This window comes from Coregonus lavaretus (assembly GCF_964263955.1).
Source record: "Coregonus lavaretus genome assembly, chromosome: 6".
Taxonomy (NCBI): Eukaryota; Metazoa; Chordata; class Actinopteri; order Salmoniformes; family Salmonidae; genus Coregonus; species Coregonus lavaretus.
Window position 1 is genome coordinate 28,921,654 of NC_139993.1, and position 72,089 is coordinate 28,993,742.

Consider the following 72,089-nt stretch of genomic DNA (forward strand, 5'->3'; position numbering starts at 1 on the left):
GTACTGGTTGATTACTTTTTTCAAATCCAATGTATTTTCCACGTTGATATCACGTCACAATACGTTGACAAACTAGTTGAAACAACATTGATTCAGCCAGTGCGTGCCCAGTGGGTTGAGACATTATAATGAGACATATTGAGATACTGTATGATGCTGGCGATGTGCGTCACTGTTGTCCTGGGTCTTCTCTCAGTGGGCGGCTCCCAGATGGCCCCTTTAACCTGCGAGGGACTCCTGAGACCACTGGAGCAGCGCTGCCTTAATCAAATGCTGTGGAAGTGTCTATGGTTGTGGTATGTGGTTGTCTATTGTGGGCCATCTTTGTGGGTGTCTATTGCTGAGTTCAGACCATCTTTTCTGGCAGTTATTACACAGGTCCTGGATAGAGGTCTCTGTCCTTACCTGAACAACACTGTTGACGTCACCCAGTTCCATGACTTAGGAGGAAAATACTTCAGAATCATCTCTAACTTGACTAAGCATGACAATAACACATGGACCTCAGTGATCCCTGCCCCTGTTACTTACAGTTGAAGTCGGATGTTTACATACACACAACTCGTTTTTCAAACACTCCACAAATTTCTTGTTAACAAACTATAGTTTTGGCAAGTCAGTTAGGACATCTACTTTGTGCATGACACAAGTAATTTTTCCAACAATTGTTTACAGACAGATTATTTCACTTATAATTCACTGTATCACAATTCCAGTGGGTCAGAAGTTTACATACACTAAGTTGACTGTGCCTTTAAACAGCTTGGAAAATTCCAGAAAATGATCTCATGGCTTTAGAAACTTCTGATAGGCTAATTTACATAATTTGAGTCAATTGGAGGTGTACCTGGGAGCAATTTCCAAATGCCTGAAGTTACCACGTTCATCAGCACAAACAATAGTACGCAAGTATAAACACCATGGGACCACGCAGCCGTCATACCGCTCAGGAAGGAGACGTGTTCTGTCTCCTAGAGATGAATGTACTTTGATGCAAGTGCAAATCAATCCCAGAATAACAGCAAAGGACCTTGTGAAGATGCTGGAGGAAACAGGTACAAAAAAGTATCTATATCCACAGTAAAACGAGTCCTATATCGACATAACCTGAAAGGCCGCTCAGCAAGGAAGAAGCCACTGCTCCAAAACCGCCATCAAAAAGCCAGACTACGGTTTGCAACTGCACATGGGGACAAATAGTTACTTTTTGGAGAAATGTCCTCTGGTCTGATGAAACAAAAATAGAACTGTTTGGCCATAATGACCATCGCTATGTTTGGAGGAAAAAGGGGATTGCTTGCAAGCTGAAGAACACCATCCCAACCGTGAAGCACAGGGGTGGCAGCATCATGCTGTGGGGGTGCTTTGCTGCAGGAGGGACTGGTGCACTTCACAAAATAGATGGCATCATGAGGAAGGAAAATTATGTGGATATATTGAAGCAACATCTCAATACATCAGTCAGGAAGTTAAAGCTTGGTCGCAAATGGGTCTTCCAAATGGACAATGACCCCAAGCATACTTCCAAAGTTGTGGCAAAATGGCTTAAGGACAACAAAGTCAAGGTATTGGAGTGGCCATCACAAAGCCCTGACCTCAATCCAATAGAACATTTGTGGGCAGAACTGAAAAAGCGTGTGCGAGCAAGGATGCCTACAAACCTGACTCAGTTACACCAGCTCTGTCAGGAGGAATGGGCCAAAATTCACCCAACTTATTGTGGGAAGCTTGTGGATGGCTACCCGAATCGTTTGACCCAAGTTAAACAATTTAAAGGCAATACTACCAAATACTAATTGAGTGTATGTAAACTTCTGACCCAACTTGCTGAGGAATTGGAGACCCAGATGGTAATGTCCAGTGATAGGCCTACCAGATTATCACACAGTGTTGTGTCTACACTCATTCTGTTTACAACATTGAAATGTATTGTTCATCTACATCTCAGGGAGGAAAGAAAAAAGGAACCATCAAGGAGCTAAGACCCGTTGGAGGTAACGAGACCTAAATGGGAATTGAATTCCTGAATTTGTCAGAAGATCCCGTTTAGCCACCGGTTGGTCTTAACGCTTTCAAGGAATGCATGCATGATATGTCGAAGTATAAACAGCTTGACAACTTCTTATTTTTAGTTAACCGTTGTAAAGGTATTCTCTCTTATCTGCTCTTGTTATTTCAGTAGCTCCACATACCAGTTATTCACAAAGCAGTGACCTCACGCACCAGGTGGATCTGGAGTCCCGAGAAGCCTCAAGTCTTGGTAGCTGTATTTAATTTTGCAGACAATTTCCCTAATCACTATTCACATTTATTTTTCTAATCATTTTGTAAATCTAGTTATTCATTCATCATGGAACTGGACCTACATCTTGCCAATCACACCTCTTTCACTGTAGTGATATCAGAATCAGAATCACCTTTATTCACCAAGTACATTTGCACACTCAGAATTGTACTTGGTGATATGGTGCTGCTAGTGATAGACAACATTTAGAGACAGAATACAGACAGCAGAGTTTAAACAAAGTTTACATACATTATATACAAATAGGTAGAGTGAGCATAGAACCATAAGAGGATGTGGATATACAAAAGAGTTCTAACTGGAACCAAAAAGAGTTCTCCTATGGGGAAGAGTTATTTTTCTAAGAGTGTACAGTGCAATTTTACAGTATCAATATGAATATATCTAAAAGCAGAGAGATGAACAGAGTGCAAATGTAGTATAGTGCATATATTTTGTCAGCCCTTCAGAGATGGCTTGATGCGGTGTGCAGCATAGAGTGCATAGTCCTTTAGTCTCTATGGACCAGATGGCTGGTTGGTAAGGGCCACAGCACGGGGAAAGAAACTGTTCAGGTGGCTGGAGGTTTTGGTCATGATTGTGCTTGTGTATATTAGGTAGAACATTATAAAATATGTTTTAGGGACCGGTCGAAATTTACACCATTTTTACCCAGAGGAAAAGGGGGGAGGGTCATGCTTTTTTAATTTCAGTCAGGGGAGGGTTTAGTCTTTTTTTATTTAGTCCAGGGGAGGGTCATGTAATTTGTAATCGATTACATTTCAGTATTTGTCAGCATTTTGGAATTTACGTATTGAATTCGACTATGTGTAACTTCGGTGTACAACCCTGCTCTCTCTCTCTCGCATTCTCCTTGCTGAGCCCGGCAGAGTGGGCATTTAGCTTTTACCTTTCCATTGGCTGTTCGATCAGTCCCTCTTTGTGCTTGGCGTATCCAGAACGTGGTCGTGTAGAGTATCTGGCAAATCAAAGAACGCTTGTAGGGATGACGTAGGGAGCTAGTGCAACAAGAACAGCGGTAGAAATGCCGCAATTCAAAACAACTCGGAACTCGGAAATCTGACTTCAGTGCGTTCAAGACAATTGTGACACAAATTGTGACACTGTCTGTGATTTATTTAGAATTCAAGGCACACTTAACCAGCATGGCTACCACAGCATTCTGAAGCGATACGCCGTCCCATCTGGTTAGTGGGACTATCATTTGTTTTCAACTGGACAATGACCCAACACACCTCCAGGCTGTGTAAGGGCTATTTGACCAAGAAGGAGTGATGGAGTGCTGCATGAGATGACCTGGCCGCCACAATCACCCGACCTCAACCCAATTGAGATGGTTTGGGGTGAGTTGGACCGCAGAGTGGAGGAAAATCAGCCAACAAGTGCTCAGCATATGTGGGAACTCCTACAAGACTGTTGGAAAAGCATTCCAGGTGAAGCTGGTTGAGAGAATGCCAAGAGTGTGCAAAGCTGTCATCAAGGCAAAGGGTGGCTAATTTGAAGAATCTAAAATCTTACATATATTTTGATTTGTTTAACACTTTTTTGGTTACTACATGATTCCATATGTGTTGTTTGATAGTTTTGATGTCTTCACTATTATTCTACAATGTAGAAAATAGTAAAAATATAGAAAAACCATTGAATGAGTAGGTATGTGCAAACTTTGGACTGGTACTGTATATATATATATATATATATATATATATATATATATATATATATATATATATATATATAGATATATATATAGATATATATACAGTGCATTCAGAAAGTTTTCAGACCCCTTGACTTTTTCCACATTTCTTTACGTTACAGCCTTATTCTAAAATGGATTAAATACACAGTTTTCCTCATCAAACTACACACAATACCCCATCATGACAAATAAATGTTTGCAAATGTATTACAAATAAAAAACAGAAATACCTTATTTACATAAGTATTCAGACCCTTTGCTATGAGACTTGAAATTGAGCTCAGGTGCATCCTGTTTCCATTGATCATCCTTGAGATGTTTCTACAACTTGATTGGAGTCCACCTGTGGTAAATTCAATTGATTGGACATGATTTGGAAAGGCACACACCTGTCTATATAAAGGTCCCACAGTTGACAGTGCATGTCAGAGCAAAAACCAAGCCATGAGGCTGAAGGAATTGTCCGTAGAGTTCCGAGACAGGATTGTGTTGAGGCACAGATCTGGGGAAGGGTACCAAAAAAAATTCTGCAGCATTGAAGGTCCCCAAGAACATAATGGTCTCCATCATTCTTAAATGGAAGAAGTTTGGAACCACCAAGACTCTTCCTAGAGCTGGCCGCCCGGCCAAACTGAGCAATCGGGGGAGAAGGGCCTTCGTCAGGGAGGTAACCAAGAACCCGATGGTCCCTCTGACAGAGCTCCAGAGTTCCTCTGTGGAGATGGGAGAACCTTCCAGAAGGACAACCATCTTTGCAGCACTCCACCAATCAGGCCTTTATGGTAGAGTGGCCAGACGGAAGCCACTCCTCAGTAAAAGGCACATGACAGCCCACTTTCAGTTTTCCAAAACGCACCTAAAGTCTCTCAGACCATGAGAAACAAGATTCTCTGGTCTGATGAAACCAAGATTGAACTCTTTGGCCAGAATGCCAAGCATCACGTCTGGAGGAAACCTGGCACCATCCCTACGGTGAAGTATGGTGGTGGCAACATCATGCTGTGGGGATGTTTTTCAGCGGCAGGGACTGGGAGACCAGTGAGGATCGAGGGAAAGAGGAACGGAGCAAAGTACATTTACATCATTTAGCAGACGCTCTTATCCAGAGAGACTTACAAATTGGTGCATTCAACTTATGATAGCCAGTGGGACAACCAATTTTTTTATTTTCTTCTTTTATGGGGGGGGGGGGGGGGGGGGTTTATACTATTCCAGGTATTCCTTAAAGAGGTAGGGTTTCAAGTGTCTCCGGAAGGTGGTCAGTGACTCCGCTGTCCTGGCGTTGTGGGGGAGCTTGTTCCACCATTGGGGTGCCAGAGCAGCAAATAGCTTTGACTGGGCTGAGTGGGAACTGTGCTTCCGTAGAGGTAGGGGAGCTAGCAGGCCAGAGGTGGATGAACGTAGTGCCCTCGTTTGGGTGTAGGGTCTGATCAGAACGTGAAGGTAAGGAGGTGCCGTTCCCCTCACAGCTCCGTAGGCAAGCACCATGGTCTTGTAGTAGATGCAAGCCTCAACTAGAAGCCAGTGGAGTGTGCGGAGGAGCGGGGTGACATGAGAGAACTTGGGAGAGATCCTTGATGAAAACCTGCTCCAGAGCGCTTAGGACCTCAGACTGGGGCGAAGGTTCACCTTCCAACAGGACAACAACCCTAAGCACACAGCCAAGACAATGCAGGAGTGGCTTCGGGACAAGTCTCTGAATGTCCTTGAGTGGCCCAGCCAGAGCCCAGACTTGAACCCGATCTAACATCTCCGGAGAGACCTGAAAATAGCTGTGCAGCGACACTCCACATCCAACCTGACAGAGCTTGAGAGGATCTGTAGAGAAGAATGGGAGAGAGAAACTTCCAGCCTTGTAGCTTCATACCCAAGAAGACTCGAGGCTGTAATCGCTATCAAAGGTGCTTCAACAAAGTACTGAGTAAAGGGTCTAAATACTTATGTAAATGTGATATTTTAGTTTTTTTTTGGTATCTAAAAACCAGTTTTTGCTTTGTCATTATGGGGTATTGTGTGTGAGGGGAAAAAACAATTTAATCCATTTTAGAATAAGGTTGTAACGTAACAAAATGGGGAAAAAGTCAAGGGGTCTGAATACTTTCCAAATGTGTGTATTGGAGAAAAAAAATTTCACAAAAGTAAAGCCTTTACCAGTCCTGTATTAGCGGACCAATATAGCCATCTGTAGATGTGTTTTGTATCCTTTTTTTATAGACCCAGTCGGTATTAGATTGTTGGTGAAAATAACCTACAGTAGGGAGAACAAGTATTTGATACAATACCGATTTTGCAGGTTTTCCTACTTACAAAGCATGTAGAGGTCTGTAATTTTTATCATAGGTACACTTCAACTGTGAGAGACGGAATCTAAAACAAAAATCCAGAAAATCACATTGTATGATTTTTAAGTAATTAATTTGCATTTTATTGTGAAAACTGACTCATTCTACTGCTACTGTATTCTGTCACTTGACTTTAGGGATCCAGACATTGTCATAATACTGACATAGTAGCGATATAACGCTTGCCGTAACTATTAATGACGAGCATTGACATAAAAGATAAAATGATGCAACCATTCATATTTACTACTACTACTACTACTACCAAGTAGACTCCCCTCAGACATATAGTGGGAAGAACAAGTATTTGATACACTGCCGATTTTGCAGGTTTTCCTACTTACAAAGCATGTGGAGGTCTGTAATTTTTATCATAGGTACACTTCAACTGTGAGAGACGGAATCTAAAACAAAAATCCAGAAAATCACATTGTATGATTTTTAAGTAATTAATTTGCATTTTATTACATGACATAAGTATTTGATACATCAGAAAAGCAGAACTTAATATTTGGTACAGAAACCTTTGTTTGCAATTACAGAGATCATATGTTTCCTGTAGGTCTTGAACAGGTTTGCACACACTGCAGCAGGGATTTTGGCCCACTCCTCCATACAGACCTTCTCCAGATCCTTCAGGTTTCGGGGCTGTCGCTGGGCAATACGGACTTTCAGCTCCCTCCAAAGATGTTCTATTGGGTTCAGGTCTGGAGACTGGCTAGGCCACTCCAGGACCTTGAGATGCTTCTTACGGAGCCACTCCTTAGTTGCCCTGGCTGTTTGTTTCGGGTCGTTGTCATGCTGGAAGACCCAGCCACGACCCATCTTCAATGCTCTTACTGAGGGAAGGAGGTTGTTGGTCAAGATCTTGCTATACATGATCCCATCCATCCTCCCCTCAATACAGTGCAGTCGTCCTGTCCCCTTTGCAGAAAAGCATCCCCAAAGAATGATGTTTCCACCTCCATGCTTCACGGTTGGGATGGTGTTCTTGGGGTTGTACTCATCCTTCTTCTTCCTCCAAACACGGTGAGTGGAGTTTAGACCAAAAAGCTATATTTTTGTCTCATCAGACCACATTACCTTCTCCCATTCCTCCTCTGGATCATCCAGATGGTCATTGGCAAACTTCAGACGGGCCTAGACATGCGCTGGCTTGAGCAGGGGGACCTTGCGTGCACTGCAGGATTTTAATCCATGACGGCATAGTGTGTTACTAATGGTGTTTGATTGAGTGTGTGGACAGGTGTCTTTTATACAGGTAACGAGTTCAAACAGGTGCAGTTAATAAAGGTAATGAGTGGAGAACAGGAGGGCTTTTTAAAGAAAAACTAACAGGTCTGTGAGAGCCGGAATTCTTACTGGTTGGTAGGTGATCAAATACTTATGTCATGCAATGAAATGCAAATTAATTACTTAAAAATCATACAATGTGATTTTCTGGATTTTTGTTTTAGATTCCGTCTCTCACAGTTGAAGTGTACCTATGATAAAAATTACAGACCTCTACATGCTTTGTAAGTTGGAAAACCTGAAAAATCGTCAGTGTATCAAATACTTGTTCTCCCCACTGTATGTGTCACGCCCTGATCTGTTTCAACTGTCTTGTGTTTGTCTCCACTCCCCACCAGGTGTCTCCCATTTGTCCCCATTTATACCAGTGTTTTCTGTTTGTCTGTTGCCAGTTCGTCTTGTCCCGTCAAGTCTTACCAGCGTGTTTTCCCGTTTTCGAGTTTTTCTAGTTGCTGTTTTCTAGTCTGAGTCTGCCTGCCGTTCTGTACCTGTTTAAAGCTGCCTTGGATTTCTGACCATTCCGCCTGCCCTGACCCTGCCTGCCGTTCTGTACCTTTGTGACTCTGCCCTGGATTACTGACCTCTGCCTGCCCTTGACCTGTCCTTTGCCTGCCCCCTGTTTTGTATAAACATCTGTGATTCGAACTGTCTGCATCTGGGTCTTGTCCTGATACTATGGTTACCCCATTATTTTTGTCTGCTTGTTTTAGTCAATTACAAAACTACATTTAAGCCAAGTAAAACATGTCTAAAGATGAGTTTTTAACATTGCCTGTTCCCGAGTGTTCTCACTACTTAGAAAAACGTAATATTGTAGGGCTTCCCTCATGCTCCTTTTTGTGATGGTGTGAGTGAGTGAGTGCTCACTGCTAGCAAAGATTATGAATATCCTGAAAAGATAAGTCTCTCCGCCCTAACAATGGGAGTCGTTGTCCACAAAGCGGCATGGCGGGCTGTCTAGCTCCCGCCTATCCTTTATTTGGATTAGTGGATACATCTCATTATTGTAATTATTTTTTAAATATTCAATAAGGGTTGTTGACGTCAACCGCCTGTATTCAATTGAGAGAGATGCTATGCTACTAGCCTCATACCATGAATATGCATAGCCATCTCGAGACAACTCTGATTTAAAGTGTTTTTTCTCAAAATTGCCTGGATGTCACATGTTCTACTTATATCAGTAAACTCGTCACAACATAAGCATTACGAAACTTCTATTAGATCAAATAAACCTCACGCCGCAAATAAGACAGTTTTTTTTTTTTTTTTTTACAAATTCGATATGCTCTCATTGACATCCATACAAAAACTCCTTAATTGGTGGGTGAAACAACGAAAACGCCACCTGCTGGAGGGAGACAGATTTTCAGCCGAGTTGGGCTCTCTTCCTCTCTGGTGCTAGCTAGCTACCAACAGGAACATTAAGCTAGCGAAGACCAAAAACACAAACAAACAGCTACAAGTAGTGAGTGGCGTTACAAACAGACTAGACTAAACAAGTTAAATGTTTTACCTGTGATTAAATGTTTTCCACCCACATAGCTATGTGTAGCCTTCTTGGACACCAGGTCCCCACATTTCCCACACCGAATAGCCTGAAGCCGCACAGGGCTCTTCTCGCAGGCTCTATTTCTTTATGGGAGCAAAGATGGGGAGGCTAAACAGTGTTTGTTGTTGAATTTCTACATGTAATTTATTTATTTTTTAATTAAGCTACATGCAGCCTACATTGAAATATTATTTGCAGTTGTCACTATGCCAATGAACACACCCTGAAGCACTAAATGGTCTGTGTTATACCTTATTAATAGGGCTACAGCATGCAGTAGGATGCTTTGATCAGTTGATTGACAGGTGTAGGCTACTGTAGAACGATAAACTTTCCTCTAGTGTGGATGCTCGCCAACATTTTATAGTTATGTATAATTTATCGTTATAGTTATCGTCCTTGGTGTGGACGGTCCTTAACGCTTACATTGGTAAATGCCGCCCTCTAGCAGATAACATGAACATGGTATGAATACAGCAGTGGTTCTCTACAACGGGTAGATTTTTATAGAAATCATGACTGCAACATTGATAGCCTACTAAAAAGGGATTTAATATTCCCTGCTATTTTGTTTTAATGATCATTTTGGAGGGGAGGGTTTAATGTTTTTTTTCCAACGCTCGGGAAGGGCCAGGTAAAAAATATATTTTCCTCAAGGGAAGGCCTCCATTTTCATTTCAAAGAGGTCCGATTACCTCCAGGTATCCCTCAATATAAATAACGTTCACTCCCTTAGATACACATCTTCAACACCTGCAGGACATTCTGGATTCTTTAGATATTGCTGTGCCATGTGAGACACTCCCTGTGCTGTCTGACTGGGAACAGAGAAAAACATAGTCTTCTTCTTCTTCTTCTATGATATCATGGCGGTCCGCAAACAAACGTTTAAAGTGCATGGCGCCACCTACTGTGCTGGAATATACGATCAATCATGATCTGCCCAATTCTGCACTACCATGAAAATAAAATTCTAAACCAAATAAATCCCTAACTTTTACCACACCCTCCCCCCTCCCCAACCCCATTAAACTTGATCTATATCATGCACTCCACCCTTAGGATTGTTCAGCATGTCAACAACCAATTCAACAGTAACATCTGTTACCCCAATATCTCTTTTGCCTTCTCCACAATAACCTTCAACCTGGCATTTCTGCTTTCCACAATCTGAGTCGTACTGATAATCTTACCAATAAAAACTGAAATTAAATGTATTCATTATCAAAGTGTCCTTTGACACCGCACATTCATGAGCACAAGATTTCTGAACAGGCCTCGAAACCATGCCAGGACCATCAGAAGCACCAGCACCTACAGTAGGTCCACTTACTACAGGTACATCCATGTAAGCTCCATTAGTCTGCACTGTAGTTCTACCAATCTGTTTTACGGCCTCTGCATGTGATACATCATGACTGATCCTATATCTCAGAGCCTCTCTAGCCTCTCTCTGTACCTGGCATCCACCAAATGCTGCACTGTGTTCTCCCCCACAATTACAGCACTTAACCTTCACATTGCTTCCACATTCACCGTAATCATGTGCCATTCCACACTTGGCACATATTTTCTTTCCTACATGTCCCATTCTTTGGCATTTAAAACACTGCATTGCATATGGGACAAATTCTCAAACATTGAAACTAAGGAATCACTGACAAGCTTTCACTTCTTTGACCCTCTTTCCTACTGATCAACCTTTTGGCCTCAATCACTCTGCCTCCCTTCACATTTTCTTTAATATCATCTGTGGACATATATTTTGGGACCCCAGTGATGACTCCCCTCAATCTAGCATAAGCACCAGGGACATGGCTTTTAATCTTCTTCCCATTAAGCTTTTCCATTTTCAGAATCTTCTCTTGCTGAGCCTGGCTACCACACAATATTAACAATCTACCATTTCCAATGAACCAAGCTAATTTCACTTCACCTACCTCTTTCTCTACGGCATTAATTAGTTGAATAGGGTGTAAGTGAGGCACTGTGGTCTCGTCAAACACTATAACCACTCTCCACTCCAACACATCATTACTCTTGTTTCCTGCTTGGCCCTCTTTATGCTTTCTTTACTAGATGCTCCACTGCTTTCTGTGTCATCATCTCTCTTCTTCCTATGTCTTTCCACTACCAACCATTCCGGTCCTCGACCCTCATCCTCCCGCTCCATACCATCAGAACTGACACCCATATTGTTCGCATTCCATCACAGCTGTTGCTTCCCTAACTTTTTCTCCATTTCCTCCATTTCGTCCGCACTACTCGCCGTCATTTCCGACCTCCAACCCTCTCTCACACTGTGAAACCTTGTCTGAGGAGAGGTGGCGAGCTGCACTGAAGGCCACACCTAATGCCGCGATCAAAACAACTGGGAACTCGGAACTGGAAACTCGGAAATCTCCGACTTCCGAGCGTTCAAAACAACTGGTAACTCCAAAAAAAACTGTGTGTGCTGCAAATGGTCAACATCAACTTTTGTGAACAGGGTAGGCCTATGCACAAAGCACGTTCTCTCCAATTGGTTGTTGTATATTTTTTAAACAGTACAATGATTGTATTTGATACATTTTTATAACGTTGAGCACGTAACAGTGCGGTCTATCGCCAACATATGACTGCTTTGTGGAGGCTGGGATGGACTATACATGGCTATTTCAATAACCAATCAGTGCACCTTCCAGCAAAATATATTGTACAACAAAAGTGATATGCATGTGCTAATTTTAAAATGATGTAAAGGAAATTAGCAACCCTTTCGTTTGAGAAATTGTATTATAGTAACCTGCCTATGTGTTACTATTTTTTTCTCTCACGTCTTTCCTTAGTGTTCTGTATGCTGTCTGACACACACACAGCCTACCTAAAAGCTAGTAACTAGCTAGCTCATTACTGCCAGGCTCCAGCTACACCGAGGAAATACAACACAATTATCATAGAAACAGCTGAAGGTTGATGGCATTTTATTGGAAAGTGTAAGTATATTCTGCCGGTGGGGCTACATTAGCTATAAACAGCTAACGTTGGCTAGCTAAGGATTATGTTCGACATGTTTTTATTTTTGCGGCAAATTTACATCTAGCTATGCTAGTAGCTAAGCTATCGTTAGCGAACTAACCGGGCTAGCCGTCCAATCTAGCTAGATATTTTTCATGGTTTATTGATGACCTTAGGTGCATGCAGTAGATAAAAAGATAAAAGAAAAATACATTTTTTTTCTTATTACTAGCTAGCTACCTAACAGGGCCAGTTGGCGGTGTCAATACGTCGTTAACGCTAGCTTGCTCGGAACTTAGCTACGTTAGCTAGCTAGCTATTCTAGCTAACGTTTACATGTGTCCACTTAATTTGCATTACTACCTACCCGTAACAAGCTATCTTTCTACCCTTAGCAAGCTATCTCTGTAGCTAATATTTCTGCTAAAGCTAACTAAATCACCAGTAGCTAGCTAGACACGCCGTTATAACTAGTCAACTAGCTAGGTTATATCAGGGATTTTGCCAAATGTTGCGGTGGGTACCGTTTAGCTAGCTAGTTAACGTTAACTAGCCTACTTTGAAGTAACTTAGTAGCTAGCTAACTACTCTTGCATTGTTTCCATTGCACCGTAGTGATATTTGCTTGCTATGTTTAAATGCTTTTAACTAATACCTTTCCAGAGGCTTAACAACATTTGGTCATACTGCTGTTAAAGTGGAAAACAAAGGAAGTGCCCATGCTATTCAAACTGGGTTTCCAGGTTGATGTTGGCTTCATGTATCCAACAGCGTAACCAGAGTGAACAGGGAAACAAAACAAACATGATCAACTACTTGTTACTTAGTGCTTTTTACATATTCTGTAAACGTGGTGGTTTTGATGATCAAATGGTAAAGTACATCAAAGATACTGGTCTGGATTGAATTGATTGGTTAGTGTAGGGTAATTAATAGGCCTGTGACTAGTGGTTGTGTAAGACTGTATATGCAGTTCCTTAGAGTGTTAGCTATTATGAATCATGGCAAAAAAAATGGTTTGCTCTCTGTGAGTGTTTGCATCTGCATCCTCATCATGACTGTATGTATGCTGTGGCCACAGTTCAAACTATGATTTAGGCCTTTCTTGACTTTATTGGGGACCGATAGAATACAGTCAGTCGGATAACATCTCACAAAGTTCTACACCGGTAGCCTGTCTAAGTGAAATTAGCTATAAAGGGAACGCTATAAAGAGATCTGCAATTAGGATAGCTAGTCAACATTAATCTGTCAGTGTCACATCATGATTTACATGGCATTTTGAATATGTCCTCTGTAGCTCAGCTGGTAGTGCACGGCGCTTGTAACGCCAAGGTAGTGGGTTCGATCCCCGGGACCACCCATACACAAAAATGTATGCACGCATGACTGTAAGTCGCTTTGGATAAAAGCGTCTGCTAAATAGCATATTATTATTATTATTATTATTATTATTATGCACGATTGCGTAAGTTAGATGTGAGTACAAGGGCCTGGCCTACACAGCCAGACTGTCAGGGGGGAGTTGGGTGTAAATGTAGTCATGTAATTGTAACCTCACTTTGGTGAAGGAGTCAGATAAGACATAGGCTGTATTTTGTCTAGGCTAGAAATCACTGCTGGATGTTTTGCATCAGTCTGTGATGAGGGTGAAAGACGAAAACATAGACCTCAAATCTCTGATTTGAGGTCCACGTAATTCAAACTATTTTGCCTGATCTTACATTAACGACGTTTCCAATGTCCAGTTTTTATGTGAGTAAAGTCATACCAAAAAAATTAAAAATGCACCCGCTGTGATAGAAACAGGAAGTGTCAGTACAATTTTATAAATGTCGACAGACAATTTGTTCGTTCGACATGGTGGGATCTTTTTGTGTCGGTAAACTGAATTATGCGACAAATTGCGGTGGAAGCGATTTCCTGCGCAGTTATTGAAAGAATAACCATGTTGAGGTAAATTTGCAGTCACGCAGTGCTATGTTGTGTGGTCCTCCCACTACGACTTGAAAAAGCATGCCCAGTTTATTAGGCTACAGATGCAATAAGTTATAATGAACTTCACAGGGTGGTGAAAGTGCACGGTGATGAGTTTGATGCTCTTTTCCAATAAATATCAAGGGTCTTAATTTGTATGCTAGTGACATGATGATCAGTGATTAGCTGCCAATTAACAAATAAAAATGATCTTGCTCTTATCCATCTCATCATATAACCTAACCTGTCCAGTGTCCACTTTATCAGCGAACTGTTGTCTAGAGAGCATGCACGAAAACTAGATTGGACAAGTTTGCCATTTATTGCAACAGTTTTTGTGACAAAACTATCGATATAGTGAAAAATGCAATGGAAACACTCATGTTCGTACATGAGAACTTCAACGCAAATGTGTTTTTTATGTGAACTAACTTTACGTCATCACACACAGCCTTGTATCCGCAACAAATCCGTTTGGTGGAAACAAACCTCTAGTGGGAAAATGCGCAAATACAAAAAAATAAGAATAAAGGTGGACAAAACTGCCGCTCTGCACTTGAGCAAGGCAGTTAACCCCCAACAACAACTGCTCCCTGGGCGCCGATGACGGCAGCCCCCCGCACCTCTCTGATTCATTTACATTACAGTTTAGTCATTTAGCAGACGCTCTTATCCAGAGCGACTTACAGTTAGTGAATACATATATTTTTTTTTGTAATTTTTTTTTTTTCATACTGGTCCCCCGTGGGAATCGAACCCACAACCCTGGCATTGCAAACGCCATGCTCTATCAACTGAGCTACATCCCTGCCGGCCATTCCCTCCCCTACCCTGGACAACGCTAGGCCAATTGTGCACCGCCCATGAGTCTCCCGGTCGCGGCCGGCTGCGACAGAGCCTGGATTCGAACCAGGATCTCTAGTGGCACAGCTAGCACTGCGATGCAGTGTCTTAGACCACTGCGCCACTCAGGAGATGTAGGGGTTGGGTTCAGAGGGGTTGGGTTAAATGCAGAAGACACATTTCGGTTGAATGCATTCAGTTGTACAACTGACTTGGTATCCCCGTTCCCTCAATTGCCCTATTTCAAGTAGTTGTATTTTATGGACAAGTCTGCACTACATTCACTATCTATTAGGTCTTGTGTTGTTAGATCACGTGCAGACAGCCTACCTATTACACCATTTTGTTTTGTCCAGAAGCATTAAAGGAAATGACAGATGGCCTTCTGCTACTGCATTTCTAGTGGAACCAGAGCCGTCCCAGGCAGTGACCTCAATGTCTATCAGCCTTCTCAGAAACACATAGGGATATGTATCTCTTCTCTGTGTTGATTAGTATATAGTTGAATTTATAAGAGGGTATTTTCCCACCTTCTGTCAGACACTGACTGAGGAAATGCCCCTGTTGTTCCATCACATGTCACCTGTTACAGCCAATTCCCAGCACTTAGGCTAAACACTCTCAAATCCTGGGCCACTCACCAAAGCACCACTGTGAGGGTGTTTCCTGCTCCTATTTCATACGAAACACTTGTGTTGCTACCTACGCCACAGCCCTACTCTGATTGGTAACTCACCCACTGAGTCCACCCCTCTGGCTATTTTCATCCTGTGAAATCCTCGTTCAGGTCGAAGACACCTGCCTGTGACATCGGTTGTGACTTTTTTGACACTGGCCACAAGACCAAATTATGCCATAGTGACGGGGCCAGCGGTGGCACGGGCACGTACGCAAACAAAATAGATAATTTGAATGTTACACATGTCCATCTTGAACCAGATACAAGGATAAGTGCGGGCTTTAGGCAAATTCTTATTAAAATTTTGTTGAGTTTGTTTTTGCTTGCGGGAGCATAAATCAACTGAGAACCTCTTCCTCATTGTAGTGACATGTCAGGTGAGAAAGTGGCAGCACTGGGCGCATAGAGTTTCTATCTGCAGACTAGCTAACCAGTACCAGCATCATGGAGTAGACTACCTCGTACATTGGAAAGAATCAACAAACTAACGAGTGATTAGCCTCTGTCTCTCCACTCATGTTGCACCAGATGCATTTTCTTCATATTATCCATAACTTCTTGCGGTGAGTCTTTTTTTGGGGGGGGTTGGGCTGTGTCTTGTTTCGGTGCATTTGAGAGCACTACTTGTATAAGAGAGGTTTACACAGCAGACTTTTGTATTGGCATCCTAGATATTGTTCTTGATGTTCAAATAAATTCTAGGAGAAAAGGGAGTTGATACGGGCTAATGGGTCACAGCAACATAGCAGCAGAAGTGTGTTTTGTCTACAGGCTCAGACATGCTTATGAAGTGAATCATAGTTCGGGATGTGATTACATAAAGAGCTGTGACAAATAATGTGAAACTCCATGCTTTGTTATGTGGTGAGACAGTCGAAATTATGTTTCTTTCCACTCCTCACTCATCAATTGCAGTATTACATCTAGGCTAGGGTTTCACTTCTGCAGCTGAAATTTGGATATTCAGTTACGGTAACCTGTTCGTATACAGCAACAAGAAGCTGTCTCCCAATTGAAGCCCCAAACTTCCTGTTTTCAGATGAGCGCTTTTTATTGGACACAGGAAGGGTCTTAAAATAGCCACTGTAAGTAACTCATCAGCCTGCTGGCATTTAGTGAACACGACTGCTGCTGGGGGATACCCCAACACTCCCAGACCACAGAGTGAAGACAACAGGGGAGTCTCATTGACGTCCTGCTGGTTTTGTCCTTTACTGAAAGGGCAGACAAGTGAATCAAATTCAGAACATCTGCTGCACCATTGCTGCTTTTAGCTGGTCATAGCATAGTTAGGTAGTTAAGCAAATGTGGATGTTCTTTTCTTCCCACAGGATGAATCTGTTTGCCATTTGGGTTTGGTGTATGTAGTTGACTGTTCTCTCTCTCTTTTGTCTTTCAGGTCATACCACATACTGAATGTTAATGATGTCTGAACGTTTAGAAGAAAATTGATGTTCAGAAGAGTTTTTGATTCCAGTGGAATTTGTCAGATCTTTTGCATCACTTTGTTTTGAAAATAAAACACCCTACGTGGCAACGCACCAACACACTGAAGGATCAACCTTTATTTGAAAGGGAAGGCATTTGTCGAAGCCACAGTGCTTCCCCTAGAGACCTCTGTGGGTTACAATGCCTGTGCAAGCGCCGCAATGGACGGAATTCCTGCTGTGTCCCATCTGCACCCAGTTGTTTGAGGAGAGTGTCCGCAAGCCCATCAGCCTGGGCTGTGGACACACCGTCTGCAAAATGTGCCTGAACAAGCTGCACCGCAAGGCCTGCCCCTTTGACCAGACAGCCATCGCCACCGACATCGAGCTGCTGCCTCTCAACACTGCCCTACTGCAGCTGGTGGGAGGACAGGTGAGACATGGGCTAGGCTTGGTAGGTGCTACTCAGGTACTAATCAGGTGAGAGGTAGGTACTACTGGGATGAGATGCTAGGCTAGGTACTCACTCAATTTCACATTCATAAGATTATGGATATTGTTACTGTTGGGACAGTACCCCACATTCGCATTGGACAATTACTCCCCTTATTCTCTCCACTATTCTCCTAATGACAGTTTGTGTATCACTTGGTGAGGTGACTACAGGTTATGTTTATGTAGCGTGGGAACAGCACTCTATTTGTATTGCTCATACATGGACTGGTGATGACTGACAAACCAAACATCTGTTTTGGGAATTTGGTGTCTGTCATTTGTCTTGTGTAGTAGTAGTTTACCCGATTCTGGATTGGGCCAGATTTTATTCTGCCAGTCAATGGGATTTTCCAATTACAGTTACAGACTAAATAACTTTCACTTGTCTTATTCTGGCTGTTGTACCTAAGTCTTAAAGGGTTCATATTTTGAGTCTTCTTGTGGGAGAGCTACAGTGCATTCGGAAAGTATTCAGATCCCTTGACCTTTTCCACATTTTGTTACATTACAGCCTTATTCTAAAATTGATAAAATGTTTTTTCCCCTCACCAATCTACACACAATACCCCATAATGACAAAGCAAAAACAGGAGCGTCGCTCCACAGCTATTTTCAGGTCTCTCCAGAGATGTTCAATCGGGTTCAAGTCCGGGGTCTGGCTGGATCACTCAAGGACATTCAGAGACTTGTCCCGAAGCCACTCCTGCGTTGTCTTGGCTGTGTGCTTAGGGTTGTTGTCCTGCTGGAAGGTGAACCTTCGCCCCAGTCTGAGGTCCTGAGCGCTCTGGAGCAGGTTTTCATCAAGGATCTCTCTGTACTTTGCTCCGTTCCTCTTTCCCTCGATCCTGACTGGTCTCCCAGTCCCTGCCGCTGCCACCACCATGCTTCACCGTAGGGATGGTGTCAGGTTTCCTCCAGATGTGACGCTTGGCATTCAGGCCAAAGAGTTCAATCTTGGTTTGATCAGACCAGAGAATCTTGTTTCTCATGGTCTGAGAGTCCTTTAGGTGCCTTTTGGCAAACTCCTAGCGGGCTGTCATGGGCCTTTTACTGAGGAGTGGCTACCGTCTGGCCACTCTACCATAAAGGCCTGATTGGTGGAGTGCTGCAGAGATGGTTGTCCTTCTGGAAGGTTCTCCTATCTCCAGAGAGGAACTCTGGAGCTCTGTCAGAGTGACCATCGGGTTCTTGGTCACGAAATTGTGTCAGCTGGTAATTGTCATGCAAAAAGCTGCCGGTCTCATGGTAATTGACTGTTAATTAACATAAACACGTTTAGCATTTCAGTGCTTCCAATCATAGCCTACAAGCCACTGATGCAGACCTTTGGAACATCTACATTCTAAAAAGTCGAATTAATCCATTTAATATAGACTTCACCATCACAATAAATCCATTATTTATTTTAGGCAGGTCTAAAGAAACATTATGATATAAAGAAAATGTAGCCTATTTCAGAAGAACAGAATAGCATATTCTGAGTCATCCTTATGTTAGGCCCTGATCTGGCTATGCCATAAAATGGCCATGGGCTACACTAGTTCATTTAACAGACTTTGCTTATAATTCATGTGGCATTATTTTATCTTATTTTATAGTAAGAAGAATACAATTGAACATAGCTGAATAAAATAGAAAGTATATTTTCCCCTAACGATTTCCGAGGGAGTGCGCACATGCGGCTATTCTGTGTTGAGCGGTTAACAAAGTGGTAATTTGAAACAGGTCCTCCCATATGCTTAATTTAGAGTTATTCATACAACTTTAGTTGTGATACAAACCTTAGGCTCTATGTTTTGATTTCTAATACATTCTAAGGCTGCATGATGCGACTAATGATGATTTGAAAAAAGTTGCATGAAAGGCATGTGCTCTGCTCTGTTTCTTGTGCATGCTGCACACACTTCATCGGTCTCTCATTCACAATTTGACAAGCACTTGAAAATATATTCTTAATATTATATGTGCTTAATTTAATCATATAGCCTACTAATATACAGTGGGGAAAAAAAGTATTTAGTCAGCCACCAATTGTGCAAGTTCTCCCACTTAAAAAGATGAGAGGCCTGTAATTTTCATCATAGGTACACGTCAACTATGACAGACAAATTGAGAATTTTTTTCCCAGAAACTCACATTGTAGGATTTTTAATGAATTTATTTGCAAATGATGGTGGAAAATAAGTATTTGGTCACCTACAAACAAGCAAGATTTCTGGCTCTCACAGACCTGTAACTTCTTCTTTAAGAGGCTCCTCTGTCCTCCACCCGTTACCTGTATTAATGGCACCTGTTTGAACTTGTTATCAGTATAAAAGACACCTGTCCACAACCTCAAACAGTCACACTCCAAACTCCACTATGGCCAAGACCAAAGAGCTGTCAAAGGACACCAGAAACAAAATTGTAGGCCTGCACCAGGCTGGGAAGACTGAATCTGCAATAGGTAAGCAGCTTGGTTTGAAGAAATCGACTGTGGGAGCAATTATTAGGAAATGGAAGACATACAAGACCACTGATAATCTCCCTCGATCTGGGGCTCCACGCAAGATCTCACCCCGTGGGGTCAAAATGATCTCAAGAACGGTGAGCAAAAATCCCAGAACCACACGGGGGGACCTAGTGAATGACCTGCAGAGTGCTGGGACCAAAGTAAAAAAGCCTACCATCAGTAACACACTACGCCGCCAGGGACTCAAATCCTGCAGTGCCAGACGTGTCCCCCTGCTTAAGCCAGTACATGTCCAGGCCCGTCTGAAGTTTGCTAGAGTGCATTTGGATGATCCAGAAGAGGATTGGGAGAATGTCATATGGTCAGATGAAACCAAAATAGAACTTTTTGGTAAAAACTCAACTCGTCGTGTTTGGAGGACAAAGAATGCTGAGTTGCATCCAAAGAACACCATACCTACTGTGAAGCATGGGGGTGGAAACATCATGCTTTGGGGCTGTTTTTCTGCAAAGGGACCAGGACGACTGATCCGTGTAAAGGAAAGAATGAATGGGGCCATGTATCGTGATATTTTGAGTGAAAACCTCCTTCCATCAGCAAGGGCATTGAAGATGAAACGTGGCTGGGTCTTTCAGCATGACAATGATCCCAAACACACCGCCCGGGCAACGAAGGAGTGGCTTCGTAAGAAGCATTTCAAGGTCCTGGAGTGGCCTAGCCAGTCTCCAGATCTCAACCCCATAGAAAATCTTTGGAGGGAGTTGAAAGTCCGTGTTGCCCAGCGACAGCCCCAAAACATCACTGCTCTAGAGGAGGTATGCATGGAGGAATGGGCCAAAAATACCAGCAACAGTGTGTGAAAACCTTGTGAAGACTTACAGAAAACGTTTGACCTGTGTCATTGCCAACAAAGGGTATATAACAAAGTATTGAGAAACTTTTGTTATTGACCAAATACTTATTTTCCACCATAATTTGCAAATAATTTCATTAAAAATCCTACAATGTGATTTTCTGGATTTTTTCTTCTCATGTTGTCTGTCATAGTTGACGTGTACCTATGATGAAAATTACAGGCCTCTCATCTTTTTAAGTGGGAGAACTTGCACAATTGGTGGCTGACTAAATACTTTTTCCCCCCACTGTATGTGTGGAATAGTTTTTTATTTAGAATGGCCCATAAAAAAAACATCATCCGTAGCCTGCTCTCGAATAGCAAATAGAGGTTACGTGCGGTTATGTTTTTAATATGCCAGGTAGACTACACCAGTTTGTGCTTAAATTTAAGAATTGAGCAATAAATAGCTGCACGAGAAAGCTGGGATACTCTTTTAAAATGTGGCTAGTCAAAACTGTTTTCACATGCGATTGCATAATGACTGGGCGTTATAAGAACACGTTTCACTAGGCTATGGGCTCTCCAACCCTGTTCCAGAGTTTCTAGGCCTATAGGCTATGCTTAGAGTTATTTGGCCACTTTAGTTTTACCTTATAAAAACATCTAGGCGTATGGGCTAGGCTACGTGATGAATTCAACTATGATTTGAACAGCATGCGCTGTTTCTTACCTTAGACTGTACACATCATTGATAATATTCTCACCAATCAGACTATTCTCAATTTAATCTTGTCAATAAAATATACTAAATATTATGTGTGAAATTAGTTTTGATTTAGAATGGGCCATTATCGTGCACCTGTCAGAACAGGGGCAGGGGGAAAAAAGACGTCATCCGTATGCACTTGAATAGTGAATGGAGAACGCTTTTCACGCGGTTCATTTTCATTCCAGCCAGATGGGCTACTCCAGTTGTAAAGTGAAGCATTGTGCTTAGTATTAGGCAAGTTTGAAAATAAATATAGTAGGCATAGCCTATAGAAAGCTGCTGGGATCCTCTTTTTAATATAGTCCATCAAAACGCTCTTTTATCACACAATTGCATAGCCATTAGAAATGTTGTGCATTTGCATTGATGTCAGAGTGATAAGAGAGACAATAGAGCGCTGAGTATCAGCCCGTTAGCAACTGTCCGTTAGAAAATTTGGTAGGCTACTTATGATGGTCATTTCTCGGGACTTGCCAATGTGGCAAACACCCACCCTTTCCCTCTCTCCCTCCTTCCCGTCAATACATCAGACCTCTGATGTTTGGCAGCTGTAAGAGGAGCCATGCCGAGGGAGCAAATGAGTGTCAGTGTTTGCTGAGTCATTGGGTTTGCCTAGGAGGAGGAACTCTGACACACACACACACACACGTACGTCATCCCGCCCTCCACGACCAAGCGCTCCCAGCTACAGGAAAGTTCTAGATCATAATTCCAGAAAACCCTTAACCAGCCGCAGTTTCTGGCTGCACCTGTAGCTGCTTCCATTTCAAATCCAAAAGCCCCACTTCTATTTATAGATATCTGTTAAAGTGTACACAAATAGTGTAGGCCTACTTTTAGTAGGCCATGAGTTCAAAGAGCAGGATCTGGACTGCTGTGGTTCTAAAGCACTGTGGAGAGTAGCAAAGGCAAGGAGTTGGCAGTAAGGCAGTGTTTTCTGTGTTACAACACATCTGTCACGTAGTACCTCTGCCAAAGCTATTTGGGCCATAATAACACGGTATAATACCTTGTCACATGGAGATGGTATGCCTTCAACACCGGGCAAACCAGCACTTCCCTTAAACCCCCCATGGGAACTATTATAAACCGATGAGGAAGTGAGGCCAGCTGGCATGGTGGTTGATTTATAAACCACGGTGGCACACCCTTTTACCAGAGGTTAAGTTTTTTTAGCTACATCTGTTTTTGAAAAGTAATTGTACCCCAAACAAACAGCCTTCGAACCGGAGCTCAGAGGTTTGCTTTCAGTTTCTCTGCAAACTAGTGCAGTTTCATTCATACACACATTCCCATTCTAAAGGAAAAACTTGCGTTGAAAAGGGAAGGCGGTACAACTTTTTCCAGTTTACCACTGAGGGTGTAAGACTGCCTGTGTATTTGTTTTAGTTAAAGGGCTAATACTTTTTAGCGTGTGTGTCTGGGTGAGTGTGTGTGTGTGCATGCGCGTAGCTTTCACGTTTGTGTGTTCTCATGACACGTACAAAATAATCATTTAGTTCTCTTTCAGTCGACTTGGTCCGACATCTCACTATGGGATACGCCCCTCGTGTCATATTCGCTGAAACCTAATTCAATCAGACCTAACAGGCCAATCAGAACTTTGTAGGCGTGAGCCCCGCATATCTATATAGCATCCGCAAATGCTCACACAACCCTATCCCCTCTTTTTAATTCAAGTCAAGCCGAGGACGACAGGAAACAGTGAACTACAATGCACCCCGCCTTTGTCCCTTGCCCAACCCGAAACCTAGAAGAGGGCACGAATCCCTGAGCTGTCCTTTAGAGTCTCAAAGTTTGTTAGTTCTCTCTTGTTCTCCTCATTCAACTCCTCTTCACGAGTTTAGAATTTGCTTATGAACTTTCTTCAGAAAACTTAGCTCTCAACTTGTTGGAGTGGTTTACCACTCCACCACGGGGCATTGAGTGGCATCTTTTCTATTTACAGGAATTCTGCTAACTTCTGCTTCACTTAACCGAGTGACGTTACCTCAGTTAGCAGCGATGTTTGTCATCAGTAAGCTGCAGTTAGCTCACTAGCTCCACTGCTTTAGCATCCCGCTAATAGCAGGTTTCCACTACTTTAGTAATTTCCACTACTTTAGTAACTAACTAACTAAGAGACGGTTCTTTCGATCATGTGTCAGATGTTTGTGGAGGCAGTGTGCAGGATACTGCTTCTCTTCCGGATTGTTTAATGGTCTGAAGGAGCATTTGGCCCCATCACACCATCTATCCTCCATTTTGATTTTTTTTCCATCACATCTCACCCCTGCCCCACCATTACTGGTGTGGTTTGCCCTGTGACAAGACATGCTCCACCTTGCATCTACCAAGTGGTTGATCAGATGCCTACTAGGATACACACATTTAAATGGTTGTACACTTTAACCTTTTATTAATCAAAATATTAATACAACATATACATTTTTTGGTTCCTGATTTAAATTCAGGCTGTTTATATGCAGTGTCTCGCTCACACACACACACACACACACACACACACACACACACACACACACACACACATACACACACAATGGAAATGGAAACTGCATTTAAACGTGTGTGTTGTGACCATGGTGTGTCTGTTTTCTCTCCCCAGGTGCCCAAACGGCAGCCTACCACCTTGCTGACGGGGCCAGAGGACATAGCCCACTATGAGGAAGCCAGTGATTGTGTGGAGGAGCTGGCTCTGTACCTGAAACCCCTGAGCAACAGCAGAGGTCAGTCAGACACCACCTTATCCTGCTCACAGTCACAACCATGGCTCATTAATTATGGGAAAAGCCTCTATTCACCCCGCATTAATTTCTCAACATATCATATTAAATAGCATCAGTTTCACCCACTCTCCCTTTGTATCCACTCATGACAATCCACATTCTATTCTAGTGCACAGCGCCGTGAAGAAGTATTTGCCTCCTTTCAGATCTTCAACCAAAACCTAACATTAGATAAAGGGAACCTGAGTTTACAAATAAAAAAAAATGATACTTATTTAATTAAATTAATGAAGTTATGCAACACCCAATTCCCCAGTGTGGAAAAAGTAATTGCCCCCTTACACTCAATAACTGGTTGTGCCACCTTTAGCTACAATGACTGCAACCAAATGCTTCCTGTAGTTGTTGATCAGTCTCTCACATCGCTGTGGAGAAATGATGGCCCACTCTTGCATGCAGAACTGCCTAGTCAAAGTCCAGACCTAATCCCAATTGAGATGTTGTGGCAGGACTTGAAACGAGCAGTTCATGCTTGAAAACCTACAAATGTCGCTGAGTTAAAGCAGTTCTGCATGGAAGAGACGTTAGAGCCTGATCAACAATTACAGGAAGCATTTGGTTGGAGTCATTGCAGCTAAAGGTGGCACAACCAGTTATTGAGTGTAAGGGGGCAATTACTTTTTCACACAGGGGAATTGGGTGTTGCATAACTTTTGTTTTGAAATAAATAAAATAAGTATGTCATTGTTGTTATTTGTTCCCTTTATCTAATATTAGGTTTTGGTTGAAGATCTGATAGCATTCGGTATCAAAGATATGCAAAACTAGAGCAAATTAGAGTTTATTGAATGGTGCATCTTCTCTCTCCCCCTTCTCACAGCCTCACATTTTCCTGTCATCCTTATCCATTTACTTTGATGCTCATGTATTTTACTGTTCCACAATTCCTCCCTTACTGTTGGCACTGGTGGTAAGTTGCTATGGATACAACCCCATCCTTTCTCTAACACTCCACCCCTCTTCTTCTCTCTCCAGGTGTAGGGTTGAGCACCAGCAGTGCACAAAGCTCTCTGAGTCGGCCCATGCAGAGGAAGCTGGTGACCCTGGTGCACTGTCAGCTGGTGGAGGAGGAGGGCCGGGTCAGGGCCACACGGGCGGCCAGGTCCCTGGGAGAGCGCACTGTCACTGAGCTCATTCTGCAGCACCAGAACCCCCAGCAGCTCTCCTCCAACCTGTGGGCTGCAGTCAGGGCAAGGGGCTGCCAGTTTCTCGGCCCAGGTAACACGCATACAAACAGACGCAAGCACAGGCGGGCGAAATGGCGAGCAAGCCACCCACTCATACATATACACAATATATACACACACACACACACATAACACTGGGCCTAAATGACAATGCACCAATGTTTCAATTGCATCCGGCCTGAACGACTGAGAAAATGAATGCTATAGTAAGCATGTGAAAATAGTAAGCATGTGTTGTGTTGTTGTAGCGATGCAGGAGGAGGCTCTGAAGCTAGTGCTGCTGGCTCTAGAGGATGGCTCCGCTCTGTCCAGGAAGGTCTTGGTGCTGTTTGTGGTTCAAAGGTTAGAGCCACGCTTCCCCCAGGCCTCCAAGACCAGCATAGGCCACGTGGTGCAGCTCCTCTACAGGGCCTCCTGCTTTAAGGTAGGTCTGACTCGACCTACAAACATACACCCATACACGGTTCTAAGACTAGCATAGGCCACTTGGTGCAGCTCCTCTACAGGGCCTAATGCTTTAGGGCATGCAACTGAAAGCGTTTTAATAAATGTTGCAGCAGAAAATGAAAATCGTCCCCTTTCAGTGCATTTTCTTCATATTGGTGCCTAATGAACACAACCCTGATGTTATGTCCTGTCTGTTACCCTGTGTCTTCAGGTGACCAAGCGTGATGAGGACTCGTCCCTGATGCAGCTGAAGGAGGAGTTCCGGACATACGAGGCGCTGCGGCGCGAACATGACTCCCAGATTGTCCAGATCGCCATGGAGGGTGGCCTCCGCATCGCCCCTGACCAGTGGTCCTCTCTGCTCTATGGAGACCAGTCGCACAAGTCCCACATGCAGTCCATCATCGACAAGGTATGTAGGAGGTGTGTGTGTGTGTGTGTGTGTGTGTGTGTGTGTGTTTTTTTATTTTTATTTAAAATAAATATTGGCTTAGCCGTAGTGTTATTACTGTGTATTTGAACAGGGACTTTGTGTGTGTATCAGTTGCAGACGCCAGCGTCGTTTGCTCAGAGCGTTCAGGAGCTGACCATTGCCCTGCAGAGGACAGGCGACCCGGCCAACCTGAACCGTCTGCGACCACACCTGGAGCTGCTTGCCAATATCGACCCCAGCCCAGGTTGGTCCATTCACAGTACACCAATACCCTTTTCAAACTATCGTGCCAACCTGAACCAAACTGTGCCGGCCCGAATATTTGATTTTGACATTGTCCGCTCAGTACAGCTTTGTTTTGGCTTGGCTCGGCAGTGCGAAAAGCCCTCGACACGCTCACTTTAAAAGTATGTGCTAAGTTATGTAACAGGAATCCAAATTGTATGCGTTTTAAAATGTAAGCGACACTGTGCCGTGCAAGCAAGTCGTCATTACTTTCACAGGGCCTATTAGACCGTGTTCCCAGTGCTCTTCCAGGTATAATGCATTTGACCCAAAAAATACCCCGTCTTGTCCTCCATCTTAGACTCCCCTCCCCCCACGTGGGAGCTGCTGGACACGGGCTTGGTGGCGGTGAAAACGGTGGTGCATGGCCTGGTGGACTTCATCCAGAACCACAGCAAGAAGGGGAGCGACCCGCAACAGGTCTGAATCTAGATACTCAATCCCCCAAAGCATATCAGTAGAATAGGGCTGAAATAATAGATAATACCAGGGTCGTGTTCATTAGGGCACGCAACAGAATATGTTTTGTAACATAAAACGAACAAAGGTAGTCCCTTCCTGTTTCAGTCAGTTTTCTTCTGTTTGGTGCCTAATGCTCACAACCAATGTTTGAATCTTGAATGATACTTGTTAAAGCTAACAATAGCAGTCTATGATTGTCTGCGGGTTAGTGATCTTAACAGTAATAACATATTTTGTCTTTTCCATTATTACCATGCCCTTGTGGTGTCCCCTTCCCAGCCTCCCCAGCACAGTAAATACAAGACGTACATGTGTCGGGACATGAAGCAGAAGGGGGGCTGTCCTCGAGGAGCCAGCTGCACCTTCGCCCACTCTCAGGACGAGCTAGAGAAGTGAGTATTCCACCGTGAGCCACTCCCAATGGGGGATCATTGGGCAGAATCCCAACTTTACTTAATAGTAAATTATGTGTTGATGTCAATAGCACGTTTGGCGGAAAGTTACTGTTCATTGCACAGCTCAGCACTGACAGTGTGGCAACTATCATTAGGCCAGACACAGGTCCACCTCTTTCACTAACCACGTCTTTCTGAAGGTATCGTAAGATGAACAAGCGTCTGGCTGCCCGCCGGCCCCTCAGCCTATCCCTGACGCAGCTCAACGAGGTGGGCCTATTGCCCGAGGAGGTGGGGATGCTGGAGGGGCTGGCCCACAAGGGCCTGACCAATGGCATGGTGGCGTCAGTCACAGGCTCCGCCATGCCCCAGCTCATCTCCCGCGGTGCCGACCCCTCCTACGAGGCCGTTATGCGGAAGCCCCAGTCCCAGGGAAGCCACAGTGCACCCGGCTCGCCCCCTGACTTGTGAGTAGATGGACACACACACAGTGTCTGTTACACACACACACACACTCACACACACACACTGATATCCTCTTGTCTTTCCCAGACTGGACCCTGTGCCCAATCGGTCCATGGCCCACCCCAGGATGGCAGTGGACCACCTGGCCATGCACAAGCAGGTGCCCAGGGGGCCCCCCATGTACCCCTCACAGCAGGGTGAACATTTCTGCCCCCCCGAGCCCAGGGCACCGCCATCAGCCCTGCAGTACGAGTCCTCCCAGTACCCCCCAGGTAAGGCAGAACAGACCACTCTTTTTCCTATGATTTCCTTTTTTTTGTATACATCTATGCATCTCAAGCTTATGACGCATCAACTGATGAAAGGAACTGTTTCTCTCTGGGAGCAATTAGACTTGTCAATCTCCCAATGTAGTTCTATTGTGCTTATCTAATACCAATCATGTTGCCATGTTCTTCTGTGTCCTCTCAGGTAACCCCCCCTACCCTTACCAGTCCTCCCAGTACCTTCCCCAGCCCCGCTACGTCCCAAACCTCCCTCCCCCTAACGACCCGGCCATGCCCACCTACCCGGAGTCCTCCTACCCCGGAACCTACCCACAGGAGCGTGACTGTCCCCCTCCCCCCCAGCCCTCGGGTCCCCACTTCTCCAACGCCAACCCCCATGGGTACCCACCTCCCCCTCATTACGACGGCCGTCGACACCCCTCCTACCCCCCGCCACAAACCTATCCCCACCGCGAGGAACCCTCCTCCATGCCTGCGGACGAGGCCTCCAGAGAAAGATACCCTCCCGAGGGTTACCACCCCCCTGGCCCCCACCCCGGCCACATGAGGCCCTACGCCACAAGGGTAAGCACGTCTGCAGTACTAGGCTCTTATAAATCACAATATCCATAACTCTAAACACCTATGCAATTACTTCTTAGTAGTTTAGTCATCAGCATTATCCAGATTGAGTAATGACATTACTCAGCCAATTATCATAAGATATGCCATTTAGCATACAGTCTTGCATGCAAAACAAAAATATTTATATATTTTACACATCGGAGTTTCAAGAATGTATCATAATAGTGTCCAGGATAAATCCACTGCAAAAAATGTATTTCCATCGCTGCAAAAGTGTACTACAGTATAGGTGTTCGCATGTACTTTCGTACAGGAGGATTACAGTCGGCCCCAGCCCACTCCCACTTTGGACTACCTGCACCGCCGACGCCAGGAGATCATGGCCCAGCTGGAGGACAGGAAGCAGGTCACTCCCCCACCCTTCGCCCCCTCGCCCACGCTGCCACACACCTACGAGTCCAACTACACACAGGAGGTAAGAGGCTACACTCGTCTGGTGTGTCTATGGTGATATGCAGTGGCACCTCGCCCCACGTGCTGCCACAGCAGTTAGTTACTTAAAGGAATAGTTTGCTAATACTAATGTGTGTCTTTATGTGTGTCAGCAACAGCAGTACATGGAGAACTCCCAAACGTTTGCAAAGTATCGTGAGCCAGACTACGCTAGCCAGTACTCTCCTTGGTCATGTGACACCATTGGCTCCTACATTGGCAGCAAGGAGGGGAAGTCTAAAGACAGCATGGAGAGGATGGTGAGTCTCATCAATCAATATCTAATCTCATTCCATGTTCTGTTTGTTTGGTGTAAAGCTTGACCACTTTTTTTAAAGTTCCAAATCTGAATATCTAAAGCTCAACGAGGCTCAAAACATTTTCCAAAGCTCATCTCTTATAATAGGGCCATGTCTGTTTACATTTTTCTTGTTTGACAAATAGTTGTCTTGCGTTTAGTATTCTATTGGTTGTCCTTGTTGACTGATTAAAGGTCACTTATAGAAGAAGTGCTGTGATTTATTCAGAACACTGTTAAGCTCACAAAAGTCTTTCAACGACAGTTTTTCCATTTTCATTGGTGTGGGTCTGTACTTTCTCTATGCAACATCTTATAATGTTACCATAATAACTCATTCCACTGTTTGTGGTCTCTCTGGGTGTTGTAGAATGCTGAGGGGAAAGGTGTGGAGGGCCAGCGCAGGTCGGCCGAGGCAAGAGACGACGACCCTATCATACCTTTCGGCTCCCTGCCCACTGTTTCGCGATTCGGGGTGATCTCCCGCACCCCCAAGACGGGCTACCAGATGGCCGGGCCAGGGCAGGCCATGACCCCCCCACAGGGGACCAACAGACACAAACACACCGCTGCAACAGGTACAGGGAGAACACATACACACCTTTTGGGATTTTGCTCTGTTTACTGCATTTCGGCAAAGTCTGACCTGCTCTTGTTGTCCACCACAGCGGACTACCCCTATGGGAACGGTGCAGGATGGGGTGGTGCCCCGTACACCCAGCCCCCTCAGGCCCACCTCAGTGAAAGGCCATTCCAGGAGAGGGAGCAGCTGACGATGGAGCTCCAGCAGGTCAATCAGCAGATCAACAAGCAGACTGCCCAGGCGGCCCAGCCCAGCCCGGGGGAGTGGTCGTCGGGGAGCGTCTCCAGCCAACAGCTGAGCCTGGAGCTCCATCATGTGGAGAGGGAGATCGGCAAGAGGACCCGCCAGATAGCCCTGGTGAGAGAGGGGGGGGGGGGGGCATAGAGATAAAAAGAGTGACAGACAGAAGCAGGAGAGGGAGAGACACACAACCTGCTTTCATCTCTAAAAAGGCTTTGCGAACAGGAGCGGGGCCGAAGTAGCCCTGGGATAATGTCACCTACTGCTATCCCACTTATAAGACATGAAAGCGTGAAATACAAGCGAGCCCCAACGGGTGCAGCCTGAAAGCATTTCTACCAAGACAATATTGATATAGACTCCAAAACGTACAAGCTTTCAGTCTCCCAGTCACTATTGTGGTGAACTGACAGTGGTGCCATTGTCCCCTTGCAGGAGAACCATGTATCTCATGATGGGAGCGGGGCGTACAAGCTGAAGCCCACTGAGAATGGGCAGGCTGAGAACAAAATGCAGAGAGAGGAGCACTCGTTGGTTCTCAGGTAAACAGCACATTGCGAGACTAGTAGTAGTTTATTTCAACTGCTGTGCCATAAGAAACCGTTAAGTTTGCCCCATAATTCTCCCTTCACCCCGTAGAGTCGATTTCCGCGGCCCCACGGAAATCGAATGAGCATAATAAAAAAAATTCCCCCATCCAAATCCGTCAGTTTAAGCTTTAACTTTTTTGCATTGGCTGCGTCTCAATCCATCGCATCCGCCGATGTCTCACTTTCGCAACTGCAGTGAAAGGTGGCAGAGGTAGAGCTGTGTCTGTCAGACCATGAGACATCCCAAAAATCGGTCTTCTCACAAAAACGTCTGTAGCATCCGAACTGTTTGGCCTACAAACTATTATGACCAATCTGTGGAAAAGTGAGTCTCTCACGAACACGTACAGGACATGTCGGTTGTTTTGCTCTAGGACTCCCACAAGCTTCACAAAACTCGTCTGAAGGTCCCTGGTACCAAAAATGAATGGAAGTATATATGGAGATAGTTTAGTGCCAAAAGTAAGGGGTTAAATACATACAGTTGAAGTCGGAAGTTTACATACACTTAGGTTGGAGTCATTAAAACTTGTTTTTCAACCAGTCCACACATTTCTTGTTAACAAACTATAGTTTTGGCAAGTCGGTTAGGACATCTACTTTGTGCATGACACAAGTAATTTTTCCAACAATTGTTTACAGACAGATTATTTCACTTATAATTCACTGTACCACAATTCCAGTGGGTCAGAAGTTTACATACACTAAGTTGACTGTGCCTTTAAACAACTTGGAAAATTATAGTAAATGATGTCATGGCTTTAGAAGCTTCTGATAGGCTAATTGACATCATTTGAGTAAATTGGAGGTGTACCTGTGGATGTATTTCAAGGCCTATCTTCAAACTCAGTGCCTCTTTGCTTGACATCATGGGAAAATCTAAAGAAATCAGCCAAGTCTGGTTCATCCTTGGGAGCAATTTCCAAACGCCTGAAGGTATCACGTTCATCTGTACAAACAATAGTACGCAAGTATAAACACCATGGGACCACGCAGCCGTCATACCGCTCAGGAAGGAGACGTGTTCTGTCTCCTAGAGATGAACGTACTTTGGTGCGAAAAGTGCAAATCAATCCCAGAACAGCAAAGGACCTTGTGAAGATGCTGGAGGAAACAGGTACAAAAGTATCTATATCCACAGTAAAACGAGTCCTATATCGACATAACCTGAAAGGCCGCTCAGCAAGGAAGAAGCCACTGCTCCAAAACCGCCATCAAAAAGCCAGACTACGGTTTGCAACTGCACATGGGGACAAAGATCGTACTTTTTGGAGAAATGTCCTCTGGTCTGATGAAACAAAAATAGAACTGTTTGGCCATAATGACCATCGTTATGTTGGGAGGAAAAAGGGGGTTGCTAGCAAGCCGAAGAACACCATCCCAACCGTGAAGCACGGGGGTAGCAGCATCATGCTGTGGGGGTGCTTCGCTGCAGGAGGGACTGGTGCACTTCACAAAATAGATGGCATCATGAGGAAGGAAAATTATGTGGATATATTGAAGCAACATCTCAAGACATCAGTCAGGAAGTTAAAGCTTGGTCGCAAATGGGTCTTCCAAATGGACAATGACCCCAAGCATACTTCCAAAGTTGTGGCAAAATGGCTTAAGGACAACAAAGTCAAGGTATTGGAGTGGCCATCACAAAGCCCTGACCTCAATCCTATAGAAAATGTGTGGGCAGAACTAAAAAACCATGTGCGAGCAAGGAGGCCTACAAACCTGACTCAGTTACACCAGCTCTGTCAGGAGGAATGGGCCAAAATTCACCCAACTTATTGTGGGAAGCTTGTGGAAGGCTACCCGAAACATTTGACCCAAGTTAAACAATTTAAAGGCAATGCTACCAAATAGTAATTGAGTGTATGTAAACTTCTGACCCACTGGGAATGTGATGAAAGAAATAAAAGTTGAAATAAATCATTCTCTCTACTATTATTCTGACGTTTCACATTCTTAAAATAAAGTGGTGATCCTAACTGACCTAAGACAGGGAATTTTTACTAGGATTAAATGTCAGTAATTGTGAAAAATTGAGTTTAAATGTATTTGGCTAAGGTGTATGTAAACTTCCGACTTCAACTGTAGTTTCCTGATCTTTCTTATATCACTCAGATATAGGACAGACACTTCAGAACACACTTCCTTTTGATTTTTTGGGGGGGACTATCAGTTCCATGTAGTGAAGCTGTTATTTAATGCGCTATGGGCTAATAGCAGTAAGACCAAATTCAATGTTGCAATGTTAATACTTCAATTGATCTTTAAATTCAAAATCAAATAGCTAAATGATCCTTTGTGTGACCTTCTTAAAACAATTCCATATGTTAGGTTAGGAGGTTAAAAACACCTAGAAAATATCTAAGATAAGATATCAAATTGGTTTGAAATGGGTTTTTGAAAATTACAAACGACTGCCATTTGATGCTATAACGTATACTGAATAAAAATATAAACGCAACATGTAAAGTGTTGGTCCCATGTTTCATGAGCTGAAATAAAAGATCCCAGAAATGTTCCATACGCACAAAAAGCTTATTTACCTCTCTTTCTGTTAGTGAGTATTTCTCCTTTGCCAAGATAATGCATCCACCTGACAGGTGTGGCACATCAAGAGGTTGATTAAACAGCATGATCATTGTCCCCTTGTGCTGGGGACAGTAAAAGTCCACTCTAAAATGTGCAGTTTTGTCACACAACACAATGCCACAGATGTCTCAAGTTTTGAGGGAACGCGCAATTGGCATGCTGACTGCAGGAATGTCCACCAGAGCTGTTGCCAGGGAATTGAATGATCATTTCTCTACCATAAGCCACCTCCAACATTGTTTTAGAGAATTTGGCAGTATGTCCAACCGGCCTCCGAACCGCAGACCACGTGTAACCACGCCAGCCAAGGACCTCCACATCCGGCTTCTTTACCTGCGGGATCGTCTGAGACCAGCCACCCGGACAGCTGATGAGACGGAGGAGTATTTCTGTCTGTAATAAAGCCCTTTTGTGAGGAAAATCGAATTCTGATTGGCTGGGCCTGGCTCCCCAGTGGGTGATTGGTGATTTCCTTATATGAACTGTAACTCAGTAAAATCGTTGAAATTGTTGCATGTTGCGTTGATATTTTTGTTCAGTATAGATGGTTGCACAAAGGACCTGTAAAAACAATAGAAAGAACGCTTGCAAATAAGTGCGACCTGCGTTTCACCAAAGCCCTCTTTGGGCTAGATAACTGCAATGATGGTCTCTTGTGATCAACAAAACACGGCCAAGATTTGGTGCTGGGTGCCGAGATTACCGAAGTGATGGGTTCACTATCGGTACCACCAGTGAGATGCTACTTGCACTGTTCTCAATGTCAATGGCTTAAATAACAAGTCATTATGTAATTCAGGGAGAATGAAGAATTGTCACTTGTACAATAATACAAAATGTTTGGCTCATAATGTTTTCTGTTTCTTTCTCTCTCGCTCTCTGCCCGTTCATTCCCTGCAGTGAGGGCTGTAACGGTTCCAGTGGTGTCCTGCTGGACGGCAGTGCGGCCAGCAGCAGTTTGTCCTGCCTGACCATCAAGACCTCATCCCTCAGCCTGTCCGCAGACCTCCCCACCACCTGGGGAACCGACCGACAGGAGAACAGCGTGGTCCACCCGTGCTCCTAGCCACACAACTGGAGTCTGGTACAACAACCACTACTACAACCAACCAATCAGTTAACCACACAGAGCCTTGGGGAACCCCTCATCCTCTGAATGCTAAAACCTTTCTACCATTTTGAGTGGAACACACAACCAGGTCCTCCAAACTGTCTTTTATGCCCTACCTAAATCCACATTTGCAAAATCCGATTGTAGCCACTAAGAGCATTTTAACACCATTACAAAACGTGTGGAGAGAGGCACAGTCTCTCTCCTCGCTTACAATGGTGAGAGACCGTTCTAGGTTTCTTACAGGGATTTGGGATATAAGGGCTATGAATATCTAAGTAACTGAAAAAGCCACTGATATGCAAATGTGGATGTAGTGCCTGCATAGACAACGGAGCTTCATTTGATACAACACAAATTGCACACTTGCAACTTTAGTTTGTCTACAATTAGCAGTATCTGCCGTGAATTTGATATTTTTTCTGTTCTGTGGATGAACGTTGTTTTTTCATATACAATCTCTCTCTGCCTTGGAAACCAAGGGTTTTGAGATTTATGCTCCATGAACTCGAAGTGAACCCAATAATGATTAGAAGAAGAATATAACGACGAGGCCAGTTCCTTGGTTTCAAATAGACAAGGCCACCATAATCGCATTGACATGAATAACATCTCAGTCGTTAGCTTCACAATGTGCTACATTTTTAGTAGCATCCCTACAACAATCCTCGTGCTTAGCATACATACACGTTTTAAAATGCAGACTTTGTATTTGGAATTCATTGTAAGTTCTTGTAGCTGAGCTGCAATGAAATTCGCAGACCCTGTTTTGTAGAGCGTTTTGTTAAGTTTCACTCTTGCCACTTCAGGATTTCATACTTGGTGCTCTGTTGAAGGAGCACTTTTACATCTGGTCAAAAGCTCTCCATTTCATAGAAACAATACTTGTTGGCAACTGGCTGTGAATACGTTTTACAAAGCCAAGACAATACAAATTGAAGATGACATTGGCCTCTTACATTTACATTTTAGTCATTTAGCAGACGCTCTTATCCAGAGCAGTGCATACATTTTCATACTGGTCCCCCGTGTGAAACGAACCCACAACCCTGGCGTTGCAAACGCCATGTTCTACCAACTGAGTTAACACTTTTCAACTGGGAAGTATTGAGATTTTGTTGAAACTGTAACAAACTAGACAAGAGGCAAAGGCGTCCCTGCATCCAGTTGTTAGTTCAGTGGCCTGGACCTCTTGGTATTCCCCCTCACCACCACCACCACCTTCAGACTCTGGAAAATGAGATTTACTTCAGCCTCTGCCATCCATGCTTTGGGATGGGGCTGATGTGAAAAGGGAAAAGGATATGCACTGAGTATACAAAACATTAAGAACACCTGCTCTTTCCATGACAGACTGACCAGGTGAATCCAGGTGAAAGCTATGATCCCTTATTGATGTCACTTCTTAAATACACTTCAACCAGTGTAGATGAAGGGGAGGAGGGAGGTTAAAGAAGGATTTTTAAGCCTTGAGACATGGATTGTGTATGTGTGCCATTCAGAGGATGAATGGGCAAGACAAAAAATGAAGTGCCTTTGAACGGGGTATGATAGTAGGTGCCAGGCGCACCGGGTTTGTGTCAAGAACTGCAATGCTGCTGGGTTTTTCACGCTCAACATTTTCCTGTGTGTATCAAGAATGGTCCAACACCCAAAGGACATCCAACCAACTTGATATAACTGTGGGAAGCATTGGAGTCAACATGGGCCTGCATCCCTGTGGAATGCTTTCGACACCTTGTAGAGTCCATCCCCCGACGAATTGAGGCTGTTCTGAAGGCGTGGGGGGGGACTCAATATTAGGAAGGTGTTCCTAATGTTTGGTATACTCAGTGTACATTTAGGCTTGGCATTCAAGCGGTCTGTCTTTAATTTTTTGGGGTAATTTAAATGCAGTGAGGGATTGGGTGGGAGGGAGTCACAGCGTGTCAAGCATTCGTCTGCTGTTGATTGGGTGGCCAGAGATGGGAAGATGGAGTAAAAGAAACAGAGGAACGAAGCCAGACATTAACCATGGCTGGAATTTGAGACATTGATCTACAAAACATATGTTTGCACTTTCATAGCTTTAAGGATCGTTTGTACTGAGGATATGTATTTATTCATATGTATTTTCATCCTGAGGATGGATATGACATTGAAAGGTAAAACTTACAACCACATTCTGTTTTAAGAATGTGTAGTCGATGATGGCCATGGCTGCTCCCTAAGGCCATAATAGAGTTGACCATGTACAGAGCAGGATTAAAACAGCCACTCTGTTTTTATACATCAATCTACTGTATACTTCCTAGGTTTTTTGTTTTTGTGGAGGTTCACTTCCACCATTGTGACACGGTATGCTATCTCACATACCCATAACACGGTGAATGACAGGAAAAGTGAAATTCCTATTTCAGTTCCTCCTCATCTCCACTCCTCTGATCACCTTTTTCACCAACCGCAGCGGACATTTATTGTGTCGTTTTTATTTTAACTTCCAAGAAGTTGCTCTAGTAAAAAGGTTTATGTTGTTTTCCTGGAGGGGTTAATCATTTCTGGATGGGGGTCAGTGCGTAGGTGGGGACAGGCCACTGAACTGGGCTACGACAGAGCTAGAGTTAGCAAAGCAGTTCGTATCACTGGATACACAACCGCAGAACCACCACAGCAGGGTGGGAGGAGACTAGAAGTGACATTTTGACACCGCCAAATAAGTGCTTTTTCCAAAATATGAACAAATTCAAAGTGCAGCAGTTTTGCAGTTGCATTATGTTGCATTTTAAATTATTGCCACCCCTTGCATTGATGTTGCAATTTGGATTGATATTTCCAAATATGTAATTATTTGGAATAGTGCAGTCACGTTTGACACTAGCGTCACCTTTTTGTGTTGTCGGTTACACTTATCTTACAATCCTATTTCTGCAGTAAAAATATATTAAATAGTACTAACCAGTTATGGCATTTATTTCAAGTAATACAACATCTTTAGTTAACTACCTGGTACTGAATGGTATTCACCGCTTATGTATCCCTAAAAAAACAACACTTAACTAACAATAAATAAAAGTAATGTGGATAATTTTGCTATCAGATACAGTGCCTTGCAAAAGTATTCATCCCTCTTGGCGTTTTTCCTATTTTGTTGCATTACAACCTGTAATTTAAATTGATTTTTATTTGGATTTCATGTAATGGACATACACAATATAGTCCAAATTGGTGAAGTGAAATGAAAAAAATTACTAGTTTAAATAAAAAATAAATAATGGAAAAGTGGTGCGTGAATACAGTGAGGGGAAAAAAAGTATTTGATCCCCTGCTGATTTTGTACGTTTGCCCACTGACAAAGAAATGATCAGTCTATAATTTTAATGGTAGGTTTATTTGAACAGTGAGAGACACAATAACAACAACAAAATCCAGAAAAACTCATGTCAAAAATGTTATAAATTGATTAGCATTTTAATGAGGGGAATAAGTATTTGACCCCTCTGCAAAACATGACTTAGTACTTGGTGGCAAAACCCTTGTTGGCAATCACAGAGGTCAGACGTTTCTTGTAGTTGTCCACCAGGTTTGCACACATCTCAGGAGGGATTTTGTCCCACTCCTCTTTGCAGATCTTCTCCAAGTCATTAAGGTTTCGAGCCTGACGTTTGGCAACTCGAACCTTCAGCTCCCTCCACAGATTTTCTATGTGATTAAGGTCTGGAGACTGGCTAGGCCACTCCAGGACCTTAATGTGCTTCTTCTTGAGCCACTCCGTTGTTGCCTTGGCTGTGTGTGTTAAAGCATAATGTTTCCACCTCCATGTTTGACGGTGGGGATGGTGTTCTTGGGGTCATAGGCAGCATTCCTCCTCCTCCAAACACGGCGAGTTGAGTTGATGCAAAAGAGCTCCATTTTGGTCTCATCTGACCACAACGCTTTCACCCAGTTCTCCTCTGAATCATTCAGATGTTCATTGGCAAACTTCAGACGGGCATGTATATGTGCTTTCTTGAGCAGGGGGACCTTGCGGGCGCTGCAGGATTTCAGTCCTTCGCGGCGTAGTGTGTTACCAATTGTTTTCTTGGTGACTATGGTCCCAGCTGCCTTGAGATCATTGACAAGATCCTCCCATGTAGTTCTGGGCTGATTCCTCACCGTTCTCATGATCATTGCAACTCCACAAGGTGAAATATTGCATGGAGCACCAGGCCGAGGGAGATTGACAGTTCAGTTATTTTGTGTTTCTTCCATTTGCGAATAATCGCACCAACTGTTGTCACCTTCTCACCAAGCTGCTTGGCAATGGTCTTGTAGCCCATTCCAGCCTTGTGTAGGTCTACAAACTTATCCCTGACATCATTGGAGAGCTCTTTGGTCTTGGCCATGGTGGAGAGTTTGGAATCTGATTGATTGATTGCTTCTGTGGACAGGTATCTTTTATATAGGTAACAAGCTGAGATTAGGAGCACTCCCTTTAAGAGTGTGCTCCTAATCTCAGCTCGTTACCTGTATAAAAGACACCTGGGAGCCAGAAATATTTCTGATTGAATGGGGGTGAAATACTTATTTCCCTCATTAAAATGCAACTCAATTTATAAAATTTTGACATTAGTTTTTCTGGATTTTTTTGTTGTTATTCTGTCTCTCACTGTTCAAATAAACCTACCATTAAAATTATAGACTGATCATTTCTTTGTCAGTGGGCAAACGTACAAAATCAGCAGGGGATCAAATACTTTTTTCCCCTCACTGTATGTATTCACCCCCTTTTCTATAAAGCCCCTAAATAAGATCTGGTGCAACCAATTACCTTCAGAAGTCACATAATTAGTTAAATAAAGTCCACCTGTGTGCAATCTTAGTGTCACATGATCTCAGTGTATATATACACCTGTTCTGAAAGGCCCCAGAGTCTGCAACACCACTAAGCAAGCGGCACCATGAAGACCTAGGAGCTCTCCAAACAGGTCAGGGACAAAGTTGTGGAGAAGTACAGATCAGGGTTGGGTTATAAAAAAAAAATTTGAACATCCCACGGAGCACCATTAAATCCATTATTAAAAAATGGAAAGAATATGGCACCACAACAAACCTACCAAGAGAGGGCCGCCCACCAAAACTCACAAACCAGGCAAGGAGGGCATTAATCAGAGGCAACAAAGAGACCAAAGATAACCCTGAAGGAGCTGCAAAGCTCCACAGCGGAGATTGGAGTATCTGTCCATAGGACCACTTTAAGCCGTACTCCACAGAGCTGGGCTTTGCCGGAAGAGTTGCCAGAAAAAAAGGCATTGCTTAAAGAAAAAAATAAGCAAACACGTTTGGTGTTCGCCAAAAGGCATGTGGGAGACTCCCCAAACATATGGAAGAAGGTACTCTGGTCAGATGAGACAAAAATTGAGCTTTTTGGCCATCAAGGACAACTCTATGTCTGGCGCAAACCCAACACCTCTCATCACCCCAAGAACACCATCCCCACAGTGAAGCATGGTGGTGGCAGCATCATGCTGTGGGGATGTTTTTCATCGGCAGGGACTGGGAAACTGGTCAGAATTGAAGGAATGATGGATGGCGCTAAATACAGGGAAATTCTTGAGGGAAACCTGTTTCAGTCTTCCAGAGATTTGAGACTGGGACGGAGGTTCACCTTCCAGCAGGACAATGACCCTAAGCATACTGCTAAAGCAACACTCGAGTGGTTTAAAGGGAAACATTTAAATGTCTTGGAATGGCCTAGTCAAAGCCCAGACCTCAATCTAATTGAGAATCTGTGGTATGACTTAAAGTTTGCTGTACACCAGCGGAACCCATCAAACTTGAAGGAGCTGGAGCAGTTTTGCCTTGAATAATGGGCAAAAATCCCAGTGGCTAGATGTGCCAAGCTTATAGAGACATACCCCAAGAGACTTACAGCTGTAATTGCTGCAAAAGGTGGCTCTACAAAGTATTGACTTTGGGGGGGTGAATAGTTATGCACGCTCAAGTTCTTTTTTTGTCTTATTTTTTTATTGTTTTACAAGAAAAAATATTTTGCATCTTCAAAGTGGTAGGCATGTTGTGTAAATCAAATGATACAACCCCCAAAAAATCAATTTTAATTCCAGGTTGTAAGGCAACAAAATAGGAAAAATGCCAAGGGGGGTGAATACTTTCGCAAGCCACTGTACATGCAGACTATGAAATTATGAACTACAAGTTTGCTTGCCTTCTAGGTAAGATGAATTCACGGAATGTATTTAAAAGTTTCATTGTGAAATGATGGCTGGGATATTCCATTTGAATTCACAAGATATCCAACGACTGAAATAGTCACACTTCTTTTAATCAAGTCTTTGTCTTCATGGAAATATTTAAGTATGTTATACATGTTTTTAGTTACATCTCACTTTTGAGATTTTATTTGAGATGTGAAACGGCTTACACTGAATGTGTATAGAGTATATACACACTATACTGCATTTGCTCTTTGCAAAGCCAGACAATGACACTGACTTAAGTCCATTCGTCTCCTATAGAAGTTCTGTGCACATATTGAAATTTTAATTAGTCCTGAAAAGTTGCTGTCTTTTGAGCTTTCACTAGTTTAACCTTTAGCCTTTTCTGTACTTATTTCAGAGCATTAGATTTGTTTGTTAGCATTCTAGCAAGCAATATTATGGAAAATGACTGTTAACCAGAGCATAATGTAGACTACTCAATGCAGTTTGCGTTACTCTTCATGCTAACCATAACCAATGGTCCCTTCATCCCTCAACTTATTAATTGAGACAGATTTTCAAGGACATGATGACACAATCCCTTCATGAATAATTATGATGAATTGGCATGGCATCATGCATGTTTGTTATTAATAACTATGTTATCTCGCTTTAGTCACCTCTGTATCATTGGGTTTTTTGGCACGAATGTGACTTAAAACTATTGTCATAGTGGGAAATGAATTGCGTTGTAGTGTAGAGACATTGTGGTGGCTAAATTATGGTGGTTGTTGTAGTAGTTATAGCCGTTCATAGAAAAAGAGAATGTATGCATCATTGTGCAAAATGTGCATCTGTAGTTTTGGGGCTGAACAGAACTGCAGTCAACTATGCTGTGTACATACACAGCCAAAAATATTTAAATGTCTGGAGAAATGGTGGTCAGTGACAACTATTGGCGTAATCACAAGATCACATGACTTGCTTGTCATATGTATCATGCAGTGTTTCCCCTATATTCATTTAACACGGCATAAGCCATGGCAAAATGTGTAGAATTGTAGGAAACTAGCTTTAAAACAGTACGATTTTCTCTACGCCCATGGCAAAATGTGTACAATTGCAGGAAATTAGTGTTAAAACATAAAAATGTTGTCTCTGTTGCCAAGAGGACGGCCTCAACATTTTTGGGTCTGCCCCCCACCCCCCAATTCATAGGGGAAACACTGATCATGTATGTGCTTAATGAGGTCTAAATCATACTGACCTGTTTGACCTCTGTGGCTTTGACAGCCCTGAGATGTACCAAGAATACACTGGTACTACTCAGCCTGACTTTAATGCCAGGAGCGTCACTTCTGTTCTAAGCAGTGCTTACAAACCCTGTTCCAGAGGGGAAATGACTCTGTTGGTCAATCTATCTGTCAAACCATTCAGTAGAATCAACTCCAACAATCCTTCCAATTGCATTTGGATTTACGGTTGTTTGACAGCTTGATGTATTTGGACATACTGTATGTTCCTCCATCAGCGTCATCATCAATACAACATGTCTCCTCATAAAAGGCTGAGTCATTGCTCTCTGAATGTGGATTAATAATGCCTACTTTTGTCTTGAAGGTGTGCAGACACCTTTACAGAGAACATCAAAGTCCTCTGAGGACCTGGTTGAGAGTTGTCGGTGTGTTAGCCGCTAGGGGATGCTAATTTACCAACTTGTGAGATCACTCTGAACGTGGGTCAACGTACAGCTTTACCGTGACTTGACTCAGTATTTAGGAATTGGGCTGTCTAAGATTAGACTAATAATGTACGTTCTTTGTACATTTATTCAGTTATTTGCCTATTTTTTGATGTGTTTGTTACTATTTTATAGACCAATATAAACTGGTCTCTCGAGACATCCTTTAATCTTAAAAGCACCAATTGTGGTGGGACCTCTTAAATGTATAATCGCTATTGTTGTTTTTGGTGTTACTATTGCTTGGGAAAGAGCTATTGACATTTGAACAATCGTAAAGATTGGATACAAAAGCCTTGATGTAATGCATTGTAGAGACAGAATTTGGCGAAGGTTCACCTCTTTCAAAAAGAATTGAACACCTTGAAATTGTTTGTTATATTGCCATGTTTCATGGGTTAGGCTACTTCTTAAAGGGCAATTCTGCCACTTTTCAACCTCATTGATCATCTCCATCACCAAACCAGTGTCTACATATGTGAAAACAGCGAGTTTCTATGATATGTGGTTAAAATGATAAGAAAGATCCTAAAAAATGCTTCTCTGGGACATCACAGGGTAGGATTAAAAGAAAATAAAAAAACAGTGATTTTCAAAACCTGTAACGAGTTTCTAGGCCAAGGGAGGGTATTTTTTTGGTCACCATGTCACTGCGAATCTCAGTGTTTGAAAATCACTGTTTTTAAAATGTAACTTTTGATGTCATCGGGTAGAATTTAACTTTTTTTCCCCTTTTTCTACAAAACGTAGAACGTTTTTTTACAAATGTTGACAATGGTATTGTGCTGGAGATAATGAAAATGAGGTTGAAAAGTGGTGGAGTTGTCCATTTAACATGTTGTGGTTTCTACAAACTGCTTTAGATCAGAGGTATTAACCAGAAGGAACTGCCATTACCCGCACTGGGAAAGCTAATTAACTCTTTTAAGTTAACTACTGTGGTTCAAAGCCCTGTCTGTTGCTCAATGATTTTTTTTCATATATTTAAGTGTTTGAAAAAAGGTGAACATTTTGCACCAGTGCAAATTAATATAATATTAAAACTTAAACATGTTTAAGTATGTCCTTTTAAACATACATTTTCATTTTGAAGTATTCACTTCTTTAGAAAAAAACGGGGGCAAAATTTATCCTTTATAGTGTCTGCATGGGAATTCTCTTCACTCCATATCTGCACTGCTATCTTTTGAATACTGTCTGTTCTCAGTCGTTCTATTGTTGAGCACACTGATTGAGGCTTAAGAAATGTGACGTGCCTTCCAGCAGGTTGACTATTTCAAAGTTTAAGATGCATACCTACAGGCTTGTCTATACAGTACATAAACATGCAGCTGTTAATTAAACTCCTTCAAGAGTCAGCATTTATATTAAATGGTCTCTATGAATCAGCCATGCAAAGATGGGTCAATCAGCTGATTGCCAATGCAGAGCCGAGGAACCGCTTATCCTTTCTGAGACAAAGGAGTTCTGTGCCAGAATCTCTGCTGGGGTAAGTTTCCCGGAAGCTTTGCAGCCCTATCATCATCTTTACGAGTTTTACACTTGTAAAACTGCAACGCAAGTTAATATTAAAGATCCATTGATACCGGGAAACTCACCTGTTTGTTTACATAGCCATTTTGTGTCTGTTTCATACATCCCAAGAAAATTATGTTTTGGCTGTCATGTAGCATCGTTTGGTCTGTGTTTTAGATGGTGTTAGGCTCGCCAGAATTGATTAGAGGAAAGACATCTGCCTTTTCCGAGGGGCTTTTATTTTTCCGACCCTTCTAGAAGGTTGTCCGTTTTTGGATGTTGTGGAGAGAAGATCCCGGTAGTCTTATTTTATATTTCCTAATTTAAATGAAGTGTGTGTGATGATTGACTCGTATTGGGTAAACGCAGTAACATTTGATAGTAGGATAGCCATACCCCAAGACAACACGAGTAACTGAATTATTTTCCAAAGAATGTTACTTCCTTGTCCAGGAAATGTCTTCAGTGATTCATTGAGTTTTTACTAAATACTGCATAATTAATTACTTATTTGGACTTAGTTGTCCTTTATTAGCAATCATATCAGTGTTTCCCCTATATTCATTTAGCAGTGGTGGCCCACCGCTGCTTAATTGTTGCCACCGCTGCAAAAACGATTATGTAAAAGACGCTGCATATGATGAGTATAAAAACAAGTAACACAGGATCACTTAAAAGTTAAGTGAATATGAAATGTAACATTAAACCACATTGTAACACCTCACACACTGACAGGCAATGGGTATTATTGGGAGTTGATTTCCATGTGAGCGGCCATGTCCCAATGGGAGAGACCGCTTCATTTCTTCATTTTCTTTTTCTCTTGTTCACGCTGAACACACTCATTTGGTTTGGGAACTGTAATTGGGACATGTAATTGCTTTGGGAAATGTAATTGCTTTTGATTACTACTATCCAAGTTTTCTTGTAAGAGTTTGCTTAATTAAATTAAGGTACATGTTTAACTTCAACATGATGATGAAGAAGAAAATGTTTGTTTTTATATTATACTCCCTTAAGGAATGTTTAGAAGTGTATTTCTCCAATGTGGATGTAGCTGTTATACCATTTTTCTTTTAAAGAATTCACTGTGTGAAAATTGGATTGCATTTTTGTATAATACAATTGCTTTGGGGGGAAGTACTAGGGGAAAACTAACTGGAAGTAAATGTAAGAAAAATGTAACTTTTATGTGCAACAGTGATTCTTTACTGGCAGGGACTGTAATTAAATAATATTGCGAAACTGATGCTTTTTTAACTGTCATTTGTATTTCTACAAACACACAGCTAATTGCAGCATTACCGCAAAAATGGAAGAGGCAAGTGGAAGGGGGAAAAAGTAAGGAAGAGATTTTTGATGTACCGATTCCGTGGCACATGGTTTATGAACTGATACACAAAACGACGCCGGATTCAAAATGTATAATTTTCCTATTTAAATTATTATACAAAGTTCTTGCAACCAATAGAATGTTATATATATGGGGGATACAGCCATCCCAGCTCTGCAGATTTTGCTGCGAAGAGACAGAATCATTAGATCATTTGTTTTGGTACTGTCCATATGTAGCTTGTTTTTGGTCGCAGGTTCAGGAATGGCTGAAGAATTGCAACATTCACCTGGAGCTAACTTTGCAAATAGCACTGCTGGGTGATTTGAAAAGTAATAGTCAATCGATCAATAATCTAATACTTTTAGCAAAAATGTTTCTTTAATTGACAATCTGTAGAAACTGAGAATAGAAAGGTTCAGAACGTTTGTGAAACATCACAGCACAGTTGAAAAATATATGGCAAATAGAAATCAAAACTGGATGGTCTTCAGAGATAGATGGGAGGGGTTGAGGGTAGTTAAAGGATGAAAAAAATAATAATGAAAAAGGATAACTATTGTAAAATATATTGTGTATACAGTGCATTCGGAAAGTATTCAGACCGCTTAATAATGACAAAGCAAAAACAGGTTTTTAGAAATTTCTGCGAATGTATTAAAAATAAAAAAATATCTTATTTACATTAGTATTCAGACCCTTTGCTATGAGACTCGAAATTGAGCTCAGGTGCATCCTGTTTCCATTGATCATCCTTGAGATGTTTCTACAACTTGATTGGAGTCCACCTGTGGTAAATGCAATTGATTGGACATGATTTGAAAAGGCACACCTGTCGATATAAGGTCCCACAGTTGACAGTGTGTGTCAGAGCAAAAACTAAGCCATGAGGTCAAAGGAATTGTCCGTAGAGCTCCGTGACAGGATTGTGTTGTGGCACAGATCTGGGGAAGGGTACCGAAACATTTCTGCAGCATTGAAGGTCCCTAAGAATACTGTGGCCTCCATCATTCTTAAATGGAAGAAGTTTGGAACCACCAAGACCCTTCCTAGAACTGGCCGCCCTGCCAAACTGAGCAATCTGGGGAGAAGGGCATTGGTCAGGGAGGTGACCAAGAACCCGATGGTCACTCTGACAGAGCTCCAGAGTTCCTCTGTGGAGATGGGAGAACCTTCCAGAAGGACAACCATCTTTGCAGTACTCCATCTATCAGGCCTTTATTGAAGAGTGGCCAGACGGAAGCCACTCCTCAGTAAAAGGCACATGACAGCCCACTTGGAGTTTGCCAAAAAGCACTTAAAGGACTCTGACCATGAGAAACAAGATTCTCTGGTCTGATGAAACCAAGATTGAACTCTTTGGCCTCTATGCCAAGCGTCATGTCTGGAGGAAACCTGGCACCATCCCTACGGTGAAGCATGGTGGTGGCAGCATCTTGCTGTGGGGATGTTTTTCAGCGGCAGGGACTGGGAGACCAGTCAGGATTGAGGGAAAGATGAAGGGAGCAAAGTACAGAGATCCTTGATGAAAACCTGCTCCAGAGTGCTCAGTACCTCAGACTGGGGTGAAGGTTCACCTTCCTGTTTCTGAATGTCCAGAGCCCGGACTTGAACCCGATCTAACATCTCTGGAGAGACCTGAAAATAGCTGTGCAGCGACGCTCCCCATCCAACCTGACAGAGCTTGAGAGGATCTGTAGAGAAGAATGGGAGAAACTCCCCAAATACAGGTGTGCCAAGCTTGTAGCGTCATACCCAAGAATACTCGAGGTTGTAATCGCTGCCAAAGGTGCTTCAACAAAGTACTGAGTAAAGGGTCTGAACACTTGTGTAAATGTTATATTTCAGTTTTTAATACATTTGCAAACATTTCCAAAAACCTGTTTTTGCTTTGTCATAATGGGGTATTGTGTGTGGAAAAAAGCAATTTAATCAATTTTAGAATAAGGCTGTAACGTAACAAAATGTGGAAAAAGTCAAGGGGTCTGAATACTTTCCAAATGCGCTGTAGTATGTATAAGCTGGAAGTAGAAGCCTAAGTGTTGTCCATTAGTTTACTCCAATTAGGGGAGGGGTGGAAAATAATAAATTAAGGAAAATATGTTAAATATATTTTTGTTTTATATATTTTTTTTTATGTATGGGGGATTGAAAATGATGCAGACAATTACATTGATGGAAGCTACAATCTATCTGCAATATTAAAGCTGACCCCCCCCCCCCCCCCCCAAAAAAAAAAACAACAACTGCTGTTAATGTGATGTAGAGCAAAATCTCTCTCAAAGATGTACATTCCATCTCAATATTGCACCTTGTATGAGGTATTTAAGCAGGTTGGAGATCAGGTTTGCTGTTGCTATGTCAATATTATTCTGTACAATTGTACAAATGAGGCTGTACTTATTTATTCTTCACTATGACCATTCTCTATGTATTGGCATGTTGCACTATTGTATTATTTCATATAATAATATAATATGCCATTTAGCAGACGCTTTTATCCAAAGCGACTTACAATCATGCGTGCATACATTTTTTGTGTATGGGTGGTCCCGGGGATCGAACCCACTACCTTGGCGTTACAAGCGCCGTGCTCTACCAGCTGAGCTACAGAGGACCACGAGTAAACATACTATTAAAGATGTGTTTAGAACATTGGATCAATCCACATGTGGGACCAACTCAACTGAAGCGATCAATACTTCAAAGGTTGAGCTGAGTAAATCTTTCCTTCTCCAGCCCCCCACTTGCACTGCAGGACACTGACCCTGTCCCCTATGAGGGACTCGCAAGCTCAACTCGTAGCCGATACTTAGGTTCCACACAGTCATTTACAAGGAAAATATACCTCAGGTAAGGCATTGTCAATTCATAATATTGTTAAGTAGGGTTTAGTTTGGTTGAAAGAGGTGATGCTATGTTCAAAGATTGCACGTATTTAGCAACAGGTATTTGTCAATGGCAAGCTGAATAAACAGATGGTAAATTCCAAGCTTCTCAACAGAAATGGTGTCTTCAAATTTACAACTTTATTTTTTTTACATTGTCGTGTGGTTCCTAGTTGCTATTTTAATCCCTTTCATATACAGTGGGGTCCAAAGTTATTGACACCCTTGATAAAGATTAGCAATAATGACTGTATAAAATAAATAATTCAAATACTGAGCTATATTGTGTCCTAAAATAATTGGCAAATTATTTTATACTAATACAATTGCTCAGAGAAAGATTTTGTTTAACAAGTAATAGTTTTCTTTCTCTAAAAGCTAGGGGTCAAAATTATTAACACTCCTAAAGATTCATATAAATTAAGTAGTCAAAGGTTTTGTATTTGGTTCCATTTTCCTAGCACGCAATGACTACATCAAGTTTGTGACTCTCCAAACTTGTTGGATGCATTTGCAGTTCGTTTTGGTTGTGTTTCTGATTATTTTGTGCCTAAAAGAAATGAATGGTAAATAATGTATTTTCATTTTACAGTCACTTTAATTGTAAATAAGAATAGAATATGTTTAAAAATGTGGATGCTACCATGACCACTGTACATACTTACATGGTACTCTTGAGTTATGAATTTCATTAAAAGGAGAGGTTTTACTGACATCCAATTTTTTTACAGGTGCTGGACAAAAAGATTATCCACTTTAAAGAAAAAAGTGCTTCTAATAAGGTGATAACATAACATAACCTAAACTTTATTAAAATATATCGTACTGGGAGAGCAAACTGAGTGGAAACTCTTTAAAATGATGAATTTCCCCAAATCTTAAGTTGAGATAGCCCCAGTGTGTGCTTTGTTATTTTTTGTAAGTTGTGTTTCCCTACGTTACAACGGCCTCCCACTAGGCAAAGAGACAGTTGAACTTTGGAAGTTACTTTCAGTAGTGTTGTTGGTTAGAATGTGTGCTGCAGTGGCGGCTGGTGACTTAAAAAGGAAGGGTTTGAAGGTTGAAAGTTATTTTGAATTTGTTCTAGTTAAGCCAATGGTATGACATGCTTTTATTGGAATGATATTGTTTTTAACGTTTCCTAAAAATGTAGGACATCCCTCTCCTCCCTGAAGGAGCCTCCTCTGGTTTGTAGCAGTATTTCAAGGTTGCTTAAAACAATAGATGTGTATACAGTACCATACTGTAGCCTATACCAACGCTAGTCCTTGTGAGCTGCAGTGTCTGCTAGTTCCCCCTTACCCCGGTGCTTCATTGATCCTTTCATGCCATCGGTTGGCCAGAGAGTCCACAGAGACAGCTGGTTTCCCAAGTCTAAATTAGCCTGTGACCAATGACCAAAGGAGTTGAATAAACCTCCTATAACCTGACCCAGACACCTTCTCACCTCTCCCCCCAGGATGAGGTTGTCCAAATTTGTGTGGACTTTGGGGCTGCTCCTCGCCTTGCTGTCAACCTCCCAGGCGTTCAATGACTTTTGCCATGCCAAGCCCAAAGATGTGCCCCTGGAGCCCAGGTGCGTCTACCGCAGCCCCGAGGACGAAGCCTTGACAGCGGATGCTAAGCCGGAGAAAGTCCCTGAGAACACCAATCCCCGGGTGTGGGAGCTGTCCAAGGCGAACAGTCGCTTCGCCCTGTCCTTGTTCAAGCAGCTAGCCAAGGGCAAACCCAGCGAGGCCAACATCTTCATGTCCCCTATCAGCATATCCACAGCCTTCGCCATGACCAAACTGGGTGCCTGCAACAACACGCTCAAACAGATTATGAATGTAAGGGGCCTGAAGCGTAATATGTGTGTGGCAAGCTTTTGTACATTCACTTCTGCCAAAACAGTACACAGTCACTCACCCTTTTCGATAAATTGAAACAGTCTAACCAGGTCTAGTGTCTTGAAGCTGCCTAGGCTAGGTAGTGCTAGACAACTTATTTCGCCAATTAGCTTCAGCCGGCTGGTCTGCGACCATGGAAAAGTGGGTTTGTCATTGGATAGCCTATCTCTGGGGCTAGTTAGGGACCATCAATAAATTACACAATGTAAATGAGACAGTATTTTCATGTTGCACATCTTTTAGTTGTCTCATTAAATGCTTTCAATATTTGTATATGAATTTCTACAATTTATAGTTTGTTTGAGGTTTGTAAGTCATTGAAATTTGGAGCTATTGACCTTGACAAATTTATCATGGGCATTAAGATCGGGTCACGTGCAGCTGCGCTCCAAATTGAGGATTACTTGGGTGCTGCCAGCATTTTTTTCATACACATTAGGCAGGAGGAAGTTAGAAATTTGGGTTTTCTGTCAATTAACATGTTCACGCGGTCTGTCTTGCTCTTTCTTCTTCGGTAAAAAATTTTATGAATAGCCACAACCAATAACAGCTCAGGCCTGCCAATGTCTGACCTCTGTCTCAATCTCAATTCAGGTGTTTGAGTTTGACACAATCAAAGAGAAGACTTCGGACCAAGTGCATTTCTTCTTCGCCAAGCTAAACTGTCGCCTGTACCGCAAGAAAGACAAGACAACAGAGCTGATCTCAGCCAACCGTCTTTTCGGAGAAAAGTCTCTGGCATTCAGTGAGACTTACCAGAATATCAGTGAGCTGGTGTATGGTGCCAAACTCATGCCACTCAATTTCAAGGTAATTCCCTCTTGCATTTTCCATTGCCTACTGCTTAATTTGGCCTTATCACACCACAAATAGCATGTGATATTATACACTCTTTAATAACAATTACTGTGTGTACAAGAGTTACTATTATGGACCAGAGTTAAGTAATCAATTATATGTACTGAGGTTGAGTATTGCTACATGTTATTTATCTGAAGGTACTGCACAGTGTTGAGTAATTAAATTCCAGAGTTACCAAAGTAGTTCTAGGCATGTGACATGTTAGAAGTGCAATTCTGTGAACATGGGCTTTTAGGAGAAGCCAGAGCTGTCACGGGTGACCATCAACGATTGGATCGCAAACAAGACGGAAAACAGGATTCAGAACACTTTGCCGGAGGGATCGCTGAACTCCGACACTGTGCTGGTCCTGGTTAACACCATCTATTTCAAGGTGTGTTGAGTATATTTTTCTCATACATTTTGTGTTCTGCGCTGCCTATGGATGGACAGGCCAAAACAAGTTTAATTTTGGCCACCACCCAGGAACCCATTGCCTTTCATTCAACTGTCGCCTTCTTTTCTGCTATCTCACAGGGTCAGTGGAAAAGCAAATTCGACAAAGAGAACGGCTTCAAGGCTGACTTCTACGTGAGTAAGTCCAAGACGTGCCCAGTGTCCATGATGTACCAGGAGACCAAGTTTCGCTACGGCAGGTTCACTGAAGACAAGGTGCAGGTGCTGGAGCTGCCGTACCGCGGAGAGGACATCACAATGGTGCTGATCCTACCTCTCAAAGACACACCCCTGTCTGAGGTGGGTCCTGGGTGCCTACTGTCGTCATTTACACTGTTCACTGACAATTATATTGTACTCCCAAGGTTATTCATGTTTTAGTCATATGCTATTCATGACACATTAGATAACTTCAACTCATCCACCATACCACCAATCACACTGAACATCTGCTGTTGTTGTAAGGTGGAGGAGAACCTGGGCTTGAAGAAGCTGACTGGCTGGCTGGATAACATGAGGGAGACCACAGTGTCGGTGCAGCTGCCACGCTTCCGCATCGAAGACAGCTTCAGTCTGAAGGAGAAACTTCAGGCCATGGGGCTCGAGGACCTCTTCAGCCCCATGGACGCCAGCCTTCCAGGCATCCTGGAAGATGAGGCGAATAATCTGTACATTTCAGATGCATTCCATAAAGCATTCCTAGAGGTATGTACAGGATCCATAAGGATCATCACTTAAAGTAGTTGAAAAAACTGTAATTTGTTAACAGATCAAATGTGCATCAGGAGAGGCACTACGCCTAATCAGACAAGCATAAAATATAATTGTTTAACTTCATTAAATCAATGAAGATCATACACTTTCAAACCATTTGTGTCCAGTAACTTAAGAAATAAACGAACAACTGTTGCAGGTGAATGAGGAAGGCAGTAAGGTGGTTGCTGCTACAGCTGTAGTGGCCGTTGGCCGCTCCATCAACTTAAACAAGGAGGTCTTTGTGGCCAACCGGCCCTTCCTCCTGTTCATCCGAGAGTCCACCATCAACACCATGGTGTTCACCGGCCGAGTGGCTGACCCCTGTGATCCCTGATCTCACACACTATTCACACACCAACCTCAGATTCGTCATTCATGTCATGTAACTGCCTATTTCTGATCTCGGTATCAATCTAAAATAAACCAAATGGGATGGACAGTGGACCACTTTGTGATGTATTTAAGAGTGAGTACTTTTTTATGTAAATCTGTCAAATGAGTAATTGATTAAGTATCTGTTGGTTGGTGAAAGGACCATCCTTAAAATGACACTTTTAAATAAACACTCAAAAGGCATACATACAGGTACACATCCTTTCACACATGTACTCATCCTGTCATGTAAGCAAACTGCTAAATCTGACCTTATTAGAAATAAAACCAGCCAATCACAGTAACACTTAAAGTGCTTTATTTCCTTTGAAGAGAATATACTTTAATAATGAAAATGATATAGTGGTTATTGTGAAGTAACCCTTTTTCACATTATCAAAATCAATAAACAAATCAACCTTTGGCCTTGCAAATGACCCCAAGCGATAAACCAAACCCTCTTCATACCACCAACCCAAAGCATGACCCTTTACAGTATAATCAAGAAATGCTGTTTCTCTTTCAGGAACAGGACCATGCAAAAAAAAAAAGGAACTTCACATATAACCTGCAAGGTCTTGCAAGACCACAGCTGGTTTTGTACATTTCTTGACAGGGAAAATGTAAAATATTGTAATTTAATATATTCCATTTCCTTTGAGATATTCTTTGTTAATGAATATATTTTTAACGTCAAATAATATTTTGCGTTAAGAATTAAATATTTTAGGCAATTAATTACATAGCTTAACAATTAGTTGGAGTAAGCATTTTGCAGTCAAAATCATATTGGATATACTGTATGTATGCATTTGTATATAGACATTTCACACAAGACAACTGTAATAAAGAGAAACCTCTAATAAGACACGAGACCTTAATGAATCAGCAAGACAAAGACATAATAGCACAAAATGTAGAATATATTAAATGTCACCTAATAAATCCTTATTTGGCATGTTTTGGAGCAAATATATTGATAAAGAAACTTTCCCAAGTTTGGCATTGAAAACCTATGACAAAGATGACATGCATTGATGCTAAATAGGGCCTCAGCTTGACCATTCATTCAAGTAACTGAAATGTTTGGATTCCTGATTTTGACATCTTAACATTTTTAGCTAGATGTTGTTTTTCACAGTTGGACAGATGGGTCAAAACAGAACTTTTCAGAACAGTACTTAAATAAACGATATGTATTATTGACACCCTCTCACTAGCTTAGTAAGAATCTTCACAAGACATACCGAGGTAAGTGGAGACGATGGAAACCTGTTTGCTGAAACTGGAGAGCCTACACAAGATGGCTTGTTCCTGTCATCGATCCACATTCAGCAGTAACAATACATATACAAGGGTTCAATAATCATATTTACACTGCAAATACACATTTGTCTTCTGCGCAGTTAAAGCTTATTAAAAAAGTAACAAAGGCCATTTTAATTATAAGCAATAGACAAAGAAAACAGCATGACACAATCAATCTCGGTCAAATCCCAAAAAAGGCCTGGGAGTACTATTCAAACTAAATTGAAATCTGGCAAACCCAGTACCTGGTGGAAAAAATATTGTAAAACCAAACATTTAACAAAATGAGTTGTTCTTTTTCATATAGTAATTGTTTAAAAATCTAATCTTTTTTTTGGTACACATTATAATGCAGGAACACTTTTCTATCTGGATTCCAGGTTTGCCGGCATCAAGGTTTGTAATGTAATCTCTAAGATGATTGAAATCTACTGTATCTGAAAATCAACTGTCAATTCAAATGATTCCACTTTAGTCCTACTTTGGAATGCTATGTACGCACTGGAATGTTTTAATTCTAAGTCGGCACACACCCTGTAGCTCTCCAGGACCAAGGTTGGTGACCACTGGCTTAGAGGCATGATCTGTAAGCGTGACTCAAATTGTTTTGTAAAGAATCTTCATGCTGAAACCATAATACTGAGTATTAAAACTAGGGATGAATGATATGACTTCATATCAGTATAGGCCAAATATTCTGGACCAATATTGTATGGGGTTAAATCTGAGCTAAAATAAAATGACACTGTGCACTGGATAGATGCATTTGTTTCTAGGTGAAGATATGTTGGACCTTTACAAAACGTGCTCTTTTATAAATGATGAAAAAGGCCTTTTGATAAAGAGCTAGTTGTTGACAATTTCTGTAATGCCATTGTGTCCACGATGGCTGATACAATTTCTGTATCAGCCATCATGGACAAGACGATATTGGTTATTGACCAAGATTTTCCACCTAGCCTTTTGGAGGCCCTAAGCAACATTTTGTTGGGGGGCCTCCCCGCTTCGCATGCAAAACATTTTAGTGGACCCCTCTTGATGGCGTAGAGAGAAAAAAAACTTTTGAGTTAATTTCCTGCAATATTTGTTTTTGTTGCCATGGGGCGCAGAGAAAATGTTGCAGTTTTAAAGCAAGTTTGCTAGAATTCTACAACTTCTGCCATGTTAATATGATATCTGAGTGAGAGTGACTGACAAAATCAATGGGAGGCCCATGGGGATGTCCTTTGTGCCCGCTCAATAATTCGACCATGATTACTACAAGTTTAGATAGCTGGCTGGACTAACTTAACAATCTAAAAAATGTTAGCTGACATGGGCTAATTGAGTGAGTCAGTGACTGACATAAGAGGAAAAACTGCTGATGCACAACCAAATTTCGAAATTGTAAATTGAGACCCCAGCTGAGTTCCTAAAAACTCTAGCGGCTGGGGCCCTAAGCGACCGGCATCATTTCCACATTTGTGCATCCCTAGTTTCAATGTAAGATAATAGCTGAATTGCTACTGCCATAATGGCATTTTCATTTACACAAAATGTTTTATTAATACATGTATATTTAAGCTTTGCGCACTTGCTAAATTAAGCTTGCTTTAAGATATCACTGCAGTTAGCCCAAGCATGTTTTTACTCCATAATCTTAAATGTAACTTACAAAGAGAGTAAACTTAAAAACAGTAAACAAAAATACCTGATATTTGTTGTAACAAATGTTGACCTGTTTTTGTCTGACGAATCTAGACCGAGGTGTACTGTGGTGATGTGTAATGTATTCTCAATTCGGATAAGAAAAAACCAGTGGACAAATCAGTAGCTGTTTTTCACTTGCATACACCCATTCATAAAAACTCCTGTCACACCCACAAATGATTCACAGCTCTGTAAAACTAAAAGGGAAAAAAATAACAAACAGCCAATCCACTATGCTACCATTATATCTGTGTTCAACATCTTAGCAAGTTGTTTAGGTTATCTTTACTCTTATATAACAAATGTTTTTAAATATGCATATGCGATATATACCTTTTACATAATTCTTTAAAAATGCTATCCTTTCGAACCCCTCCTTTAAGTGCTTGGCATAGTTATTTTGGCCTCCATGCAAGGGAGGGAAATAAGTTCCTTGGCTTGTCCTCTCAATTCCATTGGTTGCCCGGATGCCTCCTCTTCTTACTGATTTCCAATGGAGCACACTCTACTGTAGCAAGCATGCAGGCTGAGTGTCTATCCTCTGGTGATGGGCCATCCATGGCAGTCAGTGAACTCCTGCTTTCTCGTGGGTGGTACTACAGTACAGTCTTATTTGTCTCCCTTCCTGCTCCTCCTTAGGACTCCCCTAATAGGGATACGAGTGTCCTCCATTACAAACTTGTCTCGTCTCTTACATCCTCTAGATACATTGTCAGAGTTAGATAAAAATGTTCCGAAGACACGTGCCTATGCGAAAAATATGTCACTTATAAAAAAAGTAGTTAACATTAACCACAACATAGAAAAATGAGAAAACAATTACATACTGTAAATTCTGCTGAGTGCATCGACCAATCTGCTTGGAGTAGAGCTGTATTGCGTAGTGATGTGTGAGAGGTAACTGAGTTTTATTGTAGCTTATCTGAGGTTAAAGACCATTGAGTTTCCTGTGCTAGTTGAAGAATGTAGAGATATGAGGTTTTAGCGGGTAAAATACAGATAGATTAAGAGTCCTCTTTTAAAAAGGCCTCTTTTACATTTGTCAATATCTTAACAATACATCTGTAAAATTGTTGTAGATTAAATAATGGTACACTTTTGAAAGCATTTAGCCATGTTGACCCTTGACATAAAATCGTCATAAGACGGACATCTGTCAAGAAGGTTGTGTTATTTTCATCATTGTACTTATTACTAGCAAATTAACCGTTTTTGGTTCACTGGGCCATATCTACTTTTCATGTGCAATTGCATTTCTTAAGCCATTCTGGCACTTAAAATGAGCATATATGAAGAGGAGTCTGATTATCTATTATTGACCCCCAACTGCTCAAGATTGTCTCAAGGCAAAAGGAAAACATGGAGAGTATGTATGTAGTTATTCTACTGGCACAGTGTTTTGGCAATATTAATACAATATGACCAAACTGTGACCAGTTCAACCTGTTATTTTTCTGCATTCTGAACCTGTAAATAGGTAATACAAAAGTATAAAACTGTAACATGGGAAAATAGACAAGTCAAATAAAGACCACGGCATTCAGTGTTGTATGAGGTTTTTGGAGTGTGTGGCATTTCTTCGTGTTAGCTTTATCTGTTCAGTTTGTATTGTGAAGGTAGATGTGGTTTAAAGCGGAAATATCACTTATAAATAACTATATAATACAAAGTGCCCTATCAAACTACTCTTTTGCATCATTCTGGAACTCCAGTCCCTGCTGTTCAGTTGAAAGGATTTGAAAAATGCTTATAAAAATAACACCCTGGATGGACTTGAAACCCTCTGAAATCACCTACTCCCTTTTCAGCCATTCCTTTGAAGCAACTTCAAGATATATTTTCTTTCCTCCCCTGGAAGGAGAGTACAAAATGACAGCCTAATTGCCCCCCCAAAACCTATACCTTCCTCCCATACCCCAACCATCTCCCTCCCTGGTCCACTGGGTCAATCAGGCCCAGTGGTGGAGACCGAGGCCTGGGCACCCTCTCCAAAAGAGGCCCCACCTCCACCTCCGCTGCTACCCCCCTCTGGCTCCTCCTGGCTGGGCGACCCCTCCTCATTCTGGGCCCCCCGGGAGGAGACTGTGGTGGTCTCTGGGGAGGCGCTGTGGGCCACCTCCTGAGGGGCACAGCCCGGGTGGTTCTTGCGGAAGTGCTGGTTGAGGATGGCCTGGAAGGGGAAGCTTTTGCCGCAGACGTGGCAATGGAAGGGCTTGTTTCCTGTGTGCTTGCGAATGTGGTACTCCAGCTGGTCCTTGCGGGTGTACTTCTTGCCGCAGATGCGACAAACGAAAGGTGTGATGCCCATGTGCAGCCGCATGTGGCGGTCCAGGCTGCCCTTCTGGTTGAAGGACTTGCAGCAGTAGATGCAGGTGAGCCGAGGGTTGTAGCGGAACCAGCGGTCACCTACCTGTTCACGCAGGTACTCCTCGTAACCACCCATGTCGAACACGGCCTGCTCCTCCCCCTGGGAAACAAACCACAGGACTAGCGATGTATGGTGGACTTGGGGAATGCATAGTGCTGACCACCAGGGTAGAATACCAGTCGATGAGGGTGACACATACCTGTGAGCTGGTGTGGCGCTGGTTGTCCGCTCTGCTGGGTGACTCACTCTTGGCTCTCTGTCTCTCGGCCATCACCACCACACTGCCAGTAGGACTAAACCTAACAGGATAGAGATACTGGATCCTTAAACCTCAGTTCGGTGAGCAGCTCCACCTTGCCATTTACCTTAGCACTCCATCTTCCATTAGTAATACATTTAGTAGGCTACTTTTGTATTGAATTTTCACTCAACCTTAAAATGTTACCCAAAGTGCTTTTATGAGGTACTTTGTACTGAATTTTACTTCAGTTTAAAACTTGCATGCACACTCTCCCTTTATATAAAGGCATAGATGAAGTGCCTGCTTCCCTGGAACTTGTACCCACCTCTCTGTCTCACTGAAGCTGCTGGAGGGCTGAGAGCTTTTGGCCCCCGTGACAAAACCCTCCTGCACCAACGAGCTGCGCCCGGACGTGTCGATCATCATGGCTACTCCCTCCTCCGCCCCGCTCCCTTCCTCCTGGTTATCGGCCCCAATCCACTCCTCCATCCTCTCAGTCTTTATCCTCAACCCGTCCACCACACGCACGGACTCCCCCTCTTCACCACCACTCCCTCTCTCCGACTCGGCCTCCACGTACCACTGGCCAGCCCGATTGATGCGCAGTATGGGCTCCTTCCCCAGCCTGTTGCCCACTCCCACCCCCCCAGTCAGCCCCCCTGGGCCCAACCCGCTGTGCTCCACCATCTGGGGGCTCATGGACTCCCCCGCTGGGCTTCCCACCTCCCGGATATCCAAGGCCCCTCCAGCACTGCTTCCTCGAGGCCCCAGAACCCTGGGGCTGCTGTGGCGCGGGCTGAGGGAGCGCGAGCCCCCTGATGTTCCTAATCCCCCTCCTCCTCTTCTGGCCTCCAAGCTCCCAGCCCCCCTATGGCCCCCTACGGCCCCCAGCTCCTCCTCCACATCCGCCAGACTGATCTTCAGATGGATGCCCTCCAGTATCTGCGTGCATCGGTCGATGATGTGCTGCATCTGCAGGAAGCTGGCGGCCGTCAGATAGCTGATGATGTCAGCCAGCTGCAGGCACAGCCTCCCAGTGTAGCAGAAGGAGAGGAGCTGCTCAAACACTGAGGGGTTGCGGATGACTGACAGGGATACGGTGCTCATCTGGCTCAGCGACATGTGGTCTCGGAAGTAAGGGGAGCTGGCAGCCAGCACCACCTTGTGAGCACGGAAGCTCTGGCCCTGCACGTTCACCACAATGTCGCACAGCCGCCCCTGCATACGCAGCTGGTTCAGGTGGGACAGCACAGAGTTGCTGAAGTCAGGGATGTCCAGTTGGATGCTGCCTGCTCGCTCCATGCTGCCTTGTATGATCCCTTATGGCTGTGCAGAGGGAAGGGACATGATAATAATGTTGAGATGATACAATATAATGAAAAATCACTTGTAATTTACTTCATGTACATACAGACCATTGACAAGTTGGAAATTAGTGGGCAGATATCTTGGAGATTAACTGTTTGATAGCCTAACTAAGAAAGTTTGCTTAGCAAAAGAGGACATAACTTTTCTTACCTTTTCGGAAATTAACCAGCAGCACTGTACCACGGGCACTGAAATGTTGCAATTAATGTATGTACTGCACCATCATATTAACTACTGTCTAAGCTATCTGGCTGGCTAACTTGCATAGAATATGGCATTAATTATAGCTTGCAATGGATTGTGCATTGTTGACAAATGGTGTGAGCTGACGTTGTTCTTGCACAGCGGTAACGCTCAAATACTATAACCGAGCCCTGGCCCTCTTTTTGGCCACTGTAACACTGCAGTACGGTGATGAGCAGAAGCCTAAACGAAGAATACACCCCAGCGTTGCTCGCGACAGGGAGGTGGCTAACGTTAGCCAGCTAGTTCAACGTCCATATAGCTAACAACAAAAACGGAGAAAGACAGAACACCGTACAACTTCTATGTCATAATGAACCGTCGTGATACAACTGCAGTACTGTTCCATATTTAATGTGTCTATGTGCACGTTAACTTACGTTCAATTTTATCTGCTCGGTTACTCCTTTCGCCACTCTCTCTCATTTTCCCATTTCATGATACCGCAATTTTGAGGGGAAAAGTGCATTTGCATCATGGGAAGTGGTATTCTCTTCTCATTGACAAGCCCTCAGATAACAGAGAAGAGGCTAGATAAAAGAACACCTCTTCCCAGAATGCATTACTTTGAAGTCAAACAAATGTTTATGGTGCTTGTAGTTCATTCATGTATTTTTTACTTGCAGTAGCTAAAGACAGTAAAAGTGCAGTAGACTATCTCTTCTTGCTTGGTAGGTTGTAAGTTGATTGATTGAAATTTGAGGATGTTGAAAATATCACTTTCATAACTTGACTTTATAATATAATGAGGGTTAATTTGAGTTAATAGTGCATAATCATGCAACTACGGACAGACAAATGTCCGTTTTGTCCATTTAAAACACTGCTCTTTCTTTCCCCTCACTATCTGCTTCCCCATCCATGTCTTTTAAATTAATGTCGCCCTGGATTGCCTGATGTGCTTTCTGGACTGAAACTCTCCATCAACTTCATTAAGTACACACTTTCAAACTCCTCCACAGGTCCAACAAAAAATCCAACATGTCCTTTGTTTGTCTTTTTAATTGGTATACTAGATATCATTTTCCATAGTATAACTTTTTATGCCACTAAAATTGACAAACAACCCAACAAGGTATGTACAAATCTGATTAGAAAGACTGCTGCTGTTGATGGCTTCAACAATCATTTTCCTTTCCTGTCCTAGATTGAGAGGCATTGGCTGTCTGCAGTAGTGGCATTAAAGTACTGCGCAGTAAATGGAACCTTACAGACAACAGTGGATTTGTTGTGACTCTTGCCAAGATCCATCCTTTCCGGATCTGAAAGGAAGCATAGATTAACAAAACAAAACAAAAAAATAATAATAATAATTGAAACTTAATAATTCTACATCTTAAAACAGTTATAAAAAATATTACATTAGGAGCTAGAACCATTAATCACTTACCTACAACCAGTATTGTTGTTGCATCGCTGGACCATGATTGGAAGTAATTCTGTGCCTTCAGATCATATGTGCAGGTTAAGTTGATTAGGTTGAATGGAACAGTTTCCTGCCATACCATCAGTTGTGCTCCAGCCATGTTATGTTTGCAAGGAATCTGATCGAGATGAATTCCGTCCCTGTACACCCTACAACTGGCGGTGTGGATGGTGGTGGGTATACAGTTCCCCTCCACTGTGCTAACCATAAGCACAACATGTGCATTTACAGTTAACACTGGTTTCTCACTGGTACCTAGAAGAGCATGGGGGGAAACTAGACTTCCAGACTTGGTGCAACTTGTTTGGCTGGAGTCTGACAATTTTTAGGGCCTGACATAGCCTGGTATAGAGATCCTGGATGGCAGAGAGCTTGACCCAGTGATGTACTAGGCCGTACACACTACCCTCTGTATGTCTTGCGGTCAAGTGCCAAGCAGTTGCCATACCAAGCGTTTTTTTCTTCTTCTATTTATTGCTGACCAGCAGATATCACTAATGTGCATTGTGAACCGATAATGAAGCTCCAAGTAATGAACCGTTTTCCGGCACAATTTGGTGAAAGCTCCGAAGTCGTTACAAAGCCTCGTTTTCCCGGTCACTATTATTTATTATTGCACCCATCTGTCACATGCACTTACGTTAGCTTTGTCAAAAGCTTTAAAACTGGCAGCTTTGATGTTCAAAGTATTCCAACATACTGAATAAACCAACAGCCCACTTCAACTACAATAGCATTCTCAATAAAGGTTACAGAAATATGTTTTTCTTGCTATGACTGTGATATGTTGTTGTTTTCTACAGTAGTTGAATTCACTGACTGTAAGTCGTTCTGGATAAGAGTGTCTGCTGAATACCAAAACGAACATGTAAATGTAAAAAAGAAACACTTGCAAAGCATGCTGTGTATTATTTTAATGAGCGCCGCCCCCAAACAAACATTTGGTCGGTCCAGACCAGACCAAATCTGAACGAATCATAGACTTCTAGGCTATGTTTCACAAGTTTGAACAGAAGAATACAGTACAGCACAGTTCAGTACAGTAGAGTACAGTAGAGCACAGTAGAATACAGGACAGTAGAGTTTAATTCAGTACAGTACAGTACAGTGGAGTAAAGTAGGGCACGATACAGTACATTATACTGTACTATACTCTACTGTGCTGTACTAAACTATACTTTGATTTACTGTACTTTACTCTATTGTACTATACTCTACTTTTCTTTACTGTACTGTAATGTACTGTACTCTGCTGTACTGTGCTGTCCAAACTTGTGAAACATAAATGTCTATGTTTGGGCCAAATCAAGGCCGGTCCGTACTGGACCAAATCTGAACCAATTATAGACATCTATGTTTGAGCCAAATATAGGCTGGTCTGGACGTATGTGGTCTTTGAAATCAATGCCGGACCGGACCAAATCTGAACCAAACAAAGACATCTATGATAGGTACAGATTTGGTCCGGACTGGATCGGCCCTAAAATCAACGTCAGTGGACATTGAAATCAAGGTCCGTCCGGACCGCAAGCAAAAAAGACATCCAAAAGTAGTCGCCATCGGTCCGTGCTAAGTGACCTGTAGCTCATCCGCGACAGTTGAAATAAAAGACTAGTCTGCGAAATAAAAGACTTGCCTGCGAAAGTTGCAACAAATGTATATCGAGTTGCAACAAATGTAGAGCGGAGTTTGAATAGCTCGATTTCCACACCAGCTCTTCTTGTAATGAGCAACAGGAGTAGCAGGCTACTAGCCTACTAGGAGGGAAGTGTTGAGTATTTTATAATTGAATTATGTTATATGAATCTCCTAAAATATAACTTAGTCAAATCTTACATAGAGCTAGCTGATTCAATGTAGGTCTGAATACTAGCTAGATAGCTAAAACATGCGATTTAGTAGCAACATCCAGATGAAGGACAATAAAAAAAAAAAGCGCAAGCAGGTAAAATAATAAATAATATGACATTTAGCAGATGCTTTTATCCAAAGCGACTTACAGTCATGCGTGCATACGTTTTTGTGTATGGGTGGCCCCGGGGATCGAACCCACTACCTTGGCGTTACAAGCGCCGTGCTCTACCAGCTGAGCTACAGACGACCACAGTAGGCCAATATTTTATTGAAATTATTCCTAAATAGTTAGTATTTCACATATGACACAATAATAATATGATGTGTCAGTAGCAACATTGTTCACTGGTCACAAACTGGTTGAATCAACGTTGTTTCAATTTTTGTACCTTTGTACCTTTGAAACAACATCAGATTGTACATAATATTTTGAATTTGTACCTTTGAAACAGTGTCAGATCTTCAACGTTATATCTACTGTCAGAAAAAAGTAGTAGGCTGGGCAGCACCTCCTACTGGAGTGTCCATCTATCTACAGCTATCACTTTGGTTTCCCATCCAGAGTTTTAACCAAGCCCAGCCCTGCTTAGCTTTGGTATTTATCACTGACTACTACCAATGGGCTATTGTTAGAATGATTATTGCGAGATCTATTCATAACTAAATAGATTCACTGTTGCTATCGAAGTCATTCCAAAGTGTGGGTTTTGCAGAGCAAATGAAATGTAATAACCATACTTTATAAGTCATATCATAAATTATACTATTTAGGCATATGTAGCATTTTTTAAAGTCATCAACAGCTATTGTTTCAATTCAACCTAGAGTTCAACTAAAAATAGACAATACATATACAGTGCCTTCAGAAAGTATTCATACCCCTTTACTTATTCCACATTTTATTGTGTTACAGCCTGAATTCAAAATCGATTAAATCAATTTTTTCTCTCACCCATCTACACACAATACCCCATAATGACAAAGTGAAAATTTATTGAAAATTAAATACAGAAATATCTCATTTACATAAGTAGTCATACCCTTGAGTCAATACATGTTACAATAACCTTTGGCAGCTGTGAGTCTTTCTGGGTAAGTCTCTAAGAGCTTTGCACACCTGGATTGTACAATATTTGCCCATTATTCCTTAAAAAATTATTCAAGCTTTGTCAAGTTGGTTGTTGATCATTGCTAGACAGACATTTTCAATTCTAGTCATAGATTTTCAAGACGATTTACGTCAAAACTGTAACTAGGCCACTCAGGAACATTCAATGTCATCTTGGTAAGCAACTCCAGTGTATATTTGGCCTTGTGTTTTAGGTTATTGTCCTGCTGAAAGGTGAATTTGTCTCCCAGTGTCTGTTGGAAAGCAGACTGAACCAGATTTTCCTCTAGGATTTTGCCTGTGCTTAGCTCTATTCTGTTTATTTTTATTTTAAAAAAATCCTTGCCGATGATAAGCATACCCATAACATGATGCAGCCACCCCCATGCTTAAAAATATGAAGAGTTGTACTCAGTGATATCTTGTATTGGATTTGCCCCAAACATAACGCTTTGTATTCAGGACATAAAGTTAATTTCTTTGCCACATTTTTTGCAATTTTACTTTAGTGCCTTGCTGCAAACAAGATGCATGTTTTGGAATATTTTTATTCTGTACAGGCTTCCCTCTTTTCACTCTGTCATTTAGGTTAGTATTGTGGAGTAGCTACAATGTTGTTGATCCATCCTCAGTTTTCTCCTATCACAGCCATTAAACTGTAACTGTTTTAAAGTCACCATTGGCCTCATGGTGAAATCCCTGAGTGGTTTCCTTACTCTCTGGCAACTGAGTTAGGGAGGACGCCTGTATCTTTGTAGTGACTGGGTGTATTGATACACCATCCAAAGTGTAATTAATAACTTCACCATGCTCAAAGGGATATTCAATGTCTGTTATTATTATTTTTTACCCAACTACCTATAGGTGCCCTTTGCGAAGCATTGGAAAACCTCTGTGGTGTTTGTGGTTGAAATTCACTGCTCAACTGAGGGACCTTACAGATAATTGTATAGTATGTGTGGGGTACAGAGATGAGGTAGTCATTCAAAAATCATGTTAAACACTATTATTGCACACAGAATGAGTCCATGAAACTTATTATGTGACTTGTTAAGCCAAATTTTACTTATTTAGGCTTGCCATTGACTCAAGACATTTCCGCTTTTCATTTTAAAAGAATTTGTAAACATTTCTAAAAACATCATTTAAAATTCAGGCTATAACACAACAAAATGTGGGAAAAGTCAAGGGGTGTGAATACTTTCTGAAGGCACTGTAGGCCTAGGGTTTCAAGCTTTGGTTGATTTCAAATGTGATCTACAAGTCAATCATTAATATGTTGGATTTACATCACCATCTCAACCAAAAATCTAAGTTAAAGAATAGGACTAAATAAAATCAAACTTTATTTATAGCACTATTCTTTAAAGGGATACTTCAGGGTTTTGGCAATGAGGCCCTGTATCTACTTCCCCAGAGTCAGATGAACTCATGGATACCACTTTTATGTCTCTGTGTCCAGTATGAAGGAAGTTAGAGGTAGGTTTCGTGAGCCAATGCTAACTAGTGTTAGCACAATGACTGGAAGTCTATGGGTATCTGCTAGCATTCATGGGTATCTGCTTCCAGTCATTGCAGCCTGTGGGTATCTGCCAGCATGCTAGCTGATACCCATAGATTTCCAGTCATTGCGCTAATGCTAGTTAGAAATTGCACTAGCGCTAGTTAGCAACTTCCTTCAAACTGCACGCAGAGACATAAAAATGATATCCACAAGTTCACCTGACTCTGGGGAAGTAGATAAAGGGCCTCCTTGCCAAAATCCCAAAGTAGCCCTTTAACTTAGATTTTTGGTTGAGATGGAGATGTGAATCCAACATATCAATTATTAATCTGTAGACACTGGATATTGAATTGTGTTTGGTTGTCAACACAACCAAAATATCAACATTTGACGGAGATGTACTGTATCTTCTGCTTGTATAGTTCCATCTGTGACAATTACTTGGGGCTCTATTCAATCCGCATTGCAGAAGTTCAGCTTTACAGTGTGATTGAAATTTAAAGGCAATGTTCCTCTTTGGCAGAGACTGCATTCACAGTAAACGCTGCATATGTCGGCTCAATCGGAAATGACCTTTAAATGTGTATCACAGAATCTGTAACGCTTCAGCTTTACAGATTGAATAGAGCCCTTAGTCTGGCTTTAATAATTAATAATTGATACAGTGGGGGGAAAAAGTATTTAGTCAGCCACCAATTGTGCAAGTTCTCCCACTTAAAAAGATGAGAGAGGCCTGTAATTTTCATCATAGGTACACGTCAACTATGACAGACAAAATGAGATTTTTTTTCTCCAGAAAATCACATTGTAGGATTTTTAATGAATTTATTAGCAAATTATGGTGGAAAATAAGTATTTGGTCAATAACAAAAGTTTCTCAATACTTTGTTATATACCCTTTGTTGGCAATGACACAGGTCAAACGTTTTCTGTAAGTCTTCACAAGGTTTTCACACACTGTTGCTGGTATTTTGGCCCATTCCTCCATGCAGATCTCCTCTAGAGCAGTGATGTTTTGGGGCTGTCGCTGGGCAACACAGACTTTCAACTCCCTCCAAAGATTTTCTATGGGGTTGAGATCTGGAGACTGGCTAGGCCACTCCAGGACCTTGAAATGCTTCTTACGAAGCCACTCCTTCGTTGCCCGGGCGGTGTGTTTGGGATCATTGTCATGCTGAAAGACCCAGCCACGTTTCATCTTCAATGCCCTTGCTGATGGAAGGAGGTTTTCACTCAAAATCTCACGATACATGGCCCCATTCATTCTTTCCTTTACACAGATCAGTCGTCCTGGTCCCTTTGCAGAAAAACAGCCCCAAAGCATGATGTTTCCACCCCCATGCTTCACAGTAGGTATGGTGTTCTTTGGATGCAACTCAGCATTCTTTGTCCTCCAAACACGACGAGTTGAGTTTTTACCAAAAAGTTCTATTTTGGTTTCATCTGACCATATGACATTCTCCCTATCCTCTTCTGGATCATCCAAATGCACTCTAGCAAACTTCAGACGGGCCTGGACATGTACTGGCTTAAGCAGGGGGACACGTCTGGCACTGCAGGATTTGAGTCCCTGGCGGCGTAGTGTGTTACTGATGGTAGGCTTTGTTACTTTGGTCCCAGCTCTCTGCAGGTCATTCACTAGGTCCCCCTGTGTGGTTCTGGGATTTTTGCTCACCGTTCTTGTGATCATTTTGACCCCACGGGGTGAGATCTTGCGTGGAGCCCCAGATCGAGGGAGATTATCAGTGGTCTTGTATGTCTTCCATTTCCTAATAATTGCTCCCACAGTTGATTTCTTCAAACCAAGCTGCTTACCTATTGCAGATTCAGTCTTCCCAGCCTGGTGCAGGTCTACAATTTTGTTTCTGGTGTCCTTTGACAGCTCTTTGGTCTTGGCCATAGTGGAGTTTGGAGTGTGACTGTTTGAGGTTGTGGACAGGTGTCTTTTATACTGATAACAAGTTCAAACAGGTGCCATTAATACAGGTAACGAGTGGATGACAGAGGAGCCTCTTAAAGAAGAAGTTACAGGTCTGTGAGAGCCAGAAATCTTGCTTGTTTGTAGGTGACCAAATACTTATTTTCCACCATAATTTGCAAATATATTCATAAAAAATCCTACAATGTGATTTTCTGGATTTTTTTTCCTCAATTTGTCTGTCATAGTTGACATGTACCTATGATGAAAATTACAGGCCTCTCTCATCTTTTTAAGTGGGAGAACTTGCACAATTGGTGGCTGACTAAATACTTTTTTCCCCCACTGTATGTTAGATTCACGGCTCCCGTTGATGTTGCGTTATCAACCAAACACGATTCAATATTACTTTTGTAATACAGTAAATAGCCTAAAGCTAAGGCTATCTTAAAAACGAATGTAACAGTATTTATTCAACCTTAAAATGAGTAACACATCCAGGGCCACATTTTGAGGTTATTGTAACTATAAATGTCTTCTTATGTAATCATAGAAAGCATGCAAGTTCAAGATAGCATGCAAAGATTGCATGTTTGTGGAGATCTTCACAATTGCTATAATAATCTGTGCAGAATCTCGAACAGCATTAATCACTTGCACAATGTACTTTTAATGTAATCTCAACTGCCATCCAGGTCATTTGGTTGTGCTATTAGATGAAGCACAGTGATAATTTGCATTATTGTAGCAATTTTCTGTAGCCTGTCTACTATGTGTCTGTCTATTCCTGTTCTCTCCTCTCTGCACAGGCCATACAAACGCTTCACACCACGTGGCTGTTGCCACTCTAATCTGGTGGTCCCTGTGCACGACCCACGTGGAGTTCCAGGTCTCTGGGAGCCTCTGGAACTGCCGTTCTGCGGCCAACAAGGCAGAGTTCATCTCAGCCTATGCTACCCTCCAGTCCCTCGACTTCTTGGCGCTGACGGAAACATGGATTACCACAGAAAACACTGCTACTCCTACTGCTCTTTCCTCGTCTGACCATGTGTTCTCGCATACCCCGAGAGCATCTGGTCAGCGCGGCGGTGGCACAGGAATCCTCATCTCTCCCAAGTGGACATTCTCTCTTTTTCCCCTGACCCATCTGTCTATCTCCTCATTTGAATTCCATGCTGTCACAGTCACTAGCCCATTCAAGCTTAACATCCTTGTCATTTATCGCCCTCCAGGTTCCCTTGGAGAGTTCATCAATGAGCTTGACGCCTTGATAAGTTCCTTTCCTGAGGATGGCTCACCCCTCACAGTTCTGGGTGACTTTAACCTCCCTACGTCTGCCTTTGACTCATTTCTCTCTGCCTCCTTCTTTCCACTCCTTTCCTCATTTGACCTCACCCTCTCACCGTCCCCCCCTACTCACAAGGCAGGCAATACGCTTGACCTCATCTTCACTAGATGCTGTTCTTCTACTAATCTCACTGCAACTCCCCTCCAAGTCTCCGACCACTACTTTGTATCCTTTTCTCTCTCGCTCTCCTCCAACACTACTCACTCTGCCCCTACTCAGATGGTAATGTGCCGTCGCAACCTTCGCTCTCTCTCTCCCGCTACTGTCTCCTTTTCCATCCTGTCATCTCTTCCCTCTGCTAAATCCTTCTCCCTCCGATCTCCTGATTCTGCCTCCTCAACCCTCCTCTCTTTCTGCATCTTTTGACTCTCTATGTCCACTATCCTCCCGGCCGGCTCGGTCCTCCCCTCCTGCTCCGTGGCTTGACGACTCATTGCGAGCTCACAGAAGAGGGCTCCGGGCAGCCGAGCGGAAATGGAGGACTCCCTGCGGACCTGTCATCTTTTCACTCTCTCCTCTCTACATTCTCTTCCTCTGTTTCCGCTGCCAAAGCCACTTTCTACCACTCTGAATTTCAAGCCTCTGCCTCTAACCCTAGGAAGCTCTTTGCCACCTTCTCCTCCTCTTCCCCCTCCCTCCTTCCTCTCTGTGGATGACTTCGTCAACCATTTTGAAAAGAAGGTTGACGACATCCGATCCTCATTTATTAAGTCAAATGACACCGCTGGTCCTGCTCACACTGCCCTACCCTATGCTTTGACTTCTTTCTCCCCTCTCTCTCCAGATGAAATCTTGCGACTTGTGACGGCCGGCCGCCCAACAACCTGCCCGCTTGACCCTATCCCCTCCTCTCTTCTCCAGACCATTTCCGGAGACCTTCCTCCCTTACCTCACCTCACTCATCAACTCATCCTTGACCGCTGGCCATGTCCCTTCCGTCTTCAAGAGAGCGAGAGTTGCACCCCTCCTCAAAAACCCTACACTCGATCCCTCCGATGTCAACAACTACAGACCAGTATCCCTTCTTTCTATTCTCTCCAAAACTCTTGAGCGTGCCGTCTCTAGCCAACTCTCCTGCTATCTCTCTCAGAATTACCTTCTTGATCCAAACCAGTCAGGTTTCAAGACTGGTCATTCAACTGAGACTGCTCTTCTCTGTGTCACGGAGGCTCTCCGCACTGCTAAAGCTAACTCTCTCTCCTCTGCTCTTATCCTTCTAGACCTATCCGCTGCCTTTGATACTGTGAACCATCAGATCCTCCTCTCCACACTCTCCGAGTTGGGCATCTCCGGCGCTGCTCACTCTTGGATTGCGTCCTACCTGACAGGTCGCTCCTACCAGGTGGCGTGGCGAGAATCTGTCTCCGCACCACGTGCTCTCACCACTGGTGTCCCCCAGGGCTCAGTTCTAGGCCCTCTCCTATTCTCTCTATACACCAAGTCACTTGGCTCTGTCATATCCTCACATGGTCTCTCCTATCATTGCTATGCAGACGACACACAATTAATTTCTCCTTTCCCCCTTCTGATAACCAGGTGGCGAATTGCATCTCTGCATGTCTGGCAGACATATCAGAGTGGATGTCAGATCACCACCTCAAGCTGAACCTCGGCAAGACGGAGCTGCTCTTCCTCCCGGGGAAGGACTGCCTGCTCCATGATCTCGCCATCACGGTTGACAACTCCATTGTGCCCTCCTCCCAGAGTGCAAAGAACCTTGGCGTGACCCTGGACAACACCCTGTCATTCTCCGCTAACATCAAAGCGGTGACCCGATCCTATAGGTTCATGCTCTACAACATTCGCAGAGTACGACCCTACCTTACACAGAAAGTGGCACAGGTCCTAATCCAGGCACTTGTCATCTCCCGTCTGGATTACTGCAACTCGCTGTTGGCTGGGCTCCCTGCCTGTGCCATTATACCCCTACAACGTATCCAGAACTCTGCAGCCCGTCTGGTGTTCAACCTTCCCAAGTTCTCTCATGTCACCCCGCTCCTCCGCACACTCCACTGGCTTCCAGTTGAGGCTCGCATCTACTACAAAACCATGGTGCTTGCCTACGGAGCTGTGAGGGGAACGGCACCTCCTTACCTTCAGGCTCTGATCAGACCCTACACCCAAACGAGGGCACTACGTTCATCCACCTCTGGCCTGCTAGCTCCCCTACCTCTACGGAAGCACAATTCCCGCTCAGCCCAGTCAAAGCTATTCGCTGCTCTGGCACCCCAATGGTGGAATAAGTTCCCCCACGACACCAGGACAGCGGAGTCACTGACCACCTTCCGGAGACACTTGAAACCCTACCTATTTAAGGAATACCTGGAATAGTATAAAGTAATCATTCTACCCCCCCTACCCCCCCATAAAAAAAAGAAATAAAAAAAGAAGAAAAGTGGTTGTCCCACTGGCTATCATAAGTTGAATGCACCAATTTGTAAGTCGCTCTGGATAAGGGCGTCTGCTAAATGATGTAAATGTAAATAATGCATTAAGTTGTGGTATAAATACAAAATATCTGACATTGTATTCCCATTTTAATTTTGTTGTGCTTTTAAATGGTTGAAAGCACAATGATTACACATTTAGAAGACAACTACACCAAAAATCTAACATTGTTTTTCCATTGGAATTTGGTTGTGCTTTTATATGGTTGAAAGCATAGTGATAAAATATTGGAAATTCAACTAACTTCTGGCTGTCTTTTTCAGTGGGTGAATAAAGGTTGAAATGTCATTGAAATGTCAATTGCCCAAATGTCCACATTGAAATGATGTGGTGTGCCTAGTGCGAGGATCTCTTTATGTGTTACACCTGCTACATACAGAATCAAGTATACAGAAAATTGTATTAAAATTTGGTCGCA

The 72,089-nt window shown here is 42.7% G+C and overlaps 3 protein-coding genes across 4 annotated transcripts; 2 read left to right on the forward strand and 1 right to left on the reverse strand.

Annotated features, from left to right (window-relative positions):
• Nucleotides 1-11,525: 11,525 nt before the first annotated feature.
• On the forward strand, nt 11,526-36,752 carry LOC311130482 (roquin-1-like). Its single transcript, XM_084163221.1, has 19 exons — nt 11,526-11,683; nt 12,023-12,169; nt 17,090-17,550; nt 24,277-24,397; nt 25,433-25,675; nt 25,893-26,068; nt 26,303-26,503; nt 26,636-26,768; nt 27,111-27,229; nt 27,551-27,663; nt 27,867-28,133; nt 28,219-28,403; nt 28,603-28,982; nt 29,296-29,457; nt 29,588-29,734; nt 30,143-30,350; nt 30,441-30,712; nt 31,031-31,137; nt 34,675-36,752. The coding sequence occupies exons 3-19, from the start codon at nt 17,320-17,322 to the stop codon at nt 34,838-34,840; spliced, it is 3,231 nt and encodes a 1,076-aa protein (XP_084019347.1). The 5' UTR covers nt 11,526-11,683; nt 12,023-12,169; nt 17,090-17,319; the 3' UTR covers nt 34,841-36,752.
• An 11,613-nt stretch (nt 36,753-48,365) lies between these two features.
• serpinc1 (serpin peptidase inhibitor, clade C (antithrombin), member 1) lies at nt 48,366-52,918 on the forward strand. Of its 2 annotated transcripts, XM_084164275.1 has the most exons (8): nt 48,367-48,500; nt 49,267-49,317; nt 49,995-50,364; nt 51,019-51,234; nt 51,521-51,658; nt 51,802-52,020; nt 52,186-52,425; nt 52,634-52,918. In XM_084164275.1, the coding sequence occupies exons 3-8, from the start codon at nt 49,996-49,998 to the stop codon at nt 52,808-52,810; spliced, it is 1,359 nt and encodes a 452-aa protein (XP_084020401.1). In that variant the 5' UTR covers nt 48,367-48,500; nt 49,267-49,317; nt 49,995; the 3' UTR covers nt 52,811-52,918. The 2 variants fall into 2 exon arrangements, with proteins under 2 accessions (XP_084020402.1, XP_084020401.1); XM_084164276.1 differs by lacking the exon at nt 49,267-49,317 and having other exon boundaries at nt 48,366-48,500.
• A 232-nt stretch (nt 52,919-53,150) lies between these two features.
• On the reverse strand, nt 53,151-60,484 carry LOC311131338 (zinc finger and BTB domain-containing protein 37-like). Its single transcript, XM_084164274.1, has 4 exons — nt 60,446-60,484; nt 58,780-59,780; nt 58,413-58,512; nt 53,151-58,312 (listed from the first exon to the last, which is right to left on the reverse strand). Exons 2-4 carry the CDS (start codon nt 59,754-59,756, stop codon nt 57,791-57,793), a joined length of 1,599 nt encoding a protein of 532 aa, XP_084020400.1. The 5' UTR covers nt 59,757-59,780; nt 60,446-60,484; the 3' UTR covers nt 53,151-57,790.
• Between the last annotated feature and the right edge of the window lie 11,605 nt (nt 60,485-72,089).

Excerpts from the sequence above, each read along its gene's own strand:
- LOC311130482 (XM_084163221.1), top strand. The coding sequence starts at position 17,320 with ATGCCTGTGCAAGCGCCGCAATGGACGGAATTCCTGCTGTGTCCCATC. Across the intron at positions 29,735-30,142 it reads AAGACAGCATGGAGAGGATG|AATGCTGAGGGGAAAGGTGT; the intron begins GTGAGTCTCATC and ends TGGGTGTTGTAG. Across the intron at positions 30,713-31,030 it reads GGACCCGCCAGATAGCCCTG|GAGAACCATGTATCTCATGA; the intron begins GTGAGAGAGGGG and ends GTCCCCTTGCAG.
- LOC311131338 (XM_084164274.1), bottom strand. The coding sequence starts at position 59,756 with ATGGAGCGAGCAGGCAGCATCCAACTGGACATCCCTGACTTCAGCAAC. Across the intron at positions 58,513-58,779 it reads AGCTTCAGTGAGACAGAGAG|GTTTAGTCCTACTGGCAGTG; the intron begins GTGGGTACAAGT and ends CTATCCTGTTAG. Across the intron at positions 58,313-58,412 it reads AGCGCCACACCAGCTCACAG|GGGGAGGAGCAGGCCGTGTT; the intron begins GTATGTGTCACC and ends TTTGTTTCCCAG.
- serpinc1 (XM_084164276.1), top strand. The coding sequence starts at position 49,996 with ATGAGGTTGTCCAAATTTGTGTGGACTTTGGGGCTGCTCCTCGCCTTG. Across the intron at positions 51,235-51,520 it reads TCATGCCACTCAATTTCAAG|GAGAAGCCAGAGCTGTCACG; the intron begins GTAATTCCCTCT and ends ATGGGCTTTTAG. Across the intron at positions 52,021-52,185 it reads AAGACACACCCCTGTCTGAG|GTGGAGGAGAACCTGGGCTT; the intron begins GTGGGTCCTGGG and ends TGTTGTTGTAAG.